At 40.6% G+C, this 50,733-nt stretch overlaps 2 protein-coding genes across 5 annotated transcripts; both read right to left on the bottom strand.

The window, feature by feature from the left end:
- Positions 1-5,018: 5,018 nt before the first annotated feature.
- Positions 5,019-5,747, bottom strand: LOC139763711 (receptor tyrosine-protein kinase erbB-2-like). The gene has a single exon (XM_071690034.1). It carries the CDS (start codon positions 5,745-5,747, stop codon positions 5,019-5,021), a length of 729 nt encoding a protein of 242 aa, XP_071546135.1.
- An 8,982-nt stretch (positions 5,748-14,729) lies between these two features.
- Positions 14,730-47,074, bottom strand: LOC139763611 (uncharacterized). Of its 4 annotated transcripts, none has more exons than XM_071689832.1 (4): positions 46,442-47,074; positions 35,134-35,212; positions 26,981-27,080; positions 14,730-15,773 (listed from the first exon to the last, which is right to left on the bottom strand). In XM_071689832.1, exon 4 carries the CDS (start codon positions 15,721-15,723, stop codon positions 14,830-14,832), a length of 894 nt encoding a protein of 297 aa, XP_071545933.1. In that variant the 5' UTR covers positions 15,724-15,773; positions 26,981-27,080; positions 35,134-35,212; positions 46,442-47,074; the 3' UTR covers positions 14,730-14,829. The 4 variants fall into 4 exon arrangements, with proteins under 4 accessions (XP_071545933.1, XP_071545934.1, XP_071545932.1 ...); XM_071689833.1 differs by lacking the exon at positions 46,442-47,074 and adding an exon at positions 39,134-39,352; XM_071689831.1 differs by lacking the exon at positions 26,981-27,080.
- Positions 47,075-50,733: the final 3,659 nt, after the last annotated feature.

Here is a 50,733-nt window from a genome sequence, read left to right as displayed (position 1 = left end):
ATAAGAACCTCCAGGTTTAATATAGTTCTCTCAATATAGTCAAATATATCTTCCTCAATACTTCAAAATAATTGCCAGATGGAGCACAGATGTGTACCGTATGGAAGTAAGACCTCAATTGATGGTTCTGCCCTTGGTACCGGCCTTACATACCGGGCAGCTTAAGAACCTCCAGGTTTAATATAGTTCTCTCAATATAGTCAAATATAACTTCCTCAATACTTCAAAATAATTGCCAGATGGAGCACAGATGTGTACCGTATGGAAGTAAGACCTCAATTGATGGTTCTGCCCTTGGTACCGGCCTTACATACCGGGCAGCTTAAGAACCTCCAGGTTTAATATAGTTCTCTCAATATAGTCAAATATAACTTCCTCAATACTTCAAAATAATTGCCAGATGGAGCACAGATGTGTACCGTATGGAAGTAAGACCTCAATTGATGGTTCTGCCCTTGGTACCGGCCTTACATACCGGGCAGCTTAAGAACCTCCAGGTTTAATATAGTTCTCTCAATATAGTCAAATATATCTTCCTCAATACTTCAAAATAATTGCCAGATGGAGCACAGATGTGTACCGTATGGAAGTAAGACCTCAATTGATGGTTCTGCCCTTGGTACCGGCCTTACATACCGGGCAGCTTAAGAACCTCCAGGTTTAATATAGTTCTCTCAATATAGTCAAATATATCTTCCTCAATACTTCAAAATAATTGCCAGATGGAGCACAGATGTGTACCGTATGGAAGTAAGACCTCAATTGATGGTTCTGCCCTTGGTACCGGCCTTACATACCGGGCAGCTTAAGAACCTCCAGGTTTAATATAGTTCTCTCAATATAGTCAAATATAACTTCCTCAATACTTCAAAATAATTGCCAGATGGAGCACAGATGTGTACCGTATGGAAGTAAGACCTCAATTGATGGTTCTGCCCTTGGTACCGGCCTTACATACCGGGCAGCTTAAGAACCTCCAGGTTTAATATAGTTCTCTCAATATAGTCAAATATATCTTCCTCAATACTTCAAAATAATTGCCAGATGGAGCACAGATGTGTACCGTATGGAAGTAAGACCTCAATTGATGGTTCTGCCCTTGGTACCGGCCTTACATACCGGGCAGCTTAAGAACCTCCAGGTTTAATATAGTTCTCTCAATATAGTCAAATATATCTTCCTCAATACTTCAAAATAATTGCCAGATGGAGCACAGATGTGTACCGTATGGAAGTAAGACCTCAATTGATGGTTCTGCCCTTGGTACCGGCCTTACATACCGGGCAGCTTAAGAACCTCCAGGTTTAATATAGTTCTCTCAATATAGTCAAATATATCTTCCTCAATACTTCAAAATAATTGCCAGATGGAGCACAGATGTGTACCGTATGGAAGTAAGACCTCAATTGATGGTTCTGCCCTTGGTACCGGCCTTACATACCGGGCAGCTTAAGAACCTCCAGGTTTAATATAGTTCTCTCAATATAGTCAAATATATCTTCCTCAATACTTCAAAATAATTGCCAGATGGAGCACAGATGTGTACCGTATGGAAGTAAGACCTCAATTGATGGTTCTGCCCTTGGTACCGGCCTTACATACCGGGCAGCTTAAGAACCTCCAGGTTTAATATAGTTCTCTCAATATAGTCAAATATAACTTCCTCAATACTTCAAAATAATTGCCAGATGGAGCACAGATGTGTACCGTATGGAAGTAAGACCTCAATTGATGGTTCTGCCCTTGGTACCGGCCTTACATACCGGGCAGCTTAAGAACCTCCAGGTTTAATATAGTTCTCTCAATATAGTCAAATATAACTTCCTCAATACTTCAAAATAATTGCCAGATGGAGCACAGATGTGTACCGTATGGAAGTCAGACCTCAATTGATGGTTCTGCCCTTGGTACCGGCCTTACATACCCAGGCAGCTTAAGAACCTCCAGGTTTAATATAGTTCTCTCAATATAGTCAAATATAACTTCCTCAATACTTCAAAATAATTGCCAGATGGAGCACAGATGTGTACCGTATGGAGAATAAAAAGATGCTTTGGAAGGGGGTAAATAAAGTGCGTAAGACAAGAAAACAAATGGAAACATCGGTGAAAGGAACCAATGGGGAGGTAATAACAAGTACTAGTGAAGTGAGAGGGAGATAGAGTGAGTATTTTGGAGATTTTTTTAATGTGTGTAGTGACAGAGTGCCGGATATTGGATGTTTTGGTCGATATGGTGTGCCAAGTGAGAGGGTTGGGGAGAATCATTTGGTAAACAGAGAAGAAGTAGTGAAAGCTTTGCGGAAAATGAAAGCCGGCAAGGCGGCAGGTTGGTATGGTATTGTTGTGGAATTGATCATCAAAAAAGTGGGTGACTGTGTGACTGGGCGACTGGTTGGTGAGGATATTCAATGTATGCATGGTTTATGGTCAAGTGCCTTACGATTGGCGGAATGCATGTATAGTGCCTTTGTACAAAGGCAAAGGGGATACAGGTGATTGTTCAAATTCCAGAGGTATATGTTTGCTGAGTATTCCTGGGAAATTATATGGGAGGGAATTGATCGAGAGGGTCAAGGCATGTACAGAGCACCAGATTGGGGAGGAGCAGTCTGGTTTCAGAAGTGGTAGAGGATGTGTGGATCAGGTGTTTGCTTTGAAGAATGTATGTGAGAAATTCTTAGAAAAGCAAATGGATTTGTATGTAGCATTTATGGATCTGGAGAAGGCATATGACAGAGTTGATAGTGATACTCTGTGGAAGGTATTAAGAGTATATGGTGTAGGAGGTAAGCTGTTAGAAGCAGTGAAAAGTTTCTATCAAGAATGTAAGGCATGTGTAAGAGTAGGAAGAGAGGAAAGTGAGTGGTTCTCAGTGAATGTCGTTTTGCGGCAGGGGTGTGTGATGTCGCCATGGTTGTTTAATTTGTTTATGGATGGGGTGGTTATGAAGGTGAACCCAACAGTTTTGGAAAGAGGGGCGAGGGGCATTGGTGGCTGATTTGAGTGAGAAACTGCAAAAGTTGGTGAATGAGTTTGGAAGAGTGTATGAAAGGAGAAACTTGAGAGTAAATGTGATTAACAGGAATGTTATTAGGTTCAGCACGGTCAAGGGACACATTAGTTGGGATGTAAGTTTGAACAGAGAATAATTGGAGGAAGTGAAGCGTTATAGTTGTCAGGTAGCGTACTTGGCAACTAATGGAACCTTGGAAGCGGAAGTGAGTTATAGGGTGAGGGAGTGAGGAAAGTTTCTGGAAGCGCTGAAGAAAGTGTGGAAAGAGAGAACATTATCTTGGATAGCAAAAATGGGGATGTTTAAAGAAATAGTAGTTCCAACAATATTATATGGTTGCAAGGCATGAGCTATAGATAGGTCTGAACAGAAGAAGGTGGATGTGTTGGAAATGAAATGTTTGAGGACAATATGTGGTGTAAGGAGGTTTGTTTAAGTAAGTAATGAAAGGGTAAGAGAGATGTGCAGTAGTATGGTTTGGACATATGGAGAGAATGAGTAAGGAAAGGTTGACAAAGAGGATATATGTGTCACAGGTGGAGAGAACAAGGAGAAATGGTTGACCAAATTGAAGGTGGAAAGATAGAGTGAATAATATTTTGAGCGATCAGGTCCTGAAAATGCGAGAAGGTGAAAGTCGTGCACAAAATAGAGTGAATTCGAACATTGTTGTATACTGGGGTTGACGTGACATCACTGGCCTGAACCAGGGCATGCGAAACATCTGGGGTAAACCATGGCAAGGTCTGTAGGTCATGGATGTGGATAGGGAGTTGTGATATTAGTGTATTACACATGACAGCTAGATAATGTGTGTGAGCGGATGCAGACTTCTTTATTGTTTATTTCTTGACGCTACCTCGCTGAAGCAGGAGGTGGCAATGTTGTTTGCTGTGGGGTGAGATGGCCCTGCGAATGGATGAGGACGAGCAAGTATGTGTATGTACAAGTGTATTTTCTTTTTATATATACAATTGCCGTTTCCTGCATCATCGAGGTAGCGCCAGGAAACAGACGAAGAATGGCCCATCCACTCATATACACGTATATATACATAAACGCCCACATACGCATATATGTATACATATGCATATCAACGTATACATACATGTACATACATATATGCGGACATGTACATACATACACATGTAAATGTTCATGAATACTTGCTTTCATCTATTCCTGTCACCATCCCGCTACACAGGAAAGAGCAACGCTCCCCCCTGCTTCAGCGAGATAGCTCCAGTAAACACACAAAAAAAACCACGTACATTCACACTGATTCTCTAGCTGTCATGTATAATGCACCGAAACCATAGCTCCCTTTCCACATCCAGGCCCCACAGAACTTTCCATGGTTTACCCCAGACGCTTCACATGCCCTGGTTCATTCTATTGACAGCACGTTGACCCCGGTATACCACATCATTCCAGTTCACTCTATTCCTTGCACACCTTACACCCTCCTGTATGTTCAGGCCCGATCACTCAAAACCTTTTTCATTCCATCCTCCCTCCTCCAATTTGGTATCCTGCTTCAACTTATTCCCTCCACCTCTGACACACATATCCTCTTTGTTAATCTTTCCTCACTCATTCTTTCCGTATTTCCAAACCATTTCAACACATTATCTTCTGCTTTCTCAACCACAGTCAATTTTCCACACATCTCTCTTACCCTTTCATTACTTACTCGATCAAACCACCTCACACCACATATTGTCCTCAAACATTTCATTTCCAACACATCCGACCTCCTCTGCACAACCATATTAATAGCCCGTGCCTAGCATCCATATAACATTGTTGGAACCACAATTCCTTCAAACATACCCAGTTTTGCTCTCCGAGATAACGTTCTCTCTTTCCACGCATTCTTCATCACTCCCAGAACCTTCGTATCGACTGGAGTAAGGCTAATTCAGTTAGCAAATGTAACTCCCTAACCATAGCAAATATAATATCTTATGAGAGGCACGGTGTACTGTTGTATTACTGCTGCGTCAGTCAGTAAAAACTTCCTTCAGACCAGCAATTAGTTCATTTAAAGAGTCCATGCAACCACTTGAGGCTTTTTGCACCAGTCTGCGGGCTGGCTCGGGCGCTGCCTCTAACATAGCATCAAAAATATCCTGGAGCAGCTCTCCCACGTAAGTCACATCTTCGCTTAGGGAAGCAACGCTGCTGCCGTCGTAGTTTTTCATATTGTGATACCTGTCGTCAGCAGGTTGGAGGGCAAGGGCAGACTCTTCGTAAACTGCCGACCCAAAGTCTATTATGCTGACTTTGGGCGGGAGTGAAAGATCCTTAGGTACTGTTACCAGAATATTGCTGGCGTGGAGGTCTTGATGCACAACTCCAATTTCATGGAGCTCTTTCACTTGGAGGCAGATATGCAAAGCAATGATTCCCAGGTAGCTGTCGGGTAAATGGTGGTCCAAGAGTAGGCTGCCGAGGGTGCGACGTCCCACGAAGGTTGTCATGAGTGCTGGAGGATCATGAGAGACTGCTAGAAGTCGTGGGGCTCCTCCAGCACCATTCACCTTCTCAAGAAAGTAGGCTTCCAGGTTGAAGGCCTCTGGAGACACAAAATCCTTCAAAACCTTTAATACTGTAACGCTATTGTTCCATCTGACGAGATAAGTGGTACCAAACGCTCCCTCACCCAAGGTTTTCCCCTTCCCCAGTAGCCGCTCGACTTGGACTCTAGAAAGTACCTCGTAGTAAGACATTGTGTAGGTGAATGTTCTTGGAAACTCAGAATTCTGCTATATATAAATGATAGTACTGAACACTTGGGATAAATAGTTAACTTGAAAAATACAAACTATGTAATTATAGGCTGTGTGACCTAAATACACATATACAAACACACGCATATATATATATATATATATATATATATATATATATATATATATATATATATATATATATATATATATATATATTGGTGGAAGAAAAGATCTTGTCAAGGTAGGGTTCAAGTTTAAAAGTGTAGCGAACTGTCTCAGTGAAGATTTAGAAGCTGTTCTGTAATTCAACTAACTAATGATGTAGTCAAGATAAACAGAAATACAAGCCATTAATATCGATTGTGAGGGTCAAAATAATTAAGTAGAAAACATACAGCTAGAATGGTTGAGGAAATGTACAGTTTGATACACTTTTACCCCAAGATCAGTAGCACTCTGGGAATGGACACACCTTTGTAATATGTGATCATCTACATGAGATAAAATTTTGTACGAGTCTTATGTATTACCCCGCAGTCGAACATCTTAGAAGACACTTATAGAAGATATATTTATGTTGGATAGACGCCATTTCTACGGTATATATTCACTCGGGACGTGCAACACCTGTGCAGATTAGACATAACGTTGCAATCTACGATCCATAACACGAAATAAAGTAAAAGGAAAAAAAAAAAGAAACACGTCACTGGAGAATAGTCAAGAAATGGATGTAAAGATAATTATGGTAGATACAAGGAATTTCTTGGAGGAAGCATGATAGATGATGAAAAAAACGGGACTCAAATTGAAATTTTCTTTGTAAAATATGAGATACTGCTGCCTTAAACTAGCCCTCTTGCGTAGGTTTGTGCAATAACAAAAGTGGGAAATAATTCAAGAAGAGGAAGGAAACTACTAGAGTATCGGCATTCTATACGTTCCTAGAAAGTTCATACGATATCATTCCGAATTCCCTGATTGTCATGGATATTAAGGTGATATATGATATCCTTTTTCTAATAAGATATGAGATTAGTCTTCTATTATTTTACATAATTGAAATGAATAAAGCTTTACACTCCTATGAAGGAACTATGGACTTGTGTGGGTTATGATACAATAGATAAAGACTTTAGAGAAGTCTACCAAAACATTTTATACATTTTCTATTATATAATTAGATTCAAAGAAAACTTTTATTAGTAGACTATTTAATATACTATTAGTTTTTCCGGCCTTGTATTACATTGGATTAAATATTCATTTACAATTACTATACAGCACTTATATAGCTCATGTTAGAAACATAAAAACATTGTAAAGAAAGGAGTATATCTAACACAGAGCAATGACACTCCAAAAAGATATGGCCATAAGCACCTTTACAGTCACTTGAATCCATATGATCAGTTTTGCGGAACAGGAGCCTTTACAGACTACGTAATTGCTGTTAATATGAATTTCAAAATGTTTATTTTCTATGTAATGATAGCAAAATACATTGGTAAGCGTTCAAGATTATTGGGTAAAATCTGTATTCTCATTTTGCCGCTGAACTGAATAATTTTGGGATGAAGTAATTCATGACAATTGACACAAGACATACTTCATCCTTAGAACATTCTACACAACAATGACACAAGAACCACTTTGTGCCAGTAATGGCACACCAAGCACACACACAAACTGTACCAATAATGGCATCCAAGAGAACAGGTTGTAATTGACATTTCATCGACCAGTCCCTGGGGCAGTGTGTATGTGTGTGCTTAGCATGGGTTTCTGTCAATGACGACCCGTTCACTGGCGTGCCATTACTGTCAAAGGTCAGGTGTACAGTGTGCTCGAGGTGCCATTACTGGCACAGACCGGCCCATGTATAAGTGTAGTGTAATGGCCAGTTCGGTGGATGTGTGTGTTGTGTAATATGTGATCAATTTCTTCATCTCAAATATAATTGATACATGAGCAATGAACCATTACTATTGATAGATCTACAGGAAATGAGCCATTTATTTACCAGCTTCAATAGTTTTTATGAATGTATTCTTCAAAGTTTTTAGTCTGGTAAGTTTATAATTTAGAATCATATCATTTTTGTTTCTACTTACTCATATTATGGACATCAAAGTGTTACATGTGAATTACATATAATTCAACATTTTGAGAATCTTTCGGTAATCGTTGGAATTTCAGAAGTTTGTGGGAAATTTTCCATTTTCTGGAGAGAGCGGAGCCGTTCTCATAAACGAGTTTGGACATTCTTTACATTATGACCATAAGAATTCGGCTGTGGAAGCATTACGACGCTAATCCTGTGAAGTAATCCAGTAATGACCGTAATGTAGTACAACAATGTAACTGGTCACGAATAACTCCACATTGGTGGGTTTTCTGTATATGCTAAACTTAAACTTGTTTCCTTGTCTATGGATCATGCAATCTAAAAATGGTAACATACCATTATTTTCATTTTCTACAGTAAATTTGATGGAAGGTACTAAATTGTTAAGTAAGGGGAGAAATATCTGTAACTTTTCATTTGTTGGCCAAACACAAAGAACATCATCTACATAACTAAACCAAATTGCATTAGAAGGTAAGATATCCTTTAGTAATTTTGTTTCAAAAAATTCCATATAAAGATTACTTAGTACAGGTGAAAGAGGGTTACCCATTGCCATACCAAATTTTTGAGCATAATAATCTCCATTAAACTGAAATACACAGTCTTTTATACACAATTTTATCAGTTCAATGAAATTAGACTTTGAAACAGGTAAATGAATATCATCCAAGACATCGAATAAATATTCTAAAAGGTCATCAACTGGAACTTTACTGAAAAGTGAGGAAACATCAAAGCTAACTAGTTTGAAATCAAAATTAACATTGATATTGTTTAGCTTGTTGACTAAATCTACATTGTTCATGATATTAGAATTTGATACCTTACCCACTAAAGGGCTTAATAAAGAAACTAACCATTTTGACAATTTATATGTGATGGAGCCTACTGAACTCACTATAGATCTTGCTGGAAAATTTTGTTTATGTGTTCTGATAAGTCCATACATATATGGCAATGAAGGGGACAAAGATGACAAACATTTGATAAGAGAAAAATTGTCCAAATGCCTCTCTCTTCTCTTTTACTAATAATCTTACTTCTTCATCCCACCACTCACTACCCTTTCTAATCTGCCCACCTCCCACGCATCTCATGCCACAAGCATCTTTTGCGCAAGCCATCAATGCTTCCCTAAATACATCCCATTCCTCCCCCACTCCCCTTACCTCCTTTGTTCTGACCTTTTTCCATTCTGTATTCAGTCTCTCCTGGTACTTCCTCACACAAGTCTCCTTCCGAAGCTCACTTACTCTCACCACTCTCTTCACCCCAACATTCTCTCCTCTTTTCTGAAAACCCCTACAAATCTTCACCTTCGCCTCCACAAGATAATGATCAGACATCCCTCCAGTTGCAGCTCTCAGCACATTAACATCCAAAAGTCTCTCTTTCGCACGCCTATTAATTAACATGTAATCTAATAATGCTCTCTGGCCATCTCTCCTACTTACATACGTATACTAACGTATATCTCACTTTTTAAACCAGGTATTCCCAATCACCAGTACTTTTTTAGCACATAAATCTACAAGCTCTTCACCATTTCCATTTACAACACTGAATACCCCATGTATACCAATTTTCCCTCAACTGCCACATTACTCACCTTTGCATTCAAATCACCCATCACTACAACCCGGTCTTGTGTATCAAAACTACTAACACACCCACTCACCTGCTCCCAAAACACTTACCTCTCATGATCTTTCTTCTCATGCCCAGGTGCATATGCACCAATAATCACCCATCTCTCTCCATCAACTTTCAGTTTTACCCGTATCAATCTAGAATTTACTTTCTTACACTCTATCACTTACTCCCACAACTCCTGTTTCAGTAGTAGTGCTACTCCTTCCCTTGCTCTTGTCCTCTCATTAACCCCTGACTTTACTCCCAAGACATTCCCAAACCACTCTTCCCCTTTACCCTTGAGCTTCGATTCACTCAGAGCCAAAACATCCAGGTTCCTTTCCTCAAACATACTACCTATCTCTCCTTTTTTCTCATCTTGGTTACATCCACACACATTTAGACACCCCAATCTGAGCCTTCAAGGAGGATGAGCACTCCCCACGTGACTCCTTCTTCTGTTTCCCCTTTTAGAAAGTTAAAATACAAGGAGGGGAGGGTTTCTGCCCCCCCGCTCCCATCCCCTTTAGTCGCCTTCTATGACACGTGAGGAATGCGTGGGAAGTATTCTTTCTCCCCTATCCCCAGGATATTCTTCTCTGCCAATCTGATATTGCTTATGATCTGGGACTTTCTGAAATATTTTATCTCAGTCATATTAACATTGTCTCATCTCATCTTCATCCATCTTTTTCAACTGGCTTGTATCGCTGCTATAATATTGCTCCTTAGTGTCTCCTCCAGCATATATTAGTTTGGCACTCTGTTATATTTTCCCAAATAACATATGTCTTTGTCACTCTGATTCTCCCTAACTTTTCCTTTCTCATACAGTCATACCTCTCCTCTAGGTTATCCAAATTTATGTAAAGTTGGCCTGCTTCCTCCTCTTATTCCATTCCAACAGTGAAGTATCTGTACCCACCTTCTTACTCTCACATATTCCTTGCCAACATCCAATGATCAACTTTCATTTCTTCAGCACATGTATTTCTAATCTTCATTACTTCACCTGCTATTCAATTCACATTCTTTTCTTTTCTTCCAATTATTTTTACATTACTGGCCTTTTTGAGGCCTTGTAGGGCAACTTGTGACTGGAGTGAGGTCAAAAACTAGCTCAGTAGAAATGTGGAGATGTGGAGACTGAAAGATTGAACAAAACCCTAGTTCTTTACTGTAAGTTGCAAACACCAGTATTGTTATCATCAATAGTTTCCAAGTGAACAATAGCTGTGGGAAAGTAGGGCTTTAGTGTAAGGAAGGGAATGCACTACTATACATTCTAAGGTTAAATTATGATATCCTTGGCACTGAATGACCAGTTCGTCTCACTTGAGCGGTTTATGTAAGTACATCACTAGATTTATCTACAGTACCTTTCATGAATCAAACTCACTCCTTCTTATCATTCTTCAATTTTAGATAACTTATCTTTGATACTGCTTGAGGCACCAGGCCATGAACAATCCGTCACAGATTTCCTGCACCAACATCACTCCCTCATATCCAGGTGGACCTATGGGCTCAGCAAATTCTGCCATGTTCATCTCCCTTAATTTTGATTTGCTGGTTAGCTCGCCAACCTCTACAACAATTCTGTTGACATTGTTTTGCCAAGGTCACTTGCTGCTTCAAAGCAGACCAAATATTGAATTGTAATAACTGAACTGCAGGTACCACAGTTACCTACTTGAGGCAAAGATCAAGATAGTTTCTTATGTTTTGACTTTTCCTTTCCCTTTTCTCACCGACAACAGATTTCTCAAACTTAGGATTATCATCAAATTTTTGAAGCAAGAATTTTTTGTGGGCAAATAGAAGAAAAGAAATGAAAAATGTAACTTAACAATGACTGGAATTCCTAAACAGCCTAACCAGTGGTTACTACACAGGCTTTATTGAAAGGGCCTCCAGCTCCATTCATTTCTTATGTCTATTTGCCTTGTTCTATAGTTTCAAAGATACTTTTCCAATACTGCCCCTCAGTTCATTAACACCCTTTCAGTAGGGCTGTTTTATATCTTCGTTTGGTACTTTTTTGATGTAGTCAATGGAAATGGGTGATTTAATCACTGTTCTTCAGTATAGTAATATGTTTAGGTTTAGCACATTTTCGTTAATTTCATTTTGTTGCCATGTACAAGTTGTTATATATCTTTATCAAACCTTTAGATAATGAATTTTAGTTCTTTCATGACAGTTCATGTGTTTCATTCCCTCAATTCCTGTTGCAATGTTTCAGAAATCTCTTGAATTTTTTAAAAAAGATTGTTTTGTTGGAAACCATAAGGCACAACATTAAATTTTGCTTCTAACAGATATTTGTGCACTGAGCATTTTCATTTGTTAAATCTTACTCTCAAAGTTCTCATTACCACACAGCTCATCACCTGACTTGCATATATATTTTTTCCTATGACCTTCAAATTCTAGCTTTCCATTTACTGTGATTCCTAAATCTTTGAGATCTACTTCACTTTTGATCTCTTTCCTTTTGCAATTTTGTAGTTGCTCCAAGACTTTCTTGCTGGAAAATATCTCCCTGACATGAACATAACAGATCCTGCCATCAATGTCCTGTCCACCTATCTACAAGCCACACCTTATGGCTGCCCTTCCTCACTCTTGTTTTTAACAGGTCCAAGCAACAGCAACTTCACACCTGAGATGTTGTTTCCAACATGCTAAACCATTAGCCTCTTTTACTGCAGCTGCACAAAGCATGACTACTGCCATCCACTTGGATGGTCTTGACCTGACTTTACAATGCCCCCTTTCTTACCACTATGGATGTCAATCCTCCTGAAGCATCTCTGTCAACTCCATGCCATGTTCTGTGCATGGAAAAGGGTGAGAAGAGGGATTACTGTAGCTCTGAACTCCCTTCGTCACTCCAGAGCTTTTCATATCTGCAGCCATAGTCCACTTGAGATCTTGTGATGATGGTAACACTGCTTTTTAGAACTTTCTGTGAAGTATCTGGTTCCTTGTGCAACTTCATTCATTGTCACCAAAAAGCTTTTCTTACCTATATTTGTAATTCACACCTTAACAATACATTCCCTTAAAGTCTTCCTTGTATGCAGTTATCTCATATCTTGGTGTGAATGACCCATAAGCATTGCTCCACAGAGGTGTGAATGATCCATAAGCAATGCTCCACAGACCTACTAGCAATGCATTGTCTCCAAGACAGTCAGTTAGTTACAACATCAAGACACAAAGCTCACCTGAAAACATCTTGAACAATGTGACCTCTGGATGTACCTCATATCCTGGTTACCATACCACTGGACTTTGGCAATGACTTTTCCCTCCAGCAGCACAACTACAGGACTTCAGCAACACCATCTCTACCCTGCATCACATCCATGGGGCTCCCAGTTCCTCCTACCTTCTGTGGCTGCTCCACATGACCTCTTTCCTCCTGCAGCACAACTATGAGTCCCTGGTAGTGCCTTCATCCTCCTGTAGCAGCACTAGAGGACCTTAACAATGTCTATCCTTGACTGACAGACAACCACAGATCCTTGGATATGCCTTCTCTATCCTGCCATACTGACATTGAATCTCAGCAAATCCCCTAACCTTCCACAGCACAACTGTGAAATGATAGCATCACTTCCTCACTCTCGCAGCAGTACCACAGGACCTTGACAATTCCTCCTTCCTCATACAGCTCAATCATGGGGCCTCAAGAGTGCCTCCTACCTCCTGCAGTAGCACCACAATAATATGAAGGGACTCACCTCTCATGTAGCATCACTGCACAACTCCTACCTTAATGCTTTGCTTCATCCTGCACCAGCAGTAACTATTATTCAAGCTTCACTTCCCAGCACATATCAGTATAACATTCTTGTGTTACCTGTGTTTCTGTATGACCCTCTCAGTCATCATATTCCTATAACCTGTCTTTCCTTCATTCTATAAACAAGTTCCAATCTATAATTATTGGTTTAATGTAACACAATATTTTGAATTTGAATAGGTCTTACTTTAATGGTGTTCATTAATGTATAGAATTATCTGAAAAATACAAAATTCCTTAACATAACCAATGGCTACAAGCTTAAGCTCATCTGGGTAAAAAATTTCAGGCAAAGTTTACAGAATTAAGTTTAAACAGCCAATTATGGCAGAAATGATGTGAGGACACTAACTAATTAAGTGAGCTAAAAAATATTCATATTTTTACTTGACTGAAATTTCTAAAAGTAACATCACTTACCACCTGAACAGCTTTCACATACCACTGACAGGGAACCACAGTACATGACCATGATAAACTGTCATCCATACTCCTTTATATTATATTTCTAAAATCATCAATCTTCTCACAATAATGTATCAGATATGAGACAAGTAGCATCAAGAACTGAACCTTTGAGGAAACCCAACTCTGTCATCTATTCCCACTTTTAGAATGTGAGAATACAATTTGGAAAGATTTGTATCAATGAGTAAATATATATCTTGAGTTTCCTTAAGAAAAAATTCTTACCTTGTATACCACATCCTAATATTCCTGAAGATAAATTTCACCTGTGAACATAATAACTCTTTATCAATAGTTAACAAAAGTTTGCACTTTGTTAGACCAAGGTCCCTAATGTTAAGTTTTATTCTGAATGTAAAAATACGTGAACGTTTATACTCAATTATGTAATGTATCAAACTGGAAAACATTTACAGAAAAGCCTTTTATTTTCATCCATATACCTAAGTAGTCTTATTCATCTACAGTATTGTTTACTCCTTTCAAAAAAGTGAATTAATATTTGATATCTAATGTTTTTACTGTAATGTGATGTTAAATTGTAATTTTATGTTTAAAGAGGGATTTTTAAGTAATTTGATTTTCTATTTTGAAAAGATTTTCCATATACTATATTTTCTCTAAACTGTCCACATCTGATGTTACTTGCAACTTCCCCATATGCAGCACGAGAAAACTTTTGTTTATACTGCTATGTACCAGTAAGTATTCCTGGAAATAACTCCTGAGCAAAAGCAACTTACCACCTGAAAGCTCTCTGTATGTCACAATTCACAAATAAATGTTTCCAAATATCATCTAGTTAATACAATAAAGCACATTTATCACAATAATGTTCCCAAACAAATGTTGGTAAGGTTCACCTTAACACAAAAATTATTCCACTTTCAAAATACAGTGTATAGAGTGAGGGATAATAATATTCCTATTATAGACTAAAACTCTATGTTTATTCTGGAAAACTTCAGTACAAATTGCAACTGAGACCTAGGAGCTTCATGTAATATACAAATATGAATAATACTACCAATATCTTAAACAATACATCCCAACATTTTCACACCTTTGTGCACAAGTAAATGTCTCACAAGATTTCCCTTACGTGAAAACAATTTCCCACATTCATCACATCTAAGTTTTTTCATGCCATTGTGCACAAGAAGATGTCGTTCAAGGTTACTTTTCCGCAAAAATAGTTTCCCACACTCATCGCACGCAAACTTTTTCAAACCACTATGCACAGACAAATGCCGTTGAAGATCACACTTCCGCAAAAACAGTTTCCCACATTCATCACATTCAAACTTTTTCATACCACTGTGTACAGGTAAATGTTGATGTAGATAACTTTTCTGCAAAAACAGTCTCCCACATTCATCACACCCAAACTTTTTCACACCACTGTGGACAAGCAAATGTTGTGAGAGTTCACTTTTCCGCAAAAATAGCTTCCCACATTCAGCACATTCAAACTTTTTCATACCTTTGTGCACAAGCACATGTTGCTCAAGATTACTTTTCCGCAAAAACAATTTCCCACATTCGTCACACCCAAACCTTTTCTCACCACTGTGTACAAGCAAATGTTCATGAAGATTACGTTTATTCATAAAATGTTTTCCACATTCACCACACCAAAACTTTTTTACACCACCATGTACAAGTGAATGTCTTGTGAGATTACTCTTACGGGAATACAGCTTCCCGCAATCATCACACCTAAACTTTTTCAAATATCTTAAATTTTTCACATCATTGTGCATAAGGAGATGCTTCTTAAGATTTTTCTCATATGAAAACAGCTTCCCACATTCAGTACAACCATTTTTTTTCTGATTTTGCAAAAGCATGTGCATATGGAAATCATCTTCTTGTGAAAAAAATTTCCTACATTCTTCATATGGAAACTTTTTCTCTTCATGAGACATTATCAGTTTCAGCTCTGTTTTTAGTCTTGCGATGAGAATTCACTAAGCATCTGAAACAAGAGAGTTGTCTTTAGAAAGTGTTCTCACCATGTGTTATATTTTCAAATTCTGGCTGGAATACTGAGGAATACACTTGGTCTTATCAAAGTGAGTGATGACTTAGACTAATGCATGACTAACTCTGGAATTCTGATAACTTCCATAATTTCAGAGGAAGTATGTATTAATTTCAGAAAGACCTCACAGATTAAATATTTATTTGTACCCATCTATACTGTGCAGGAGAGAGTTCTACACTTGTAGGGTCCCATCTCTTGAACTTTCTCTATCATACAGCTCTCTAAACTTATGTAAGCTGTCCAAATTCATTTAGTTCATTTCACTCAATTGTTATTCTTGAACTATAAAAGAAATTCCTTCCAATTTCTCAGCCAAGTTTCTTGCTTAATTTCATGTTATGACCTCTAGTTGTTCTATCCTTGCAGCTTTCGAAGATCTGTTCATGGTCTACTTCATTAAACTGGTTTGAAAGCTTATTGGCTGTAATCAGGTCACCCTTATGTTTCTCCCTCCCACAGAGAATAAATCTAAGATTTCTGTTCTTTCCCTGTAACTCAGCTCTCTTAATTCTAGTACCATCTTTGTCCTCTGGACCTCCTCTGTCAATTCTCTGTACTTTTTTTAATGGAGACCAAAATTTTTCAGTTTTGGCTTAATGCAGGTTGAGAACAGCTTGATGAAAATTTCCTTATCCATGTACATAAATGCACATCCTGTAATTCCCATAAGACTGTCAGATGCCTTTACTATTCTCTTATGGGGAAGCTCTGGCAACTGGTTAGGGATGATGTCTATTCCTAAGTCCCTCTCACATACAGATTCCTACAGTTTCTTTCCTGCTAGATAATATTCAGACTGAGGCCTTCTTTTGTTGAGTCCCATCCTTCTTACTTTATGATTACATAGGCTGAATTTCATTATCATTGTCTAAAACTAATATCGTGAGTCTGTCTGGGTCTCACTATAAGTTCATGAAACCCTCAATTCTTACTTCCCACAAGACCTTGATATCAATTTCAAGCACAATCTAGTAGGAATCCTATCCTTCTGACCAGTCATTCACATAAATATATCAGTAAGAGCAATTGCCATAGAACATAACCCTATAGCATGCTACCAGGGACCTATCCCACATTAATAAGGCAAATTTGTTCTCTTCCACTAAGATAATCTTCTATCCATTGAAAGAATCATTCCCTTATTCCTGCCTGAAAACCCAGCTTCTTTATAAACATCCTATGTAGTGCAGTATTAAATGCTTTCTGGCACTTCAGGTACAGACACTTCATCTAGCCTTCTCTTTTGTTAGAAATGAAGTTCACTCGTGGAAATCTTAGCGGATCATTACATTTGACTTCCTTTCCCCAACACCAAATTTTCTCTCTGCACAGAATCATCCATCTACTTTCCAATTACCTTTTCTAGTATTTTTCAGATCATGCTCATCACAGAGATGAGTTTGTAATTCAGTGTATCCTCCTGGTCATTATTCTTAAAAAATAATCATGACATCTGACTTGTTCCACTACCTTAGCAACTCACCTTTCACCAACAACATTATGAAAAAGTGGTGTATCAAGTGTCCTGAATGTATCTGCACACAACTTTAGCATATGTGGAGTAGTTTCATCTAGACCATGAGCATTATATGGGTCAAGATCCTTTAGTACAGATGACCCCTGACTTTGGTTCAACTTATCATTTTTCAACTTTATGATAGAGAGATATTCATCTCTTTATTATAAAATGGGCTTTGTGTTAGATGATTTTGTCCAATTGTAGGCTAATGTAAGTGTTCTGAGAACATTTAAGGTAGACTAGGCTAAGCTATGATGTTTATTAGCTTAGATGTATAGTGTTAAATGTATCAAATGTATTTTTGACACAACATTTTCAACTTACATTGGGTTTACCAGAGCATAACCCTATCATAAGTCAAAGAGCATCTGTATTCTGTTTGCATCTTTTCTATTCATTTCATTGCTTTCAATAATGGTGTAAGGGGCAAAGGTTCTCTGTTCCTCTTTTCTTATCCTGCTGTGCTCATTCCTTGCTCTCTCAATATTACAAATGTTAGCTAACTAGGAAGTCACCTATACCTTCTCCACAGTACAATGCTAAGTTCCTTCACTTTTTGACATCTTTCATTGAACCACTGCTCCCTCTTTTCTACTCTTTTTTTCTATATTTTCAGCTAAGGGTTCCAATGTTCCTACTCCTTCATTTCAAATTAAAAAAAACTTCCCCACAATACTCTGGTCCCATTTCCTAATTTGTGTTACCACAGAAATTGTTAAGCCCTTAGTTTACGTGGTCATATTTCCTCTACAAATATAGTTTCATTACTGCTTTTTTTACATCCTCATTTACCGCATAATCAGACTGAATCATTACATAATCATTTGGTTATCATATGTGATATTTTCAATTTCCAATGGTACTATTTGTGAAGATCTAGTAATGATGGTGTATCAATCCCTCTAATCCTATTATGCTCACTGATATGATGGTAAATGAATTCTGCATTCATTCTAACAACCTATGTCAATTGCTCTATGTTACCATCATATCCAAATTTCCCTAATCTGTCTCTTTACATATGAAAACCTATATTATTAGTTTGCACTATGCCATCTTTCAAGAAATGTGTTTCACTGCCTCACATACCATCCTGAATGTTCTTTCATTACTATCGTATATTTGTTCCAGTTCAATGACATTCTTCAAATGATTGTACCATATTAACACCATTATGCACTTCTTTCCTGTGGTTACTCTCCCAGTAGTTCATGAAACTTATGACTGTCTCTTAGTATGATGGCTAATCCTCTTTCTTTTTTGTTTTTTCTTTCTTTAGCATGTTCAATTTGTTTTCGCAACTCCAGTAATATTAGGTGCATTTTCCTTGACTCAATCCTTAAGTTCCAGCTCTTTACCATTTACTACTAATCAATTTCCATTTTCATAATCATTTCAGTCTGACATTTCCATCAAATAACTTTTCTGAACTTCCTGCAATACTGGCAGGGCAGTTCTGTCCTCTTACCTCATTTGATTTTCTATTCATTTGCTTTCTGACAATATTTTCTGGGCTTTTCTCCCTCTTCTCTTGATTTATCACTTCTAATGAAGAACTTATTGAACTCTTACATGTTTCTAAGATTCTTAACCTACTGAAGTATCTCCATGCTATGTAACCCCAAACCAAACATACACATTACTGTAATGGTCATTCCTTATGTATTGACTATATCAACCACTTGTTTCTTGACATGCCCACAGACTCTAGTAGTATTTTGACCAGCATTCCTGCCTTCATCCTTTCCTTTCTGTCTTAAATATGAACTTCTTCCACTTCAAAAATCATCAACAATTTACATCAAAATCCTTCTTCCCCTGTTTCTAATTTTGGTGCCACCAACTCATCTGCTACATCCTTTAGCTTAGATTCATCAACTTCCATGTATCTGACTTTAGTTAGGATCTCCTCTTTTTTCCCAGCAAGCACTGATCCTGAATACTCTGTACTTTCTGAAACCTTTCACCTAAGAGGTCATATGTCTGACTATTTTGTCTAGCAGCTCATGCTCCTGTACTCTCTCAAGAATTTTTTTTTTTTTTTTTTTTTTTTTGCTTTGTCGCTGTCTCCCGCGTTTGCGAGGTAGTTCAAAGAAACAGACCAAAGAAATGGCCCAACCCACCCCCATACACATGTATATACATACGTCCACACATGCAAATATACATACCTACACAGCTTTCCATGATTTACCCCAGACGCTTCACATGCCCTGATTCAATCCACTGACAGCATGTCAACCCCGGTATACCACATCGATCCAATTCACTCTATTCCTTGCCCTCCTTTCACCCTCCTGCATGTTCAGGCCCCGATCACACAAAATCTTTTACACTCCATCTTTCCACCTCCAATTTGGTCTCCCACTTCTCCTCGTTCCCTCCACCTCTGACACATATATCCTCTTGGTCAATCTTTCCTCTCTCATTCTCTCCATGTGCCCAAACTATTTCAAAACACCCTCTTCTGCTCTCTCAACCACGCTCTTTTTATTTCCACACATCTCTCTTACCCTTACGTTACTTACTCGATCAAACCACCTCACACCACACATTGTCCTCAAACATCTCATTTCCAGCACATCCATCCTCCTGCGCACAACTCTATCCATAGCCCACGCCTCGCAACCATACAACATTGTTGGAACCACTATTCCTTCAAACATACCCATTTTTGCTTTCCGAGATAATGTTCTCGACTTCCACACATTCTTCAAGGCTCCCAGAATTTTCGCCCCCTCCCCCACCCTATGATCTACTTCCGCTTTCATGGTTCCATCTGCTGCCAGATCCACTCCCAGATATCTAAAACACTTTACTTCCTCTAGTTTTTCTCCATTCAAACTTATCTCCCAACTGACTTGACCCTCAACCCTACTGTACCTAATAACCTTGCTCTTATTCACATTTACTCTTAACTTTCTTCTTTCACACACTTTACCAAACTCAGTCACCAGCTTCTGCAGTTTCTCACATGAATCAGCCACCAGCGCTGTATCATCAGCGAACAACAACTGACTCACTTCCCAAGCTCTCTCATCCCCAACAGACTTCATACTTGCCCCTCTTTCCAAAACTCTTGCATTCACCTCCCTAACAACCCCATCCATAAACAAATCAAACAACCATGGAGACATCACACACCCCTGCCGCAAACCTACATTCAATGAGAACCAATCACTTTCCTCTCTTCCTACACGTACACATGCCTTACATCCTCGATAAAAACTTTTCACTGCTTCTAACAACTTGCCTCCCACACCATATATTCTTAATACCTTCCACAGAGCATCTCTATCAACTCTATCATATGCCTTCTCCAGATCCATAAATGCTACATACAAATCCATTTGCTTTTCTAAGTATTTCTCACATATATTCTTCAAAGCAAACACCTGATCCACACATCCTCTACCACTTCTGAAACCACACTGCTCTTCCCCAATCTGATGCTCTGTACATGCCTTCACCCTCTCAATCAATACCCTCCCATATAATTTACCAGGAATACTCAACAAACTTATACCTCTGTAATTTGAGCACTCACTCTTATCCCCTTTGCCTTTGTACAATGGCACTATGCACGCATTCCGCCAATCCTCAGGCACCTCACCATGAGTCATACATACATTAAATAACCTTACCAACCAGTCAATAATACAGTCACCCCCTTTTTTAATAAATTCCACTGCAATACCATCCAAACCTGCTGCCTTGCCGGCTTTCATCTTCTGCAAAGCTTTTACTACCTCTTCTCTGTTTACCAAATCATTTTCCCTAACCCTCTCACTTTGCACACCACCTTGACCAAAACACCCTATATCTGCCACTCTATCATCAAACACATTCAACAAACCTTCAAAATACTCACTCCATCTCCTTCTCACATCACCACTACTTGTTATCACCTCCCCATTTGCGCCCTTCACTGAAGTTCCCATTTGCTCCCTTGTCTTACGCACTTTATTTACCTCCTTCCAGAACATCTTTTTATTCTCTCTAAAATTTAATGATACTCTCTCACCCCAACTCTCATTTGCCCTCTTTTTCACCTCTTGCACCTTTCTCTTGACCTCCTGTCTCTTTCTTTTATACATCTCCCAAGAATTATAATTATAATTATAATAGCAATTTCCTGTGTTTCTGTTTCAAATGTCCCAAGGTCTCTATTCCACTACATCACGCATTATGCTCAGTTTCTCTTCATTAATCCCATATTTACCACAGCTGTCTGTCCTCTATTATCACCATATACTGTCTCTTGTGATAAGGTCATTACAGTACCTTTTTTCATTTACTCTATGGGCATCTATAGACAACACAGCTGCCTTCAGATTCTTCAGATAAAAGTATTATCCTAAATATATATATATATGCACCTGAAAACCATCTTAACTGGTAGTAATTTGAGGGGCACTATGAGGAAAGATTATGATAGAAAGGCATGCTGCTTTGCTATAAGGTTCAGGGTAATACAGGTACACTACCGATTTTCTGGCAACTGATGGTTCGGTACCTCTTTTAGTCCAAACAAAATTACATGAGGGAACTTGAAATTACCACGGCCACTAGACTAGTTTACTGGGTGGCAACAGATGGCATTGTGTGTAGGGCGCACTTATTTATATTCTTTACACTGCACTCGTTGGTGGTGATACCGCAATTCTGAGAGATCTTTAGCTTATTTTGCTTAAATTTAACCCTAGCTATGGTTTCTAAGACATGTGAGAGTGTCAGTCGTGGTTTCAAACGTAAACACCAGTCCATGTCAATCCAAGATAAAGTTGAACTGTTGAAAAATATGGACCGTGGTGTTTCGGTGCATAAGCTGTGTGACATCTACAGTATTGGTCCATCAACTGTTTATGACACAAAGAAGCAAAGGGAGAAAATATTGAAATTCTATGCAGACAGCAATTCCAAGAAGCAAATGATGTCCATCAACTGTTTATGACACAAAGAAGCAAAGGGAGAAAATATTGAAATTCTATGCAGACAGCAATTCCAAGAAGCAAATGATGATTAGAAAACTATGAAAGATGATAAGATGATAAGAGTACTGAGCACGATCGAGTGATAATGGAATGGTTTCAACAGCGTCGGAGTGATGGAGTGGAGTTGTCAGGTCACATGATAATGGACCAGGCTGAGTTGTTCCATAAAGAACTTAAATTACAACATGAGCGTGACTATAGTGAAGGATGGACTCAAAGATTCAAGAAGCATCATGGAATTTCCATGAATAAAGTGTGCGGAGAAAAGCAGTCTGCAAACCACGAAGGAGCTGCCGAGTATGTGGACAAATTTGTGAACCCGTAGCTGATGAGCACCTTAGCCCTGAGCTAGTGTATTATGCAGACGAAACTGCATTATTCTGGCATTGCACACCTAGGAAAACACTAACAACAAAAGACGAAGAAGACCCAACAGGATTCAAACAGGGGCATATCTAGGGGAAATAGCACCTATGGCAAGCACTGAAATTGCGCCCCTGTCCAAACATATGACACCAATACTTTCTATTTCTATTACCTCTGCCAAGGAGATTATGTTTAACCAGTGTTTGTTTGTTTGTTTGTTTGTTTGTCTGTGAGTAACTTTCAACAAAAGTTATGAGCAAATTTTGATGAAATTTTTAAGGAAAGTCAGAAATGACACAAGGACCAATTGAGTAGATTTTGGGAATGATCCAAATCATTGTCAAGATCCAGGATGCCATTACGGAAATATAAACTTTTGTGAATAACTATTGAACTAACATTGATACCAATGTGATTCCAAATTCCAAGATACATTTTCATGGTCGAGAAATCTAGATCTTTAAGATCTGAATCATTGTCTGGATCCAGGATGCTATCACACCACTGGCGCTCAGGGTACCTGCCGTACCTGCCATACCCTAGATACGCCACTGAATTCAAACAATCTAAAGACAGACTTACCATCTTAAGGTACTCACACATTTAATATCTGTTAAATTTAAATTTCTAGCAGTCCATAGTATACTTTAGACACAAGAGAGATGTATAATCAGCAGGTTGGAGGTGAGTTGAGGAATTAATATTTCATGACCATGGTTGGTCCGGCAAAATGGTTAATCCGACAAGGCTTTGGAACCAAGAGTGCCGGAAAATCGGAGGTGTACCTGTACACTTGATTTTTTTTCATCTTGCACAACAAATACTGATAAAGTGTTTTAGAACTGAAAAGAAAAGCTAAGACAAATAATTCAGATCCAGTACTTACTGCTTTATGCTTCTGCATCTAAACATCTTAATCACCAATACCTCATATCTGTATCAGCTCAGTTACAGTAACAACCTTAAACTCCCATAGCATTATGTGTTTTAATGTTACTGTTTAAAACTTTGTGACCTTCTAGAGCATGAACAAAACTATCAGTGACTTTTAATCAAATCAAAAATCTCTTGTGGAGGCTAAGGTGAAGATTTGTATGGGTTTTCAGAAAAGAAGAGTGAATGTTGGGGTGAAGAAGGTGGTGAGAGTAAGTGAGCTTGGGAAGGAGACCTGTGTGAGGAAGTACCAGGAGAGACTGTGTACAGAATGGAAAAAGGTGAGAACAATGGAAGTAAGGGGAGTGGGGGAGGAATGGGATGTATTTAGGGAGTCAGTGATGGATTGCGCAAAAGATGCTTGTGGCATGAGAAGAGTGGGAGGTGGGTTGATTAGAAAGGGTAGTGAGTGGTGGGATGAAGAAGTAAGAGTATTAGTGAAAGAGAAGAGAGAGGCATTTGGACGATTTTTGCAGGGAAAAAATGCAATTGAGTGGGAGATGTATAAAAGAAAGAGACAGGAGGTCAAGAGAAAGGTGCAAGAGGTGAAAAAAAGGGCAAATGAGAGTTGGGGTGAGAGAGTATCATTAAATTTTAGGGAGAATAAAAAGATGTTCTGGAAGGAGGTAAATAAAGTGCGTAAGACAAGGGAGCAAATGGGAACTTTAGTGAAGGGCGCAAATGGGGAGGTGATAACAAGTAGTGGTGATGTGGGAAGGAGATGGAGTGAGTATTTTGAAGGTTTGTTGAATGTGTCTGATGATAGAGTCGCAGATATAGGGTGTTTTGGTCGAGGTGGTGTGCAAAGTGAGAGGGTTAGGGAAAACGATTTGGTAAACAGAGAAGAGGTAGTGAAAGCTTTGCGGAAGATGAAAGCCGGCAAGGCAGCAGGCTTGGATGGTATTGCAGTGGAATTTATTAAAAAAGGGGGTGACTGTATTGTTGACTGGTTGGTAAGGTTATTTAATGTATGTATGACTCATGGTGAGGTGCCTGAGGATTGGAGGAATGCGTGCATAGTGCCATTGTACAAAGGAAAAGGGGATAAGAGTGAGTGCTCAAATTACAGAGGTATAAGTTTGTTGAGTATTCCTGGTAAATTGTATGGGAGGGTATTGATTGAGAGGGTGAAGGCATGTACAGAGCATCAGATTGGGGAAGAGCAGTGTGGTTTCAGAAGTGGTAGAGGATGTGTGGATCAGGTGTTTGCTTTGAAGAATGTATGTGAGAAATACTTAGAAAAGCAAATGGATTTGTATGTAGCATTTATGGATCTGGAGAAGGCATATGATAGAGTTGATAGAGATGCTCTGTGGAAGGTATCAAGAATATATGGTGTGGGAGGCAAGTTATTAGAAGCAGTGAAAAGTTTTTATCGAGGATGTAAGGCATGTGTACGTGTAGGAAGAGAGGAAAGTGATTGGTTCTCAGTGAATGTAGGTTTGCGGCAGGGGTGTGTGATGTCTCCATGGTTGTTTAATTTGTTTATGGATGGGGTTGTTAGGGAGGTAAAGGCAAGAGTTTTGGAAAGAGGGGCAAGTATGAAGTCTGTTGGGGATGAGAGAGCTTGGGAAGTGAGTCAGTTGTTGTTCGCTGATGATACAGCGCTGGTGGCTGATTCATGTGAGAAACTGCAGAAGCTGGTGACGGAGTTTGGTAAAGTGTGTGGAAGAAAGTTAAGAGTAAATGTGAATAAGAGCAAGGTCATTAGGTACAGTAGGGTTGAGGGTCAAGTAAATTGGGAGGTGAGTTTGAATGGAGAAAAACTGGAGGAAGTGAAGTGTTTTAGATATCTGGGAGTGGATCTGGCAGCAGATGGAACCATGGAAGCAGAATTGGACCATAGGGTGGGGGAGGGGGCGAAAATTCTGGGAGCCTTGAAGAATGTGTGGAAGTCGAGAACATTATCTCGGAAAGCAAAAATGGGTATGTTTGAAGGAATAGTGGTTCCAACAATGTTGTATGGTTGCGAGGCGTGGGCTATGGATAGAGTTGTGCGCAGGAGGATGGATGTGCTGGAAATGAGATGTCTGAGGACAATGTGTGGTGTAAGGTGGTTTGATCGAGTAAGTAACGTAAGGGTGAGAGAGATGTGTGGAAATAAAAAGAGCGTGGTTGAGAGAGCAGAAGAGGGTGTTTTGAAATGGTTTGGGCACATGGAGAGAATGAGTGAGGAAAGGTTGACCAAGAAGATATATGTGTCGGAGGTGGAGGGAACGAGGAGAAGAGGGAGACCAAATTGGAGGTGGAAAGATGGAGTGAAAAAGATTTTGTGTGATCGGGGCCTGAACTTGCAGGAGGGTGAAAGGAGGGCAAGGAATAGAGTGAATTGGAGCAATGTGGTATACCGGGGTTGACGTGCTGTCAGTGGATTGAATCAAGACATGTGAAGCGTCTGGGGTAAACCATGGAAAGCTGTGTAGGTATGTATATGTGCGTGTGTGGACGTATGTATATACATGTGTATGGGGGGGGGTTGGGCCATTTCTTTCGTCTGTTTCCTTGCGCTACCTCGCAAACGCGGGAGACAGCGACAAAGTATAAAAAAAAAAAAAAAAAAAAAAAAAAAAAAAAAAATCTCTTCCACCTGTTCCCTTCAAAAACTCCCTCAAGGGGGGTGACCACTGCAGCCGTCTCCATTACTGGCAAATCCCAGTGTCACTTCTTAGCTTTTCAGTGCCTTACCCTTAAATAGCCACTGGCAGAAGGCAACTTTAGCACAGTGTTTCCAGAGGCTCCTACCTAATGTTCTTACAGACTACTTCTATCTGATGCTCATACATAAATGTTCCTACCTACTACTTTTATCTATTGCTCCTGTCTAATATTCCTATCTACCACCTCTATCTATTGCTCCTACCATTTTGCCAAAGACAGGTCCAGCACATAGCGCTCACACCAAGAAAATCTAATTATAAAGAATATGTTGTGTGTGTTTAGTGTTTTCAAGTGTTATGTGTGATGAGGTGAGATTGTATGTTTGTGAGCAGAATGCCAGCAGGCCATGAGTGGATGAGGCAGAAAGAAAAGACAGCTAACTGAGTCAAAGGAGAGCAGCTTGACAGCCAGTGAAGCACTAGATCACTATGTAGCAGTCAACAACCCTCCTGATATCCTGGCAGGTAGCACCAGTAATATACCTCCTTGGTTGGTACTTACCAACCTTCTACCACCTTAAGACATGTGACATATTCAAAATTTACTGTAACATAACATACAATAATGCCTCTACATACAGATATACCCTAACTTTCTACGTCTGAACCTGAGACACTTGAGAATTTAGAGTATATTGTCAGCATGTAACACTTATGCTTTGTACTTACAAAAAGGGCAAAGCTCTGGTAGCAATGCATTATGTATTACAGGTAAAGAATAGATGTGAGCAGGTAGGGCCAGTCTTCATCTGTTCCTGGCATTACCTTCCTAACACAAGAAATGGCAAATAAGTATAAAAAACATTCAGGATAATCATTTTTCTAAATAAAGAATTCTGCAAAGATAGTTTAGGTATTTCTGTATTTGTCATATATATTTCAACAATGTTACAGCATATTACTCTTCAATTCATATCCCATAAACTGGCAAAATATGTTCTCAAAGACACCAGCAGACCACTTATAAACAATAGAGTGCATTACGCATGCTAAGGTTTGTGTACATTGGTACCATATCACTGGCATCCAAAGGAAGTGGAAGATTGTATATATGAAAAGAATGTTTTAGGTAGTCAAGTGTAGAGGATGTAAGGTGCCTATCACCCTTTAGGTTAAGTAAAAAATGCTTAGGATATCTGGTGGTGGTATGAAACTTCTGGCTATAGCCAAGTTCATGGTTCTTGCTCACTCAACTGTGGCCACTAATCATATGAACAGATAGATAATAAGAGCACAGTCCTTGTTAGGCAGTCTGATAAGGGTTGCCAGTGCTGATATGGTGGTAGCACAAAAAATACCCTGATCATCTAAAGAAAGTTAATGAGGAAGAAGGTAACACAACTCAAAAAGTTTTTAATGAGATAAAACAAGGTTATTCTATTTTGGAAAAAGGTGCCAAATAAAACATTCAATAGCAAGGAAGAAAAGACTGCTCCTGGATTCAAGGGAGCTACAGATTGCTCGACACCATGAGTGGTAGGAAATGCTGAGGGGGAAGTTAATACTAATTCCTTGCTAGTGTCTCCTTCAGAATATCCTTGGGCTGTGAAGGGCTATAAAAAGTTGGAATTACCTGTGATCTGATATTCTAACCACAAGGCTTGGGTTACCCAAATTATTTCTAATGAATGGTTTAATGCCTCCTCTCCAGGTGTAGAATGCTATTTTACCAGTAAAAATTCAACCAATAAAACACTGCTTATTCTTGACAGCGAACCAGGCCATCCTCACTACCTGACTGATGTGAATTTAAACGTTAGAGTGAAGTTCCCCCATAAAGACACCACATTTTTGTTTCAGCCTGTGGATCAGGGTTTAATTCATATCTTAAAGGCATACCACCTGAGGAGTACATGCTGCCAATTTTTCAGAAGTACAGATGGGGAGGTCAAGCCTTCTAATCAGGGAGCAGTAGAAGAAGCAGAACAACATAAATACTACTGACAACAATGCTATGTCAGTATAGGCTGGTAATCCTACAACAGTGAATGATGTTTGGGAAAAGCTATAGCCTGAGTGTATACATGGTTTCATTGGATTTAAGCAAACAAAAAGAATGCCCCAGATCTAGCACACAAGTGTGACTCGCCAACAATGTTGGCTTTGTTGGCTTTGAAGAAATCAGGGAAGATGTGGCTGAGCTGGAGTCAGTCTGAGGACTTGACCAATAAGAAACTCATTGTGTTCGAAGCAAAAAACTCCAAAGTTAGCCCTCTTCATAAAACATAGTCTGAAGTTTCAAAAAACAATGGAAGATGGCCCATATAGACAATACATAATGGTAAATGTAAATGTAAGGAAGAAGAGCATAGTGGTGCTAATATCATATAAAACTCCAAAGAACTGCAATGATCTGGAACAAGTAGAAAATGATAACAATGAAGGAACAAACAGAATAGTACATGAAGCAGTGAAACACTCTCTTCTTAAAAAAGGTAAAGTACTGATAGCGGTGATTGGGAGTCATGAAGATGTAAGTTTTTAGTTTTTTTTTTTTTTTTTTTTTTGCCGCTGTCTCCCGCATTTGCGAGGTAGCGCAAGGAAACAGACGAAAGAAATGGCCCAACCCACCCCCATACACATGTATATACATACGTCCACACACGCAAATATACATACCTACACAGCTTTCCATGGTTTACCCCAGACACTTCACATGCCTTGATTCAATCCACTGACTGCACGTCAACCCCGGTATACCACATCGCTCCAATTCACTCTATTCCTTGCCCTCCTTTCACCCTCCTGCATGTTCAGGCCCCGATCACACAAAATCTTTTTCACTCCATCTTTCCACTTCCAATTTGGTCTCCCTCTTCTCGTCGTTCCCTCCACCTCCGACACATATATCCTCTTGGTCAATCTTTCCTCACTCATTCTCTCCATGTGCCCAAACCATTTCAAAACACCCTCTTCTGCTCTCTCAACCACGCTCTTTTTATTTCCACACATCTCTCTTACCCTTACGTTACTTACTCGATCAAACCACCTCACACCACACATTGTCCTCAAACATCTCATTTCCAGCACATCCATCCTCCTGGGCACAACTCTATCCATAGCCCACGCCTCGCAACCATACAACATTGTTGGAACCACTATTCCTTCAAACATACCCATTTTTGCTTTCTGAGATAATGATCTCGACTTCTACACATTCTTCAAGGCTCCCAGAATTTTCACCCCCTCCCTCACCCTATGATCCACTTCCGCTTCCATGGTTCCATCCGCTGCCAGATCCACTCCCAGATATCTAAAACACTTCACTTCCTCCAGTTTTTCTCCATTCAAACTCACCTCCCAATTGACTTGACCCTCAACCCTACTGTACCTAATAACCTTGCTCTTATTCACATTTACTCTTAACTTTCTTCTTCCACACACTTTACCAAACTCAGTCACCAGCTTCTGCAGTTTCTCACATGAATCAGCCACCAGCGCTGTATCATCAGCGAACAACAACTGACTCACTTCCCAAGCTCTCTCATCCCCAACAGACTTCATACTTGCCCCTCTTTCCAAAACTCTTGCATTCACCTCCCTAACAACCCCATCCATAAACAAATTAAACAACCATGGAGACATCACACACCCCTGCCGCAAACCTACATTCACTGAGAACCAATCACTTTCCTCTCTTCCTACACGTACACATGCCTTACATCCTCGATAAAAACTTTTCACTGCTTCTAACAACTTGCCTCCCACACCATATATTCTTAATACCTTCCACAGAGCATCTCTATCAACTCTATCATATGCCTTCTCCAGATCCATAAATGCTACATACAAATCCATTTGCTTTTCTAAGTATTTCTCACATACATTCTTCAAAGCAAACACCTGATCCACACATCCTCTACCACTTCTGAAACCACACTGCTCTTCCCCAATCTGATGCTCTGTACATGCCTTCACCCTCTCAATCAATACCCTCCCATATAATTTACCAGGAATACTCAACAAACTTATACCTCTGTAATTTGAGCACTCACTCTTATCCCCTTTGCCTTTGTACAATGGCACTATGCACGCATTCCGCCAATCCTCAGGCACCACACCATGAGTCATACATACATTAAATAACCTTACCAACCAGTCAACAATACAGTCACCCCCTTTTTTAATAAATTCCACTGCAATACCATCCAAACCTGCTGCCTTGCCGGCTTTCATCTTCCGCAAAGCTTTTACTACCTCTTCTCTGTTTACCAAATCATTTTCCGTAACCCTCTCACTTTGCACACCACCTCGACCAAAACACCCTATATCTGCCACTCTATCATCAAACACATTCAACAAACCTTCAAAATACTCACTCCATCTCCTTCTCACATCACCACTACTTGTTATCACCTCCCCATTTGCGCCCTTCGCTGAAGTTCCCATTTGCTCCCTTGTCTTACGCACTTTATTTACCTCCTTCCAGAACATCTTTTTATTCTCCCTAAAATTTAATGATACTCTCTCACCCCAACTCTCATTTGCCCTTTTTTCACCTCTTGCACCTTTCTCTTGACCTCCTGTCTCTTTCTTTTATACATCTCCCACTCAATTGCATTTTTTCCCTGCAAAAATCGTCCAAATGCCTCTCTCTTCTCTTTCACTAATACTCTTACTTCTTCATCCCACCACTCACTACCCTTTCTAATCAACCCACCTCCCACTCTTCTCATGCCACAAGCATCTTTTGCGCAATCCATCACTGATTCCCTAAATACATCCCATTCCTCCCCCACTCCCCTTACTTCCATTGTTCTCACCTTTTTCCATTCTGTTCTCAGTCTCTCCTGGTACTTCCTCACACAAGTCTCCTTCCCAAGCTCACTTACTCTCACCACCCTCTTCACCCCAACATTCACTCTTCTTTTCTGAAAACCCATACAAATCTTCACCTTAGCCTCCACAAGATAATGATCAGACATCCCTCCAGTTGCACCTCTCAGCACATTAACATCCAAAAGTCTCTCTTTCGCGCGCCTGTCAATTAACACGTAATCCAATAACGCTCTCTGGCCATCTCTCCCACTTACATAAGTATACTTATGTATATCTCACTTTTTAAACCAGGTATTCCCAATCATCAGTCCTTTTTCAGCACATAAATTTACAAGCTCTTCACCATTTCCATTTACAACACTGAACACCCCATGTATACCAATTATTCCCTCAACTGCCACATTACTCACCTTTGCATTCAAATCACCCATCACTATAACCCGGTCTCGTGCATCAAAACCACTAACACATTCAGCTGCTCCCAAAACACTTGCCTCTCATGATCTTTCTTCTCATGCCCAGGTGCATATGCACCAATAATCACCCATCTCTCTCCATCAACTTTCAGTTTTACCCATATTAATCGAGAATTTACTTTCTTACATTCTATCACATACTCCCACAACTCCTGTTTCAGGAGTACTGCTACTCCTTCCCTTGCTCTTGTCCTACCACTAACCCCTGACTTTACTCCCAAGACATTCCCAAACCACTCTTCCCCTTTACCCTTGAGCTTCGTTTCACTCAGAGCCAAAACATCCAGGTTCCTTTCCTCAAACATACTACCTATCTCTCCTTTTTTCACATCTTGGTTACATCCACACACATTTAGGCACCCCAATCTGAGCCTTCGAGGAGGATGAGCACTCCCCGCGTGACTCCTTCTTCTGTTTCCCATTTTAGAAAGTTAAAAAAAAATACAAGGAGGGGAGGATTTCCAGTACTAACAAGACAGGGAGCACAAGGCATCTAAGGGCATCTCTAACAACTTCTGTCGCTATACCTTTACTTCAATTTTCCGTTCTGACGGAACTATAGTTGTGTCTCCTGTGGACAAAGCAACTTTCTTAGCTTCCCATTTCTCCTATAACTCTACTTTGGATGCCTATCATTCCTTCACTCCATGAAACTCCTCTTACTAGTCCTATGCCTCTTCCTGTAATCTCTTTTCAGACTGTCTAAAAAGCACTTCTTTCTTGGGACACAAGCAAGGCTTATGGTCCTTATGGCATCCATTCCCATATCCTGAAAGAGTGTGCCTCTGAACTTCCATCTGTGCTTGCTCATCTGTTCCATTTCTGTTTAAAAACCAAAACTTTTCCTTTTCCTTGAAAGCAAGCATTGATACATCCCATCCCTAAGAAGGGTGACTGTTCTGACCCCTTTAACTACTGTCCTATTGTTTTGACATCTACCATTTCCGAAGTCTTTGATTCCATCCTCAACTCCCATATCCTTAAACACTTCAAAAATCAGTCTTCTCTCTGATCACCAGCATGGCTTCCATAAGGAAAGACCCACTGATGATATTCTTTCCTATCTTACTAATGTATGGTACCCATCCCTGAAAGATTTTGGAGAGTCATGAGTAGTTACCCTTGACATATCTCGAAGCTTCAGACAGGGTGTAGCATCAGGGTCTCATCTCTAACCCCCCCTCTTTTGACTTCCCTCCCTCACTTAGCTCTATATCAAGCTTTCTTTCCGGCTGATCTCTCTCTGTGGTTGTTGAAGGATCAGCCTCCCCCCATTTCTCCATCAATAGCAGGGTCCCTCAAGGTTCTGTCCCGTTCCTACACTTTTTCTCCTGTCATTCAGCGATTTCCTCTCCTCCATAAGTAATCTAATGCACTCTTATGCTGATGACTCAACCCTGGATTCATCCACATCCATTAATTCTGCTCCATCTTCTCTCACTTGATTTGCTTCTCGCCCTCACAAAGCTTCCTCGATAAACTCAGACTTGGACAGGATATCTCAGTAGGATAGATAAAATCTTGTAAAGTTTAATGCTCCCAAGACCAGTTTTGACCCATCTCTCGATCGAAAACTCCTTGCAGCTCTCATCTCTCCTTTGATGGTTCTGTAATTCCAACTTTTGATTCAATGAACATATCTGGTATTAATGTAACATCTATTCTTTCTTGGGAAACCCCATATTACAGGAATAGCTTAATCTGTGTCTAAGAAACTGGGTGTCCTGTTCAGATATCGAAACTTCTTTTCTTCTCAACAGTTGCTCCAATTATAGAAAGCATTGATTTGTCCTTGGATGGAGTACTACTCCCACTCCTGGGGTGGTTCTAGCTCTACATCCTTTCTTGATATAGTCAAAAGAAGTCCGACTTATCAACAATCCCAGGCTAACTTCTAAACTTATCCCTCTTGCCCTACACCACAATGTTGGTTCATTTTCCCCTCTTCTATAGGTATTACTTTGGTTTTTGCTCCCAAGAGCTGGCTTCTTATGTTCCCACACCACTAGCTACACCATGCAATACTCAGCAAGCTGCTCCATCAAATGATTCCTGTGTGGCTACTGACAACTCAAGGTTGGGCCGTTTTGACAACTGCTTCTTCCCCAATATATCAAAGCTTTGGAACTCTGTACCTTCTCTTGCACATTTTAAAAGACAGTCTTCACTTCCTCCAAAAATCTTAAATACTTTCCCCTTCTTTCTTATTCCATCTCATAATTCTCTCTGATTTCAATTGAGGCCCTGCCTTGATGTGGACTTTTGTCTGTGACTGGTGCCTTCAACACAGCATCATTGCTAGATCTTACCTTCACTTATAGATATTGAAAGTATTACGAATGATACATCAGGAGGACGGAGTTATCATGTAATGCTCAAGTTGACTATGTGGTAAAAGAAGACATATAAAGAACAGTGGTGAAACAGAACATACAGAGGATACATAATCATGGAAACTACACAAACCTCAGTACCATTTACGGTAACACAGATTAGGACAGAGATCAGTAACCAGGAACCAGAACTTTAGGGTGAGAGGTTCTAAGAAATTTACAATGAAGGACAGGTATGGGTACCTAAAACCACAAATACTGAGGAATATTAAGAAACAGGAAGGAGTGGTTAGTAAAAGATGAAATGGATACAAACTCATGGGCAACCAATTTACCTTGAAAGGAGCAAGGTACTTTTATCCCAACAGGATTGTTAACACATGGAATGACTTGCCAAGTAGAGTTGTTGAAAGCAGCACCATAGTTACATTCAAGAATAGACTTGATAAACATTTCACTTCAAGTTCACGAATTATTATTTGAACCTGCATAGTCAAATGATAATTTGCAAGTTATTCTCTTTTCATTCTATGTATGCATTCTAAATTTAGCACACTATTCTGTGAGTTTCTGATATCTTCCACCATCACAAATAGCCTTGAAAGGACCCAGTGGTTTGTTACTATTTCAATTCCTTTGTAATCCTGTGTGTAAAGCAAAGGAGCTCCGAGATGTGCAGTGACAAAGATAGAGATGGTCCTGATGAAAATTTCATCAAGTGTTAAAGATGTGAGCAGATACCCTAAATAGACCACTTGAATTATTGTTCAAGATGTCAATGGAGAGAAGGAGAGGCAAAGTACCACAAGAATGGAAAAGGACAAATATAGTACCTATACAGAAGAAAGAAGACAAGGAACATGTTTTAAACTACAGACAGATCTCACTAACGACTGAGGTGTGCAAGAAGTAAGTGGATGACTTTCCAAGGAGAAACTTCCTGAGTGAAAGATTGCATGGTTTTAGGGGTAGGGAGTCATGTGTAACTAACTTCCTTGAGTTCTACAAGAAAGTGAACTCAGTCCTGGACTAGAAGGAAAACTGGGTAGACAGTTTTTCTGAAAATATTCATCTTTGTATACCTAACACTACCAGTGAGATCCTTTGGCTGTCTTCTACTTACTGTAAGGTGGTACCAGCCATATAAGGTGAGTTAACTTGTCTACGACTTTTGAGATGAAAAGTGAGAAGCCCCACATACATACCACTGCAATATATGCCACATTAACCCTACCTGTCCACAGGGTGATAAAAGTATCTTCAAGGCTGTGAAAGTAGATAGCTACCACATGAGATGTAATGCCACTCAGTATCTGAAAAAAGCAATGTTATTACATCAAAAAGTATTTTTTCATAATTGCACGTATTAACTGAATACTATACCTCAACATTCATAATGCTTTACAATAAAAGACAAAACATATTATACATTATCTTCTAAAGTCATGATAAAGTGGCACTTGCTTGAAGAGAAAGTAACACAACAAAAAAAACAATTCTGTGTACATTTAAATGAATAATGTAATAAACAATGTCCACAGCTTTTCATCATGTTCTATGGTTTCACAATGCAGAGCATTACCACAGTAATAATGTGCTTCTGAAAAAGTTCCTCCTAAACAAACGTTATTACCTTAAGACTGAAAAAAAATACATAATTCTTGGAAAGGCTTCCATCACATATGAATGTACAAATCATAGCTGTACATAGCTTTGTCTCTGCCAAAGGTACTAAAGGAGGGGTTTCTCTCTCTCTCTTCTAATCATTGGTTTTCTTTGGTCAAATTCACACTATAACCCATTTGGTGACCTGTAATGCATTTTCAAACCCCACATTAACCTTCACATAGTTCTGCTTTCCCTCTAGATGTCTAATTTCATTATCAAGTACCTTTTGGTACTGCACTTCATCTTTTCCCTTGTCTGCACAGAATTTGACAGTTCTTAGGCTTTTGAATTTTTTTCATATATCTATGCAGACAGTACCATCCACTTCACTTCCCTCACTTCAAAAACCACCATATAACTTCTTAAACTTCTGTATACTGTCCATTCTCACAATGTCTCTCCTAAAAATATTCCTGCTTAATTTCATGCAATGCTGTCTGGTTGTTCTATTCTTGCATGACAAAAAATTTATCACAGTCAACATCATATAGCTCTGAAAACTTAAGGGTTGTGATCAAGCCACCCTTACTCTTCTTTCTTTCATGGTGGACAAATTTAAGGCCTATATCCTTTCCTTCTAACTCATCTCTCTATTCTAGTGTCATCTTTGTTGCCCTCCTCTGAATCTTTTCTATTAATTCTTTGTGTTTTTAAAAGTACAATGAAATAACGTATTCTAGATTTGTCTTACTGTAGAAGATGAACTACTTGCTGAATATTTTGTCATCTACAAAACTGAATGCTGTTTTAATAAATGTCAAGAGACTTATTGTATTCTTTACTAATCTCCTGATGTGGATACACTGTCTCCTTTTCCAAAGTCTTTCTTAAACTGATTCCTGCAACTCTTTCAAAGGCAGACAATATCCATAGGTATTACCAGACTGTGCCTGCTCAAGGTTACACTGTGAGTGAAAAATCTCTTTTGGCAGGGCTGTATCACTGGCAGTATAGTCTTGTCAAAGAACTTCTCACTCTAAAGATATCTAAATTTTTCTGCAGCTGAAAACAGTGCAGCCTTTGACTGAAGAATCCTTTAGAAAGGTCCTGGGCAACACCAGGACTCTGTCATAGAAGTTGGTTCTGGGGTAATTATGAGTAAATGTTCTTAACATTGAGGCTTCTTCACTATGTCCCATCATCATTATTTTACATTTACTTAAGCTAAATTTCCTTAACCATGTTTCATATCAACTTCTGAAGTTTGTCCCAGTCTCCTTTAAGCTGATACCATTCTCCCTACCTTAGCATCATCTCTAAACTCATTTAGGAAAGAGTTCATCCTTCAAGTAAGTCATTGACAAAAATCAAGAAAAGCAGATTATAAAAATCAGTTATAGTGTGAGGAAAGACAAAAAACTGAATCTCCAATACCTTAGAAGAATGAACATTAAAAGATGACATGTTTATAATGCTTAAATGGAAGGAAGGACCTGAATAAATATATAAAAAGCAGTACATAATATCTATGAACAGGACAGCAAGAGGTCACAGCTGTAAATTATATAAAGCAGGAAGAAGAATGTTAGCAGATTCTGCTTCCCAAACAGGGTATCTGAAATGTGGAATTCATTACTGAAATATGTATGTGCCAAAATCATTCATAATTTCAAAGGAAGATATGACAATAAGAGAACATAAGGCATAATGAACAGTGCTAAGTCCTGTATATACAAACACTCATGATTGAATACCATGTATATGAATGTCGGTTCGTGGCAGGGGTGCGTGATGTCTCCATAGTTGTTAAATTTGTTTATGGATGGGGTGGTTAGGGAGGTGAATGAAAGAGTTTTGGAGAGAGGGGCAAGTATACAGTCTGTTCTGGATGAGAGGGCTTGGGAAGTGAGTTAGTTGTTGTTCGCTGATGATACAGTGCTAGTGGCTGATTCGGGTGAGAAACTGCAGAAGCTGGTGACTGAGTTTGGTAAAGTGTGTGAAAGAAGAAAGTTTAGGTAAATGTTATTAGGTTCAGTGGGGTTGAGGGACAAGTTAATTGGGAGGTAGGTTTGAATGTAGGAAAATTGGAGGAAGTTAAGTGTTACAGATATCTGGGAGTGGACTTAGCAGCGGATGGAACCATGGAAGCGGAAAAGAGTCACAGGATGGAGGAGGGAGCCAAGAATCTGGGAGTGTTGACGAATGTGTGGAAGGCGAGAGTGTTATCTCGGACAGCAAAAATGGGTGTGTGGAAGGCGAGAGTGTTATCTCGGACAGCAAAAATGGGTATGTGTGAGGGAATAAAGGTTACAACAATGTTATATAACTGCAAGGCATGGGCTATAGATAGGGTTTTGTGGAGGAGGGTGGATGTGTTGGAAATAAAATGTCTGAGGACAATATGAGTGTAAGGTGGTTTCATCGAGTAAATAATGGAAGGGTAAGAGAAATGTATGGTAATAAAAATAGTGTGGTTGAAAAGCAGAAAAGGGTGTATTGAAAAGGTTAAGATACATGGAGAGAATGAGAGAGGAAAGATTGACAAAGAGGATACATGTGTCAGAGGTGGAGGGAACAAGAAGAAGCAGGAGACCAAATTGGAGTTGGAGGAATGGAGTGAAGAAGATTTTGAGTGATCGGGGCCTGAACATACAGGAGGGTGAAAGGCATGCAAGGAATAGTGAATTGGATTGATGTGGTATATCAGGGTTGACATGCTGTCAGTGGATTGAACCAGGGCATGTGAAGTGTCTGGGGTAAACTATGGAAAGGTCTGTGGGGCCTGGATGTGGAAAGGGAGCTGTGGTTTCGGTACATTACATATGACAGCTAGAGACTGAGTGTGAACAAAAGTGGCATTTTTGTCTGTTCTCAGCGCTGCCTCGCTGGAGCGGGGTATGCTATTTCGTGTGTGGCGGGGTGGTGACGAGAATGGATGAAGGAAGCAAGTATGGATATATACATGTATATATGTATATGTCTGTGTATGTGTATGTATGTATATGAGCATGTGTGGGTATTCATGTACATACATGTGTATATGGGTGGTTTCGGCCATTCCTCGTTTGTTTCCTTGCACTACCGTGCTAACACAGGAAACAGCAACTAAATATGATAAAATAATAAAAATAATGATAAAACATGACAGTAAATGGCCATGCATTCATAAGTAGTAGAAAAAAATTGTTAACATATATCTTCTGTTATTTTGTCTACTACATTATGAATTATGGGTGCTTGTGATCATTACTTTTATGTTAATCAGTCCTATATTTTTCCTGCAGTACATAATTATCAACACTACTATCTTAATCAATACCGCCCTACAAAATATAATGCTAAAAATCATGCAAGGCAAGTTACCGCATTCCCTATACCCATCACCGGCATGGCAGAACAAAGTCACTCATTATCCTCCACTAATAACGGAGCTTAAGCAGACTGTTACCACCATTCCTATAATCGTTTTCAAACATTGTTAAATTGTAATGATCCAGATCACGCTCCACAACAGCTATTCTCAAAGCAGACCAAAACTATCAGCGATGCTCAACAAACTAGACTTACACTACTAATTTTCGGATTATTTCAACTTTCCAGAATGTTACAACGATTGTATAGTATACCTTTATGTATAATGCAACAGGCGAAAAGCAGTCCATAGACTCAACAACATCAGGAGGTTGTTGTTAGGCCAGCGTACAACTGCAGCAACACTCAAACATATCCAGCGCTGGATACATCCGTCCAGCGTATCAAGCAAATAACATACAAACATATCTAGCGCGTATGGGAAGTGTCACACAAACATATTCAGCGTATTAAACAATTGACACATAAACATATCCAGCGTATTTATCAAGTGACACACAAACATATCCAGCGAATCTAGCAAGTAACACAAACATATCCAGGGTATCTACATGTGACACACAAACATATCCAGCGTATCTAGCAAGTGACACACAAACATATCCAGCGTATTTATTGATCAACGCTCAAATAGACAGCGCATCTAACAACAGCACACAAATATTTCCAGTAGCAATATATTATACCCGGCGGGCATCTGGAGGCAGCAAATAAGACGAGATATCCAATCAATCGCAATGAGACATAGAGCAAAGTGTTACTTGTGACACAGAACTTAACGTGACAGTTTTATCTTTAAATGATTACATGTGGAAGTTTATTAGTGTCTTCATAAAGATCAGTATGGTTTATAGTGGTTATTTTTAATCCCCCTTTCCTAGTCATATTTCAGGGACATTCAGCTATAATGTATCATCCAATTCGATATTTCATATGTGTACTTCACTGACCCAAGCTGAGGACTACAAACTGGTATCCATTGGCCTTTTCTTCTCGAGTGGGCAGTGTCATCCAGCAGACCAGCCTGAAGCAGCAGCAGCATCTCCCTCCATTTATCACTTTGTCACCAAATTTCTTTGAGATAAAGTGTGTCCAGGAGAAGACCGAGTTATGGAACCTTCCTTGATGATATGGTCATGTTCACTTCTTTATTCCATTCACTAAATCTGAGAAGTAAACGTCACTTTTTCTCTGATCACTGTGGCTGAGGCAAATATCTTATCCTGCTTGAATGGCTTGCTTCCCCCTTGTGAGGAAATATGCTGCCATTAACAACTGTAGTGGGATGCCAGCCATTGTTTGCAGACAATACCACCTAAAGGTTTTCTATGTATCAGTCTGTGTGGTCATCATGTTGTCATCTTAGACTATGTCATTGGCAAGATAATTAACATAATCAATAAATATTATTAATGAAAACCCTCATCAATGAATATAAGTAATGAAAACCCTCATCAATCTATTTTTGACTTAAATTTCTTACTTCAGTGGTAAGGCGAGTCAATAAGTGGACTAATGGCCAGATTCCAGAATCATATGCAATTCACTGAGGGATATTTGCATGAATAAGGACATGATCCAGTGGGATATTTGCATGAATAAGGACATGATCCAGTGGGATATTTGCATGAATAAGGACATGATCCAGTGGGATATTTGCATGAATAAGGACATAATCCAGTGGGATATTTGCATGAATAAGGACATGATCCAGTGGGATATTTGCATGAATAAGGACATGATCCAGTGGGATATTTGCATGAATAACGACATGATCCAGTGGGATATTTGCATGAATAAGGACATAATCCAGTGGGATATTTGCATGAATAAGGACATAATCCAGTGGGATATTTGCATGAATAACGACATGATCCAGTGGGATATTTGCATGAATAACGACATGATCCAGTGGGATATTTGCATGAATAAGGACATAATCCAGTGGGATATTTGCATGAATAAGGACATGATCCATTGGGATATTTGCATGAATAACGACATGATCCAGTGGGATATTTGCATGAATAAGGACATGATCCAGTGGGATATTTGCATGAATAAGGACATAATCCAGTGGGATATTTGCATGAATAAGGACATGATCCATTGGGATATTTGCATGAATAAGGGCATGATCCAGTGGGATATTTGCATGAATAAGGACAAAGACAGATAGAAGGTTGAATTAAACAAAGATAGATGTGGACACGAGTAGAAGTTATGGTAATACAAGTTTAGTAACAGAATCAAGGGAAGTTAAGCTTGATTATAATAAAGAAGAGTTCTAAGATGATAATATGTTTTGTGTAAAGAATTCTGATGCAAAATGCTGTGAAAGAATTCCTCAAGATGAGTTTGATCAAAAAGCATGAAAGGTTTTATCGAGGTTGTCTGAGGTGAAGACGTCTATGTTGCAGAAAACTGATGTAACAGAAAACTGCATATATTGTCACAAGTTATCAATCATCACCTGAGGATGATACTGTTATGGAGAGAAAGTCACAGGAAGACTCCACGGAGGCAGACAGTAGTCAGGAGTCTGAAGAGGGCTGTAGAGGGTTAGACAGTGCCAGGAGTCTGGAGAGGGCTACAGAGGGGTAAACAATGGCCAGGAGCCTGAAGAGAGCAGCAGAGAGGTAGACAGTGGCCGGGAGTCTGGAGAGGGCTGCAGAGGGGTAGACAGTGGCCGGGAGTCTGGAGAGAGCTGCAGAGGGGTAGACAGTGGCCGGGAGTCTGGAGAGGGCTACAGAGGGGTAGACAATTGACAGGAGTCTGAAGAAGGCTACAGAGGGGTAGACAGTGGCCGGGAGTCTGGAGAGAGCTGCAGAGGGGTAGACAGTGGCCGGCAGTCTGGAGAGGGCTGCAGAGGGGTAGACAGTGACCAGGAATTTGGAGAGGGATGCAGAGGGGGAGACAGTGTCTGGGAGACTGGAGAGGGCTGCAGAGGGGTAGACAGTGGCCGGCAGTCTGGAGAGGGCTGCAGAGGGGTAGACAGATGTCACGAGTCTGAAGAGGGCTCCAGAGGGGTAGATATTGGCTGGGAGTCTGGAGAGGGCTACAGAGGGATAGACAGTGATTGGGAGTCTGGAGAGGGGGTGCATAAGTGTACACAGTGGCCGGGAGTCTGAAGAGGGCTATGGAGGGATAGATAGTGGCCGGGAGTTGGGGGGGGGGCTACAGAGGGGTAGACAATGGACGGAAGTCTGGAGAGGACTGCAGAGGGGTAGACAATGGCCGGAAGTTTGGAGAGGGCTACAGAGGGGAAAAAAGTGGCTGGGAGTCTTGAAAGGGCTGCAGAGGGGTAGAGAGTGCTCGGGAGTCTGGGGAGGGCTGGAGAGGTCTAGAAAGAAGCCGGGAGTCTGGGGAGGGCTGCAGAGGGATAGATAGTAACCAGGAGTCTGGAGCAGGCTACAGAGGTGTAGAAAGTGGCCGCGAGTCTGGAAAGGGCTACAGAGGGGTGGAGAGTGGGAGGGATCCTGGAGAGGTCTACATAAGGGTACACAGTGTCCGGGGGTCTGTAGAGGGCTACAGAGGGATAGATAGAGGCCGGTAGTCTGGAGAGGGCTGCAGATGGGTAGACAGTGGTCAGGGGTCTGGAGAGGGCTAAAGAGGGGTAGACAGTGGCCGGCAGTCTAGAGAGGGCTGGAGAGGGGTAGACAGTGGCCGGGAGTCTGGAGAGGGCTACAGAGGGGTAGAAAGTGGCTCGGAGTATGGAGAGGGCTGCAGAGGGGTAGACAGTGGTCAGGAGTCTGGAGAGGGCTGCAGATGGGTAGACAGTGGTCAGGAGGCCGGGAAGGGGTAAAGAGGAGTAGACAGTGGCCGGGGCCAGGAGTCTGGAGAGGGGTAGAGAGTAGCCAGGAGTCTGGAGAGGGCTCCAGAGGGATATACAGTAACCAGGAGTCTGGAGAGGGCTACAGAGGGGTAGACAGTGGCCATGAGTCTGGAGAGGGCTGCTGAGGGTTAAACAAGGGCCAGGAGTCTGGAGAGGGCTGCAGAGGGGTGGACAATGGCCGGGAGTCTGGAGAGAACGGCAGAGGGGTAGACAGTGGCCGGGAGTCTGATGAGGGCTACATAGGGGAGTCTGTACTGGGAGTCTGGAGAGGGCTGTAGAGGGGTAGACAGTAGCAGGGAGTCTAGAAAGGGCTACAGAGAGGTAGAGAGTGGGCGGGATTCTGGAGAGATATGCATAAGGGTAGACAGTGGCCGGGGGTCTGTATAGGGCTACAGAGGGATAGATAGTGGCCGGTAGTCTGGGAAGGCTACAGAGGGGTAGACAGTGGCTAGAAGCCTGGGAAGGACTGCAGAGGGGTAGACAGTGATGGGGAGTCTGGAAAGGGATAGAGGGGTAGACGGTGGCTGGGAGTCTGGAGAGGGGTAGAGAGTAGCCGGGAGTCTGGAGAGGGCTCCAGAGGGGTAGACAATGGCCTGGAGTCTAGAGAGGGCTTTAGAGGGGTACAGAGTGGCCAGGAGTCTAAAGAGGGCTACAGATGGGTAGATAGTTGTCAGGGGTCTGGAGAGGGCTACAAAGGGGTAAACAGTAGCCACCAGCCTGGAGAGGGCTACAGAGGGGTAGACAGTGGCCAGGATTTTGGAGAGGGCTGCAGAGAGATATACAGTGTCCGGGAGTCTGGAGAAGGCTACAGAGGTGTAAATGGTATCCAGGAGTCTGGAAAGGGCTTCAGATCGGTAGACAGTGACCGGGAGTCTGGAGAGGGCTACAGAGGGGTAGAGGGTGGCTGGAAGTATTTAGAGGGCTACAGAGAGGTAGACAGTGGCCGGGAGTCTGGAGAGGGCTGCAAAGGGGTAGACAGTGGCCGGGAGTCTGGAGAGGGCTACAGAGGGGTAGACAGTGGCCGGGAGTCTGGAGAGGGCTACAGAGGGGTAGACAGTAGCCTAAATGGTCAGTGCCAAGGCAACTACAAGAAAGTGACCAATCACTTGTGATAGTGTGAGAACTTTCCTACAGGAAGGGATTAAGAACAATATCATTTGCTGGTCACATCAGGCAGCAGTGATCACTGTGAACGAGTGGAGGCAGCAGGACTAGCAGTCTAATCAGAGAGCAACACGCCAAGGCGTCTGACCGGGTGACCATCACTTGCTAGGGAACAGAATCCCACCGAAAACTGGAATCACTACATCCTGAGGAAGACTGTTGAACGATCAACATGTTAAGGTATGTCTCAGCTCTAGCCCCTTTGTTTCTATACCATTCTGCTTGCCATATATCTCATCATGTACAGGTACACCACAGATTTTCCGGCACTCTTGCTTCCAAAGCCTTGCCGGATAAATCAATTTACCGGACCAACTGTGGTCACATAATAATAATTCATCAACACACCTCTAACCCACTAATTATACATCTCCCATGTGTCTAATGTATACCATGGACTGCTAGAAATTTATATCAAATAAATATTAAATGTATATTTTATATTTATTTATATTTATTTTGCTTTGTCGCTGTCTCCTGCGTTTGCGAGGTAGCACAAGGAAACAGACGAAAGAAATGGCCCAACCCACCCCCATACACAATGTATATCCATACACGTCCACACACGCAAATATATATACCTATACATCTCAATGTACACATATATATACATATATATACCCATGCATATATACATATATACCCATGCACACAATTCACACTGTCTGCCTTTATTCATTCCCATTGCCACCTCGCCACACATGGAATACCATCCCCCTCCACCCTCATGTGTGCGAGGTAGCACTAGGAAAAGACAACAAAGGCCCCATTCATTCACACTCAGTCTCTAGCTGTCATGCAATAATGCCCGAAACCACAGCTCCCTTTCCACATCCAGGCCCCACACAACTTTCCATGGTTTACCCCAGACGCTTCACATGCCCTGATTCAATCCACTGACAGCACGTCAACCCCGGTATACCACATCGATCCAATTCACTCTATTCCTTGCCCTCCTTTCACCCTCCTGCATGTTCAGGCCCCAATCACACAAAATCTTTTTCACTCCATCTTTCCACCTCCAATTTGGTCTCCCACTTCTCCTCGTTCCCTCCACCTCCGACACATATATCCTCATGGTCAATCTTTCCTCACTCATTCTCTCCATGTGCCCAAACCATTTCAAAACACCCTCTTCTGCTCTCTCAACCATGCTCTTTTTATTTCCACACATCTCTCTTACCCTTACATTACTTACTCGATCAAACCACCTCACACCACACATTGTCCTCAAACATCTCATTTCCAGCACATCCACCCTCCTGCGTACAACTCTATCCATAGCCCACGCCTCGCAACCATACAACATTGTTGGAACCACTATTCCTTCAAACATACCCATTTTTGCTTTCCGAGATAATGTTCTTGACTTCCACACATTCTTCAAGGCTCCCAGGATTTTCGCCCCCTCCCCCACCCTATGATTCACTTCCGCTTTCATGGTTCCATCCGCTGCCAGATCCACTCCCAGATATCTAAAACACCTCACTTCCTCCAGTTTTTCTCCATTCAAACTTACCTCCCAATTGACTTGACCCTCAACCCTACTGTACCTAATAACCTTGCTCTTATTCACGTTTACTTTTAACTTTCTTCTTTCACACACTTTACCAAACTCAGTCACCAGCTTCTGCAGTTTCTCACCCGAATCAGCCACCAGCGCTGTATCATCAGCGAACAACAACTGACTCACTTCCCAAGCTCTCTCATCCACAACAGACTTCATACTTGCCCCTCTTTCCAAAACTCTTGCATTCACCTCCCTAACAATCCCATCCATAAACAAATTAAACAACCATGGAGACATCACACACCCCTGCCGCAAACTTACATTCACTGAGAACCAATCACTTTCCTCTCTTCCTACACGTACACATGCCTTACATCCTCGATAAAAACTTTTCACTGCTTCTAACAACTTGCCTCCCACACCATATATTCTTAATACCTTCCACAGAGCACCTCTATCAACTCTATCATATGCCTTCTCCAGATCCATAAATGCTACATACAAATCCATTTGCTTTTCTAAGTATTTCTCACATACATTCTTCAAAGCAAACACCTGATCCACACATCCTCTACCACTTCTGAAACCACACTGCTCTTCCCCAATCTGATGCTCTGTACATGCCTTCACCCTCTCAATCAATACCCTCCCATATAATTTACCAGGAATACTCAACAAACTTATACCTCTGTAATTTGAGCACTCACTCTTATCCCCTTTGCCTTTGTACAATGGCACTATGCACGCATTCCGCCAATCCTCAGGCACCTCACCATGAGTCATACATACATTAAATAACCTTACCAACCAGTCAACAATACAGTCACCCCCTTTTTTTAATAAATTCCACTGCAATACCATCCAAACCTGCTGCCTTGCCGGCTTTCATCTTCTGCAAAGCTTTTACTACCTCTTCTCTGTTTACCAAATCATTTTCCCTAACCCTCTCACTTTGCACACCACCTCGACCAAAACACCCTATATCTGCCACTCTATCATCAAACATCAAATATTAAATGTAAATTAGATAAATAGATGAAATACATTACACACCTGCTCAGGACGGAGGTGCTCGTCAGCTGCAAGTTTCACAGTTTCGTCCACATACTCGGCAGTCCTTCGTGGTTTGCAGACCTCTTTTCTTCGCAAACTTTATTCATGGAAATTCCATGACGCTTCTTGAATCTTTGAGTCCGTCCTTCACTACAGTCAGGCTCATGTTGTGATGTAAGTTTTATATGGCATAACTTAGCCTGGTCCATTATCATGCTACCTGACAACTCCACTCCGTCACTGACGCTGTCGAAACCATTTCATCATCACTCGCTCGTGCTCAGTACTCTTACCATCTTTCATAGTTTTTCTAATCGTCATTTGCTTCTTGGAATCGCTGTCTCCATAGAATTTCAATATTTTCTCCCTTTGCTTCTTTATATCATAAACAGTTGATGAACCAATACTGTAGATGTCACACAGCTAACGCACCAAAACAACACGGTCCATTTTTATCAAGAGTTCTACTTTATCTTGGATTGATATGGACTGGTGTTTACGTTTGACACCACGGCTGACACTCTCATATGTCTTGGAAGCCATAGCTAGGGTTAAATTTAAGCAAAATAAGCTAAAAATCTCATAGAATTGCGGTATCACCACCAACAAGTGCAGAGTAAAGAATGTAAATAATTGCGCCGTACATACAACGCCATCTGTGGCTGCCCAGTAAACTAGTCTGGTGGACGCGGTAATTTCAAGTTCCCCAAGTCATTTTATCCGGACTAAAGGTGCCAAACCATCAATTGCCAGAAATTTGGTGGTATACCTGTACCAGGAATTGCCAATCGTCAGTCTTATTTCAACAAATAAGTCCACAAGCTGCTCAACATTTCCATTAACCATACTGGATACCCAATGGACCTAATTGTACCGTCAACCACCACATTACTCACTTTCCAACCACCACATTATTCACTTTCCTATTAAAATTGTCCATCACTAATACTTGGCCTCTTGCATAATAGCTGCCGACATACTCACTCAGCTGCTTCCAAAACTGTCACCTTTCTTCTTTTGTGGCTAGGTGCATAAGCAGTAACAATCACCCATCTCTTGTAATCCACTTTCATCTTTACTCATCATTCTCGAGCTCTTTTCTTTCCTTTTCCTTTTCCTTCGTGAATTTCCACAACTCTGCTTTAGCAGTACTACCTCTCCCTGAGCTCTCATTCTCATACTAGCCCCTAAATTTACCCCAAGGCATTCCCAAACCATTCTTGTATATATATATATATATATATATATATATATATATATATATACTTTTTTTTTTTGCTTTGTCGCTGTCTCCCGCGTTTGCGAGGTAGCGCAAGGAAACAGACGAAAGAAATGGCCCAACCCACCCCCATACACATGTATATACATACGTCCACACACGCAAATATACATACCTACACAGCTTTCCATGGTTTACCCCAGACGCTTCACATGCCCTGATTCAATCCACTGACAGCACGTCAACCCTGGTATACCACATCGCTCCAATTCACTCTATTCCTTGCCCTCCTTTCACCCTCCTGCATGTTCAGGCCCCGATCACACAAAATCTTTTTCACTCCATCTTTCCACCTCCAATTTGGTCTCCCTCTTCTCCTCGTTCCCTCCACCTCTGACACATATATCCTCTTGGTCAATCTTTCCTCACTCATTCTCTCCATGTGCCAAAACCATTTCAAAACACCCTCTTCTGCTCTCTCAACCACGCTCTTTTTATTTCCACACATCTCTCTTACCCTTACGTTACTTACTCGATCAAACCACCTCACACCACACATTGTCCTCAAACATCTCATTTCCAGCACATCCACCCTCCTTCGCACAACTCTATCCATAGCCCACGCCTCACAACCATACAACATTGTTGGAACCACTATTCCTTCAAACATACCCATTTTTGCTTTCCGAGATAATGTTCTCGACTTCCACACATTCTTCAAGGCTTCCAGAATTTTCGCCCCCTCCCCCACCATATGATCCACTTCCGCTTCCATGGTTCCATCTGCTGCAAGATCCACTCCCAGATATCTAAAACACTTTACTTCCTCCAGTTTTTCTCCATTCAAACTTACCTCTCAATTGACTTGACCCTCAACCATACTGTACCTAATAACCTTGCTCTTATTCACATTTACTCTTAACTTTCTTCTTTCACACACTTTACCAAACTCAGTCACCAGCTTCTGCAGTTTCTCACATGAATCAGTCACCAGCGCTGTATCATCAGCGAACAACAACTGACTCACTTCCCAAGCTCTCTCATCCACAACAGACTTCATACTTGCCCCTCTTTCCAAAACTCTTGCATTCACCTCCCTAACAACCCCATCCATAAACAAATTAAACAACCATGGAGACATCACACACCCCTGCCGCAAACCTACATTCACTGAGAACCAATCACTTTCCTCTCTTCCTACACATACACATGCCTTACATCCTCGATAAAAAGTTTTTCACTGCTTCTAACAACTTGCCTCCCACACCATATATTCTTAATACCTTCCACAGAGCATCTCTATCAACTCTATCATATGCCTTCTCCAGATCCATAAATGCTACATACAAATCCATTTGCTTTTCTAAGTATTTCTCACATACATTCTTCAAAGCAAACACCTGATCCACACATCCTCTACCACTTCTGAAACCACACTGCTCTTCCCCAATCTGATGCTCTGTACATGCCTTCACCCTCTCAATCAATACCCTCCCATATAATTTACCAGGAATACTCAACAAACTTATACCTCTGTAATTTGAGCACTCACTCTTATCCCCTTTGCCTTTGTACAATGGCACTATGCACGCATTCCGCCAATCCTCAGGCACCTCACCATGAGTCATACATACATTAAATAACCTTACCAACCAGTCAATAATACAGTCACCCCCTTTTTTAATAAATTCCACTGCAATACCATCCAAACCTGCTGCCTTGCCGGCTTTCATCTTCCGCAAAGCTTTTACTACCTCTTCTCTGTTTACCAAATCATTTTCCCTAACCCTCTCACTTTGCACACCACCTCGACCAAAAAACCCTATATCTGCCACTCTATCATCAAACACATTCAACAAACCTTCAAAATACTCACTCCATCTCCTTTTCACATCACCACTACTTGTTATCACCTCCCCATTTGCGCCATTCACTGAAGTTCCCATTTGCTCCCTTGTCTTATGCCCTTTATTTATCTCCTTCTAGAACATCTTTTTATTCTCTCTAAAATTTAATGATACTCTCTCACCCCAACTCTCATTTGCCCTTTTTTTCACCTCTTGCACCTTTCTCTTGACCTCCTGTCTCTTTCTTTTATACATCTCCCACTCAATTGCATTTTTTCCCTGCAAAAATCGTCCAAATGCCTCTCACTTCTCTTTTACTAATAATCTTACTTCTTCATCCCACCACTCACTACCCTTTCTAATCAACCCATCTCCCACTCTTCTCATGCCACAAGCATCTTTTGCGCAATCCATCACTGATTCCCTAAATACATCCCATTCCTCCCCCACTCCCCTTACTTCCATTGTTCTCACCTTTTTCCATTCTGTACTCAGTCTCTCCTGGTACTTCCTCACACAAGTCTCCTTCCCAAGCTCAGTTACTCTCACCACCCTCTTCACCCCAACATTCACTCTTCTTTTCTGAAAACCCATACAAATCTTCACCTTAGCCTCCACAAAATAATGATCAGACATCCCTCCAGTTGCACCTCTCAGCACATTAACATCCAAAAGTCTCTCTTTCGTGCGCCTGTCAATTAACACGTAATCCAATAACGCTCTCTGGCCATCTCTCCTACTTACATACGTATACTTATGTATATCTCGCTTTTTAAACCAGGTATTCCCAATCACCAGTCCTTTTTCAGTACATAAATCTACAAGCTCTTCATCGTTTCCATTTACAACACTGAACACCCCATGTATACCAATTATTCCCTCAACTGCCACATTACTCATCTTTGCATTCAAATCACCCATCACTATAACCCGGTCTCGTGCATCAAAACCACTAAAACACTCATTCAGCTGCTCCCAAAAAACATTTTTTTCATTTCATTTCAAGCTAGAAGTTTCAGTTTTCTAAATTATTTCTTACATTTTTCATATTTATATATATATGTATATGTGTGTGTGTGTGTGTGTGTATATGCGTATGTATGTGTATGTGTATATATATATATATATGTATATATATATATATGTATATATATATATATTATCCCAGGGGATAGGGGTGAAAGAATACTCCCCACGCATTCCTCGCGTGTCGTAGAAGGCGACTA

The sequence above is a fragment of the Panulirus ornatus genome, chromosome 47 (assembly GCF_036320965.1).
Source record: "Panulirus ornatus isolate Po-2019 chromosome 47, ASM3632096v1, whole genome shotgun sequence".
Taxonomy (NCBI): domain Eukaryota; kingdom Metazoa; phylum Arthropoda; class Malacostraca; order Decapoda; family Palinuridae; genus Panulirus; species Panulirus ornatus.
Note: the sequence above shows the minus strand (reverse complement) of the source record. Positions and strands in the feature narration are given on the sequence as shown.

Coding starts and splice junctions, on each gene's coding strand:
- LOC139763611 (XM_071689832.1), bottom strand. CDS start 15,723: ATGTCTCATGAAGAGAAAAAGTTTCCATATGAAGAATGTAGGAAATTT.
- LOC139763711 (XM_071690034.1), bottom strand. CDS start 5,747: ATGTCTTACTACGAGGTACTTTCTAGAGTCCAAGTCGAGCGGCTACTG.